The sequence below is a fragment of the Pinus tabuliformis genome, chromosome 5_2 (genome assembly GCF_031772625.1).
Source record: "Pinus tabuliformis cultivar Carrire ecotype Pingquan chromosome 5_2, CPIR1, whole genome shotgun sequence".
NCBI classification, from domain to species: Eukaryota; Viridiplantae; Streptophyta; class Pinopsida; order Pinales; family Pinaceae; genus Pinus; species Pinus tabuliformis.
Genome location: NC_142306.1, coordinates 20,002,840 through 20,074,928, shown reverse-complemented (window position 1 = coordinate 20,074,928; position 72,089 = coordinate 20,002,840). Strand labels below are relative to the sequence as shown.

Here is a 72,089-nt window from a genome sequence, read left to right as displayed (position 1 = left end):
GCCATCAAAAGAGGAGGAGGTGAAGAAAAACAACTGGACTACTATGACGATCTTCACCTGATGAGGGAAATGAATGACACGAAATAGAGATGAAGCCATGGCTTGCATGGCATATGTCCAGCTTCGTCCCAAAAGGAGGTTGTAAGTTAAATTGGCATCAATGACTTCAACTTCCACCTCGACTATCTTCCCTTCCAAAGTAATAGGCAAGCGTTGGAGTATACCATAAGGGCGAGACTCTCTCCCATCAAAGGCTTCCATGGTCATAGGAGAATGGCTCAGAGTCAAAGAACCAATAGCCTTTCAACAAGCAATAGACATGATGCAAGTAGAAGTGCCTTCATCAATGACAGTACAATGAATCATTTTAGAATTGATGTTGACTTGGATAAGGAAGGCGATTTGGTGAGGCAGTCTCAATATATGACTGTCGAGGTCAAAAGTGATCAGATCTGAGTCGGCTGGGTAGATGCCACCGATAGCTGATAGTAAGGACTTCCTCTAAGAGGGGTAGCTCTGGAGAAATTCTAAAGCAGACATAGCTGATGGAGCCTAGGCTAAGTCCTCAATGATGCTATAGTGCTAAGTAGCACGAGCATTAGGGTTGTAAGAATATTTCCGGAGTACACCTTTAGGAGGGCGTCAGATGGGCGTCTCAGTGCTAGGTCTCTCAATATGGAAGGGACTAGAACTAGACAGAGGAGCACTAGAGGGGACCTCAGGGTCTTTCTTGGCAGGCGACAGATAGTATTTTTCCCAAGTACTAATGTGGACGGGAATCATCCCAGCAATAAACACTTGAGAACCAAAGGGAGAAGAGGATTGGGATGGATCAGCCACCATTTGCGTTTGCTGGGAGGGAAAAGGCTCTTTGAGCACAGGAGTCCCAGGGGCACCTTTCAACAAATGACTAACTTCATACCACCTCGAGTAATCTTTGGTATAGTGATCCTCATAACAAATAAGGCAAGGATACTTAGGCTTGCGTTTGGTACCTTCCTCGGGTGAAGGTTTAGGGGAATCCTGCTTCGGTTGATTAGCTTTATTCTTCCCTTTTCCCTTCTTTTTTCCTTTTGAGGTTTTGTCAGCCGTGGTGGACTGGACAGCATTAACCTCGAAATTATTACCGAAATTAGATATAGCGTGAGAAGTATTTTCATTTGGAGCATTCGACTTTTGCTTCCCAGGGTTCAAAGAAGATTTCTCAGAGGATGGATTAACAAAACCAATGACGCCGTCAACAAATAGTGTTGGCGGGGCTTTGGAAGTTCTGAGTCTCGGGGCATCAGGCAAATAATCATATAGTGTACCGGACTGAGAGTAAACCAAGTCAAGGTACTGAGCACATGCAATGGCCTGCTCTTTAGTTACACATACCCCCATAGCAATGTCCCGCACTATCTGACTAACAAATGAGGTCGTGAACCAGTCGGTCAGAAGCTGATCAGGAATCCAAAAATTAATGAAACGGTGATGCTGTCTCCATTCATCGATATGATCGGAGATATGTGTAGCCATTGTTTGTTTCAAGGATGTCAGGAGGTGTGTGCCCATTTCATATCGAATCGGCAATTGAAAATGAGTTAAAAATGCCATAGCCAATGAGTTAAAGTCCTGAAAAGATCCGCGAGCTAACTCAATATACCATTTAGCAGTAGAGCCAGTGAGGGTCTGTTGAAAAAGGCGGAGCCGAATTGAATCATCAAGCTACGAATTTGACGAACACCATAGATGGTAAGTCATGATGTGGGCTTGGGGATTTTCTCCAGCTTTACGATCAAACTTGGGACAATCACCAAGAATCTTAGTTGGAACCAGTGGCCAATATGGATTATGAAGAATAGGATCATTTGTCAATTTGGACAGATCTGGTAACTCCAACGTTGCTAAAAAGGGTAATTGATGATTAAAGAACATTTGAGGCCATAGGTAGGAGGTAGCACTAGAGTTCCAACCAACTGCTTGTTGGCCCCATTGATTTTGTCCAGACGGATTTGGCCCAGGAGGGTTCTGTCCGTAGGGATTTTTTCCATAGGGGTTACAGCTATAACTGGAGGGCTGACCCTAGATTTTCCCCCTAGCATTCCATTGATTACCAACTTGGCTTGCAGGAGTAACATATGGTTGCTGGTAATTCTAAAAAGGACTCACCTACAGTTGTTGATAATTTTGGTACGAGGCAAATTGAGTTTGCCCTTGGGATTGCTGGAAACCATAAGGCAGCTGGGCTCCAAACTCAGCCTGGGAGCTAGGCTGCATTTGATAAGCAGGTTGAGATTGGTATCCAGCCTACATTTGAAGACCGGATTGGGTCTGGAGTCTAGACTGGGGCTGAAAATCGGGTGGAGCTTGAGAAGCAACAATCATTTGAGTGCCCGATTAAGCAAGCCCAGAAGGATGTCCTTGAGAGAATTGAGGCTGACCCATCTAGCCAGAAGGTTGACCTAGTTGATATTGAGATTGACTCATTTTCCCAGAAGGTTGAGCTTGTTGGGTATTGGGTTGTCCTTGAACAACTGAGGGCTGTCCTGATTGACTAGATGGCTGAGAAAACTAGAGAGTTGGTTGGCCTGATTGGATTTGAGGCTGACAAATTTGTCCAGATGGTTGACTAGACTGGACGGTGGGTTGGCCTTGCTGAATGTAAGGCTGACCAACTTGCCCAGAAGGGTAGCCTTGCTGGACACCAGGTTGGCCTTGTTGCATGTAAGGTTGTCCTAGATTACCAGAAGGTTGCCTGAAATATGTAAAAGATGAACCACCAGAGGCTGAAGGTTGTCCCTGGAAGGGTTGTCCTTGTGGGCCTCCAAGTTGCCCTGGATAAGGTTGTTCGTAATACTGCTACAGATAGGAGGGCTGCATGTAAGACGACTGACCTTGATAGGGTGGTCCTTGAAAATTGTTCGGGGGTACTTGGCCACCATGATAACCAGTGGTACCCAAGCAACGGATAACGGGACCGTGACCTCAACTGTAGGTTGTGATGGCAAAGGTCCGGGGTAATAAATATGAGCTCCCCGAGAATCGTAATAATGAAATGGATCTCGAGGGTCTAGATTCTGAAGAGCTTGTAAATAGTGATCATATGCCCCCCTACTGGAATGGAACCAGAAGAAGGTGGGGCATTTAGTGTAGGACCAACAACTCGAGATGCAGATGCCAATGGGCCACTATTTGTTGATCCGGATGAAGGTCCAGCAACAGTGGTCACAACTGAGGATGCAGTGACGACACCAACAACAGGGACTGAAGAAGCCACACAAACAGTTGGAATACTTGGGACTGAGGTGACAGACACATTATGAATTTGAGGAATAAAAGACTCTGAAGTTGGAGTGACGGTATGAGACCACATGGAACTCGTAAGGGAAGTCCTAGAACCCATAACATCCCTCAAAGCCTTATAGTGCAAAGGCATCGTGACACCGAGAGGGGTGACACGGAAGGGTGTAGTTTCTGTTGGGATAGGAATTTCACCGCTCATCACAACGGATTCTTCACTCGTGATGGGGGATGTGTCATCCATATCAGAAGAAGACATTAGGACTGAAACATTAGGAGGAGTAACGGGAATATCTTCTTCGGAAGGCTCCCAAATGGGGTTCCAATGAATATCGTAAGACTCATCTTCCGAGGCATGAGAGTTAATCGATTGGATACTCGGAATGACAAGGAGAGTATCACTAAAAACTAGTATCTCAAGAGCAAAAGAAGACGGAGACCCTTGGTCACTTGGAATGGGAGATGGGATTGGTGATTCTGCCAGGATGATTCGATTCAAAAATCCTAGAAAAAATAATGAGAAATAACCCTACTCAAGCTAAAGAAAACAATATCTAACAGGGTAAATGTGAATGTGGTTGAATAAATTTTAAGACACGGGAATAGAACTTGACCTTTTCATCTTTAGAGAGTCGAGAAAATGACAAAAAGATGACTCTAGTCGCCTTCGAATATTTAATGAGCTTGAAGTGACAAGTGCTCAGATGGACGTTTTCTTTTAGGGAGTCCAAAAAGGAACGAAAGTGACTACTCTGGAGAACTAGGAAAAAGGTTTACCAAACAACCCGTAAAACTGCATATACACCTTGGCAGTCATATGAAAACCAAGGACTTTCCGTACGGTAGTCAATCTTCCCGAATGTTGTGTTCGGTGCATTACGGTTTGCAAGGTGGCAGACACGGCTTCCTAAGGATAAAGGATGATAACCTAGTGGGGTCTCCCAACATATACTCGATGGTACATGGGAGCACAATTCCGTACTAGACCACTATTGAGTCACAGATTTAGGAATCACCCAACCGTGAGTGAAAACAAAAGTGACTAGGTTTAACGACGTCGGAGCACGTCTCTAGACTAGACCTCTAAATAGTGTGCGTTATGTTCCCATGCATTGTTAGGTTTATTCAGTTCATTTTAGAGTTGATCTTGAATTACGTTTCAGTTTTTAGGCCTTACTGTATGTATACAACAAATCCTAGGATGTAGGTAGAATGAATAAAATATCCTTTTTTCTTCAATGAACACCTACCTATGGGAGGGTAGAGAGATCATTCCCAAACCAAGAAAACCAAGATAAACAAAGATAGTCAATCAATGCATACAGACACCAATTCCTAAAGTGCACAGATACTACTAATGAGAGATTTTATCATTCGCTTTCCAATATGCAAACTTGAAATGCAAATTCACTTTCACTTTCGTACACTAGATGAATGCAATCTCTTTGATTTTGATGTCTTTATATCTATAAGAAACAAATAAGCAAGAAGAAAGTGTGGAAAGAAACCGGTTGATCCAAACAATTGGGATCTATGTTCAAAGTGAAAAGAAATCGAATCAATACCAAAGATTGGTTCAATAACAATCACTAAATAATCAACTAGAAACGAGCAAAGGGGAAGGCTCAATCAAACTAAAGAAAAGCTACAAACAAACCTTGAGCAAACCAGCAACCAAGCCAACTGATTCAAAAACTTGAAATAATGAACTAGGTCACATAGGCAAAAAAGCAAGATTCATTCAACAAAGGTAACGAGAGAGAGCCTTAACCATAAATAGTGAAAAAAATCTATTGTGCAAGCAAGAAAAGCAATGGAGCAGGACTGATGGACTCAGGAGGTAGAATTTAGAAAAACAATTCTATAGCAATTAGCGTGGGTAATACACAAGAAACTAGTGTTGATAAAGAACTAACCGTAACAATAGAGCGATGTCAATGCGGAAGTACACGACTTTTCCACGATGGTCGGATTTTCAGAACTGTCGCAACTGTGAGACGTAATTACGCGATGCACACGATATTACAAAAGGGTGAGCGTGATGATAGCACGACTGCTAAATTTAAATCCGCAATAATGTTCAAAACAATGATAGGAGAACAAAAACTCTCAAATCAAATACAGTCAATCCTTCAATCAAATAGAGGTACTTCCCAGACAACCCAAGAAACTCAAAAGACTGATACTAATCCCCAAACTTCAAAAGAGACCAAATAAAAAATCAAAACAAGAGCAAACAAGGGAAGAACATAGGCCAAAATCCCCAGTGGAGTCGCCAATTTGTGATGCAAGAAAGTGTTCCCTCTGTGGATAGAGGCAACCCCTCTAGCCCTAGACTGGGTCTAGTCACAAAAAAGGACAGATCAACAATAGTTTTCCTTAAATAGTCATAGTTGGAGGCCTACCTCAAGCGGTGGTCTATGGAGTTCTGTTGCATTGCTCCAGCTTTCGCTTCCTTCTCCTTAACTAGTGATCAACCTGAAACAATGCAAAGGAAATACAACAAAGCACATAACCGGAAAATAACAATGATCTATTTACTCACAAAGTCAAGAAGTCATGAGCTATCAAGTAAATTACATACAAGACATAGAAAAACATCACTGATTGTATTAATAATGAAATAAGAGAAAGATTACAACCAAAGTCTTGACGTCACAAACCTTCTCAGAGGGATCCGGCTAGCATGTTCCTCAAGCATTCACTCTTTGAAGATGGATCTCCCAACATACAAGATCTTTCTCACTCATAAGTTTTACATAAAATTAAGGGCACTTCACAACCTTCCACAAGCTATCAACAATCCCACACTTGTCACACTCACACCAGCTATACTAACAACACTACTCAATCCAAGAATTTACCAACTAGCCAACTATCAAGAACTAGTAGTGCATAGAAATGGTGAGAGTTTAAATAGGAGGAGTCTCCATGAAAGGTGGAAGAGTGAGCTTATCCTCAAGGAAGGTAGCACAAATGACGGAACTGCCATGCTAGAGAAAGGAGGGTGATACAAAATATGCCAACAACCAGGTCTGGAGTCATCCAGAAGGCTGACTTTTGGAACAAATTCACCCAATATGGATCATCATGGGGGCATAACTGATCTTTAGCACTGACATTGCTAGTGAGCAATGTATCCATTCAGGTCATTGCTAAAGATAATAAGTAACCTTGCACTGGAGCATAAAATCAGACCATCGCGGGAATCATATGTACTTTCGCGATGGCAGTGCGACTGGACTGTTCATGAGCACCCTTTAGCGCATATATTAAGTCCATAGTCATGATGAGGCAGATAACTTAGGAAAAGTGGGTCATTTGGTGGTATCAAAGAGAATTTTTTCAATATGAGCATATTTGACTTGGACACATGACACAATAGAAGGACTGGAGTGAAATCAGTGACAAATTACTGTGTAACAGGGTCAGGCGAGGGTGTCCGTGTAAACTCATTCGGTCGGGCCATTCAATGTGAGGGCACGAATGGGCACATGAGCCCATATCAAAAATGCTAAGTTGTGACCTAGGGTGGGTTGTGTGCACGTTCAAGCAACTCATTTTCTCGTCTCTTCCTTGTCCCTTCATTTTGGTCATGTGGGCGCGCATGTAAACTCATTCGGGTGGGTCGTTTGAGGGCATCTATGTCAACGCGTTCTGGCAGGTCATTTGAGGGTGTTCGTGTAAACTTGTTTGGTTGGGCCATTCAGGTGGGTCGGGCGAGGGCGTCTGTGTAAATGCGTTCGGGTGGGTCAGACGAGGGTGTTTGTGTAGACTAGTTTGGGTGGGTTGGGCGAGGGCGTCCATGTAAAATAGTTCGGGCAGGTCAGGCGAGGGCGTCCGTGTAAACTTGTTCAGTCAGGTCGTTTAGTGTGAGGGCACACCTAGGCACATGAGCTCGTATCAAAAATGCTAGGTTATGACCCAGGGTGGGCTTTGTGCACGTTCATGCAGCTTCTTTACCTGGCTCTCTCTTGTCCCTTCATTTCCGTCACACCCTTACACTGGCCATAATCTTCCAACCACACTATAATGAGGTGTGGCACCACCGACCACTCTGTTTTCACCAATACTTATGACCATGGACTACACCTAACATTCGTACTTAGTTTATTATTCTTTACCAAGTATTAGTTTATCCTTTATACATGATGAAAACCATGAACATTCATCATAAACAACAATAACATGAACAATTGCACAATAGTATAAAGGGAGGGGCAACTCCCCGATGTGAGTCTGCCCAAATCAATATATATATATATAATATTCAATTTTCACAACACAAGTTAAATCTTGGAGGAAACCCCAAATTTACACTTAGCAAAATTTTCACAACTTCAGCAAACTTAGTTGCCTAGCTTGTCGACACCTCCGAACGGTCGCTGCACGACTCGCCCAACTCTTCGTTCACCCATCGCACGTCTTTTTCTGTTTGCCCAACTTGGGTTCTCTCATCATTCATGTGTCACCCACCTTGGGCACCCTCCGAACATCCTCATCACACCTTCATTCGCCAACCCTCACTTTGTTTTGTTTCAACCCAGTGCCTGACACACCCAACCATGGGTCGCCCTCAACCATTTTCCAACTCATCCAACCATTCGGTCTACCCATCGTTCGGCGGGTGTGCCCTTCGCACTCCTCGCATGACCCACCACAAGGACACCCTATTCGGTTACTCCACTCGACTGCACCATGAACTCGTTCACCCGATGCCCTCTACAGGTTGTCTAACCTGTCCACCGGTCAACCACTTAGTCGCACTACGTTCGTTCACCTGACACCCTACTCGAGTCACTAGTCTCCTTCGCCCGGTTCGATTGCCAACCAACTATGCACAAACTCACCCATTCAGCTTGGACTCATGCATCCTCCGTTCTATGCCTAGCCGTAGTCCCCACACACTTCAGATCGCACCTTTGGTTGATATGTGTTGTGAGAATGATTCCTCTCCACCATCCTTCATTTTCTTACTTATACGCTTGAACGTCCATCATTCAAATGTCCATCTGACCTACCCATCATTGCACAACCATCAGCTTTCACCACTTAACGAACAAGTTGGCCCACCCGTTCCATCGTTCGATCGCTCACCCGTTCCATCGTTTGCCTGTTGGCCCACCCATTGGTCAAGACACCTAGGACCGCCCACACGGGTATAAGTAAAACTCCACATTATTCTATTGCATTTCTTCCCAAAACACTTGCACAACCTATAGCTCATCTCATGTGCCCACGCACTTCGCCAACCACAGCTCGTCTACTCGTTCGATGAGTCACCCATCCGTCGCACGGATCTTAGGGCATTACATCCTCCCCCACCTGAAATCATTGTCGTCCTCAACAATATCTCATCTCAGTAACCATACGTCACAAGATAACAACCATATCCTTCATCCATGATATCAACTAGTCCATACATTGCAAACATCCCTACAACATATGAAAAACGACCATCTCCATCATGTGTTGTTCCATCACGTGAACTATCATCATGATACTCCAACATAATGCTAACACACCTCTGCACACTAATTGAGCCCCATAATTTGAGTGAGTTGGGTAGCTAATCCAACTGTCACACTCAAACCATGTTAATGCACATCCTCATGCCACCATTAGTCTTTTCTCAGACTCTTCCACTATCCGAACTCATCAAGAATCGGCTCCAAACCCATGCTCAGGTCCATGGAAACTCCATCCCATCTGCAACATGTCATGATGCTAATGCCAAACCATTCTTGCATCATCTATCTACCATACTTGCTCAACCTGTTTAAAGGACTCACTGCCATGAGCAAATAATAATGAGCCCCATCTTCTAAGTCATCTAAGAAGATTTGGAGGGAGTAGATCCTTTAGGCTCTCCCCAACTGATCAGCTCAATCCACTTGTCTAGATATTCTATCTCCATCCTTTGTAGATATGAAACCCGATCCTCCTCCTATAAATTCAGCCTCACATAAACCTCATCATCATCATAGTCATCCTCAACTTCCTCCAGCCTCCTAGACAAATCCAAGATGTTATCGGACAAGTTATTGATAACCTGTGATTGTTCCGCAAGCTTTGCCTCAGCAATAGACAACTGCTTACACACCTCATCCATATGCCTCTTGTCTTCCATTTTCATCACTGCCAGCTTACACTCAGGTCTTGTCACACCAATGGTTGTAACACCAATGGGTATATCTTCCCTTCCATCATAAATGTACAACTTCTTCAAATTTGGAACAATCATTGCATCATAGTGTTTCAAAAACTCCATTCCTAGTACAACTTCATAGTCATCAATCTGTATTATCATGAAGTTGTCTTTCCCAGTCCACTCACCTAGTGTCATGTCCACCTTTTCAGCCACACTAATCATGGAATCAGGATGAGAATTCACTATCTTAATCTATGCCTACACCAGTACAAATTTCAGCCCAATCCTTCTTGCAACATCTTCACTCATGAAGTTGTGAGTAGCCCCACTATCCACCATAGTGAGTACATCCACACTCCCAATCTTCATCCAAACATACTCCGAGCTGTTCCTTTCCAGATCTCTTCATGAGACCGCTTCCATAGCAGCTGCAGCTCCAAGAATCTGCATCACCCCCATAGAAGTCTCTTCTTTCTTCGCATTAGGCTGTGCCACCACAGCCACTTTCTGTCTTGAAGGACAATTATTCACCGTATGTGGTTCCTCACATATCTAACACTTCAATGGTTTCTTTGTCTTCAACTTGTCACTCGATTTAGAACCATCATCTTTCATACTTTTCTCCTTCGGCTTATCGAACTTCTTCTTTTTCTCATCAGAAGTTTCATCATAATGCTCCACCAAATGATCCACAGCAGCAAAATCCTCCTCAAGTGTCTTAATCTTCTACCTCTTCACTTCAATGCGTGCCCAAGGTTTCAGCCCTATAACAAAGTTGAACACCTTGTCCCTTTCCTCCATGTCCGGAAGTTCCAGAACTACACTTGCAAACTCCCACTGATATGCCTACAGACTTCCCGTTTGCTTTATAAACATTATCTTCATCCTTGCTTCCCAAGTTTCATCCTGAGGACTGAAGTGGGTCTACAAAGCCTTCTTCATGTCATCCCACGAAGTTATGTCATCAGCATTGCCATTGGCAATCTAATCCATCCTTCTTTTCCACCACATCTTAGCATCCTTTGTCAAGAAATGATCAGCCACTTTTACCTTAGTCTCCTCATCAGGCAATCCCAAGCATTCCAAGTATTGCTCCATGTCCCATATAAAGTTACCAAGAGTCTTCGCACTTCTTGTACCATCATAAGATTCTGGTTCCTTGACTTTCACATGAGACACTCCTCCACCTGAGTTATGTCTCACAGCCTTCTTCAACACCACGATCTCATCCTTTGCTTCATCAATAGATTGCTACAATTCCAAGATTTTTGCCAAACCTTGATCTCTCACCTTCCCAATCTCTTTGAATTCCTCTTCTAATTGTGTATACTTCCATTTAGTATACTCATATCGTTCTCCGAGTTCATCGAATTCCTCTCTCATCTTTGCATTTCCTTCTTGATCTTTAGTGACCCCAGCCATCTTCGAAGTCCAAAAAGAATCCAATTCTTCCATCCTTTCCAATATCCTATTTATGAAAGCTTCAATTGCATTGTGGCTAGATTCACTCACCATAGCATGAGGTTCACCTACCATCTCTGCCATCAACTTCCTTCTTTGTGATCTAGTATATACCATCCACCATTCACCGGGTTCCCTGCAAACCGAATCAGCTCTTGATACCAATGATCAACTTCTTTCACCTTCCCTTCACCTAAATCAGCTCTAATACCACCTATCACACCCCTACACCGGCGGTAATCTTCCAACCCCACTATAGCGAGGTGCGACACCACTGACCACTTTCTCTTCCCCAATACTTATGACCGTGGACTATGCCTAACATTCATACTTAGTTTATTTTTCATTACCAAGTATTAGTTTATCCTGTATACATGATGAAAACCATGAACATTCATCATAAACAACAATAACATGAACAATTACACAACAGTATAAAGGGAGGGGCAACTCCCTGATGAGTTTGCCCGAATCAATATATATATAATCTTCAATTTTCATAACACAAGTCAAATCTTGGAGGAAACCCCAAATTTACACTTAGCCAAATTTTCACAACTTCGGAAAACTCAGTTTCCCAGCTCATTGGCACCTCTGAATGGTCATTGAATGACTCACCCAAGTCTCCATTCACCTATTGCACATCTGGTGTCATTTTCCCAACTTAGGCGCACTCGTCGTGCCCATGTCACCCACCTTGGGAGCCCTCCGCACGTCCTCATTGCACCTTCGTTCTCCAACCCACACTTCATTTTGTTTCCACTCAGTGTTGACACACCCAACCGCAGGTCACCCTCACCCATTCGCCAACTCATCCAATCATTCGGCCTGCCTATCATTCAGTGGGTGCACCCTCTGAATGCCTCACATGACCCACCACATGGATGCCCTACTCAGTTACTCCACCCAGCCGCACCATGAACTCATTCACCTGATGCCCTTCATGGGTCGTATGACCTGTCCACCATGTCAACCACCCAATTGCACTACCTTCATTCACCTGATGCCCTACTCGAGTCATTTGTCTCGTCCGCCCAGTTTGACTTCCAACCAATGGTGCACAAACTCACCCACTCAGCTCGGGCTCATGTGTCCTCCATTCTATGCCTAGCCACAGTCCCCATGCACTTCAGCTCACACCTTTTGGTTGATCTACATTGTGAGAATGATTCCTCTCCACCATCCTTCATTTGCTTGCTTATACGCTTGAACGCCCATCATTCAAACACCCAGCCGACTTTCCCATCATCGCACAACCATTGGCTTTCTCCACTTAACCAACATGCCAGCCCTCCTGTTCCATCATTTGTTCGCCAGCCCATTCCATCGTTCACCCATCAGCCGGCCCATCAGTCGGGGCACTCGGGACCACCCACATGGGTATAAGTAAAACTCCACATTACTTTCCAAAACACTTTCATGGCCTGCAGCTCATCTCATGCGCCCATGAACTTTGCCAACCACAACTCATCTACTCATTCGGGGAGTCGTCCATTCGTCGCACCGATATCATGGCGTTACAGTTTCAGTCGTGTGGGAACCCAAGTAAACTCATTCGGGCGGGTTGTTTGAGGGCGTCTGTGTCAACTCGTTCAGGGGGGTCATTCGGGTAGGTTGTTTGAGGACATCCATGTAAACTCGTTCGGGTGGGTCGGGAGAGGGTGTCCATGTAAACTCGTTCGGGGGGGTCAGGCGTGGGTGTCAGTAAAATTGTTCGGTCGGGTCGTTCAGTGTGAAGGCATGCCTAGGCACACGAACCCATATCAAAAATGCTAATTTGTGACCTGGGGTGGGCTTTGTGCACATTCGTGCAGCTCTTTTTCCTGGCTCTCCCTTGTGCCTTCGTTTCGGTCGTGTGGGTCCCCATGTTAACTCATTCGGGTGGGTCATTTGAGGGCATCTGTGGTGGATCGTTCAGGTGGGTCATTTGAGGGCGTTCGTTTCAACATGTTCTAGTAGGTCATTCAGTGTGAGGGAGTGCCTGGGCACACGAGCCCATATAAAAATTGCTAAGTTATGACCCGGGGTGGGCTTTGTGCACGTTCGTGCAACTCATTTGCACAACTCTCCCTTGTCCCTTCATTTCGGTCATGTGGGCGCCCATGTAAACTCATTCAGGTGGGTCATTTGATGGTGTCTGTGTCAACTCATTTGGGTGGGTCATTGAGGTGGGTCGTTTGAGGGCATCCATGTAAACTCGTTCAGGCTGGTTGTTCGGGCGGGTAGGACGAGGGCATCTGTGTAAACGCATTCGAGCGGGTCGGGCGAGGGTGTCTTTGTAAACTCGTTTGTTCAGGTCATTCAATGTGAGGGCATGCACAAGCATATAAGTGTTATAGACATTTTTGGGCACTGCAACCCCAAGCATAAAATGTCCATAAACCAAGGGCTCCTAAGTCCCTAAAAGTGTTGTTCCAACCCCTAAAGGAACAAGGTCAACTGATTACAGCTTCTCCCAAAAGTTCTCCATGAAAAACCACTCAGAACTGGTCAAAATAGGATCATTTCACCTACTGCATAGGCAAAGTGCATTGCATCTCACCTAAGTACACTCAGTGGGTGCGTTGCATTTCAAAAAGCCCTTCTATGGGGTGCGATGGGCGAGAAGAGACAAATGGCAGTGTCAACCCGAGAGGTGGAGAAGCATGGAATCTTCTAGAAACTTCTCCTGTGACACTTGCCTCTCTGAATTCGACCAAGGATGAGTAAGAGATAATCAATCTCCAAGTGGAAGAAAGAACTATCAGAGGGAAGACACTAATCAAATCACAAGATGACTCATCTCCCTTACAGATATCTATATATGGATCCCTCATCCCAGAGATCCAGAGGCTGGAATTTTGCATCTTGTAAAGAATTGCTATTGGTTTCTTGAGGCAACATCATAGTGTTGGGTGATCTAAGCTTTGTATGAGGTGAAGAAGGGCTTACTTATTGAGAGGATGATGCTGGGTCACAACAACTAGTTGTAACTCTATTGGCTCTTTCTTGATTATCAATAAAGCTATTCAAGTTTTCCTCCATACTTTTGTGTAATCTATGTTTTGTGCATTTGTATGGTCAATTTACATCTGATCCTATATTGTTTATGATAATAGATCCATGTTCTCGTATAGCGTTATGCTGCTTTAATTCTACAGGTACTCTGTAAAGCTGGGTATACAAGGAAACAAGTAGCAAAAAGACTATCAAAAGAGAGAGGAATCGAGCAAGGAACCAAGCGCAAGACAAGGGTTGGTCTCCTTTATTCTTCTCTCATCTATCTTTCATAAAGGAAAACAAAAGTAGTTTTACTTTGTTTGTTTCTAAGGTAGCTACCACACCTTAGTGGGATTAGCAGTTCTGCATAGACACTTTTCCCTGTAACAAAATGGAAACTCCACTGGGGAGCGACTAGGTTGTTTGTTTATCTACATTTGTTTATTTTATAAACTTACAGATGGAGCCTGAAGTTGAGCCAGGTAGCTTTCGAACTACATTTTCTATGCAAATGCAAAGTAGATAAATGTCGCTTCAGTCAATCTCTGGGTTTTGTTTATGAGTTAAACAACTGATTTACAAACTCTCTAATTGCCCTTGTGGTGGCTCTAGTAACCTCCTCAGATCTACCCTGTTGTTGATTTACTGATTACCACTTGCTCGGCTAAAATCCCTGAACTAAACTACAAACTGTGACTCGGAACCCAAGCAAAGTCTCGTCCCTGGCCCAGCGCACTCTCTGTTCTGTGAATCTGAAATTTAGCGCACTTCCCGAGTGTAGTAGGTGCACTGCATTTCAAATTCACTGTGTTACAGGTGCGCTGATCAAACTAGGTATTGTTTCTGAATTTTGGTTTCTGTTCACTCTTTTTAGATCTATTCAAGAATTTTGTTGTTTGTAGTCAGTACACCTCTATTTGAAACCCCTTTCCTTGCTGATATTCTTCCTCCATTGTGCAAAGAATTGTAAGTGTTTTTGTGTATTTGTTGAGTCATTTTCAGTTCTCCTTTGCAAAAAAGTAACGTAATTGTACTGTCGTTTCTTGATTTGAAAGTGTCGCAAGTGTCGTTTTCAGTCATAGAAGAGAGTCTGATTGCTCTTGATATTCGATTACTCTGTTACTTTTGTATTTGATCTGAATTAGTAGTTTTTCTAGTGTCTAAAGCAAGTCTTCATTTCCAAATCGCAAGTGTTGTCATTGTCTTCATTTTGATTTTGAAAAGAAACTTGTTAGTAATTGTCACTTGAAAAGTAATTTAGATTTGCGCATTAGCTTTCTTTTTATCATTCACATATTAAGAAGGCTGAAAAAAAATACATGCATGTGCATTTGCATTTAGACTGTTTTATTGGTTTGATTTAGGACAGTGCATATAGTGTGTGCTCTTTGCTCTTTGTTGAAAGAATTTTGTCTTTCTTTCCTTAGTAGCTAGGATTTTCATTGCACAAAGAAGATAAAAGACTGTTTATCATCTTAGATTGCATTTTAGGAATTGTATATCTACATCACACGGTGAACCTGAAAGGAAAATTTATTAAGAAAGATAAACTATAAAATAAATTTAATGAATCTAACAATGGTTTGGAACCTAACGCACAACATCTAGAAGTCTAGGCTAGAGACATATTCCGGCGTCATAAAGCCTGGTAATTGTTGTTCTCACTGTTGGTTGGGTGATTCCTCCACTTTGAGACGATAAGTGCCAGTACGGACTTGTGCTCCCACGTACCGTCGAGTATATTTCGGGAGACCACAATAGGCTTAATCCTTTATCCATAGGAAGCTGTGTCTACCGCCTTATCAATCACAATGCACTGAACACAGCATTTGGGAAGATTGACTGCCGTACCATAAAAAGTATTCTGCAGTTTTGCGATTGGTTTTATAATCCCTCTGCCTAGATTTCCAGAGCAGTCCCTTTCATTCCTTTTCAGACTCCTTAATGGAAAAGGCCCATCTGAGCACTTGTCACTTCAGGCTCATTAAAAATCGAAGGCGACTAAAGTCATCTTTTGTTTTTTCTCGACTCTTTAAAATTGAAAAACAAGTTGTGTCAAAGCGTCTAAAATTTATTTTAAACAGAATAATCACCACCTTTCCTATGTTGGTCTTAGGTTGAGAAAATGGAGTCTACCAACCAAGGAGTTCCCCTTGGAGGAAATCCTAGTCGCTTCTCCTCTTGGGGAGATGTTGGTGCACCCCACATGGCCACATTGTCACTTCCAGGATTGACGATTGGCTTGACCGTATGGCTTTTCTCAACCTCCGTCATTCAGAACACCGCAATTCCTGAACAATCGAGTCAGCAACTAGACAATTCCAGAGTTACCCCCCAACCATCTACTTCATCCAATTCTTCCTCTCCTCCTTCCTCTTCACTTGATGGGGCTGGTAAAGCCAAAAATCAAGTACCTGAGAAGAAGAAGGAAAAAAAGAAGAAAGAGAAGAAGAAGAAGGAGCCAAAGGCGAAAGGGGGCAACCAAGTGTCGTCTAGCGAAAATCCACACACTGCACCGACCAGGCCTAAATCACCATGTGTCATTTGCAAAGCAGACCACTATCATAGAGATTGTCCTTGCATCCCTCAGATCTTAAGGGACTGGTCTCCTCGTTTGCACAACCAGGTGTCGTCAACCTCTGATGATCATGTTGAAAACGCACCGTCGACTAGTGAAAGTGAAGTCACTAGACAAAAAGGAAAGTGCAAATTTCCTTGTAAACTGTGTGAAGGTGATCATGCCGTCCACCGTTGTCCCTTCTTAGACGAGGCTAAAAGAGTTTTGGACAATCGTCCGGTTTCACCGTTACGACTTCCTCCTGGATATAAGAAACTCTTGCCGATTCCGTCGCTAGTTGAAAATCTGGTTGACCCACCCAAGTGGTCGGACGAAGCATCTATCATTGAAGATAAACCATCTGAACCCATACCAGACGAATGTCAAAAGGTCAAGACGGCAGTAGACCCGGTCTTGCCTTTAGATGTCTTATCTTCAGATGATACAGTCATCGAAGAGAACAAGGATGACACCGTCCAAATTCTTTTCGTAAACACAGACTCCGATGAACATGTGGTTAGTTTGCCCATTCCTTTACCGCAGGAAGGAAGTTCATCAGAGTCGTACCTGGCCGTCTATTCGGTCCCACCTCCAAGCAACCTAGTTGTTTCCTTCGACTGGAATCAACTAGGTAGACCCCGTTTACTAGCTAGTATACCATTCTGAATCATTGCTCAAGTATATAGAATGGTTATGGCCAGTACCATCATAGATGAAGGGGCTTCTATGAGTATCCTTTCTTTGACTGGTTGGAAAGTGCTTGGTTCGCCATTGCTTTTGCCTGAGATGAGAACTCTAACAGGCTTTGACAAAGGAACCAGTCGACCGTTAGGGATCCTTCCCAATGTGCCCATAACATTGAGAGGAAAAACTGTTCACATGAACATAATGATAGTCCAAGGACCCCTGGATTATAATCTACTCCTTCGACGAGACTATATTTATTGCATGGGAGCCATTGTCTCATCACTCTTTAGAGTAATGTGTTTTCCGCACGAAGGAAGAGTGGTCAAGCTCGTAGACCATCTTTCATTTCCCGGTTCAAGCATAGCAAATAGTCATATACCATCCCTAAATGGTCTTTTCATGCAAGGAATGTCTCATCAATCCCCAGTCTGTCCACCTGATGAGCGCGAGTGATTCAGGGGGCATGACTGAAACCCAGGGGGCATGCACCCTGGTCTGCTTCGGTAGGAAAAATTTAGGTATAGGGTAGGTTTCCGCAAGGGATATATGACTAGTCTGACACACCCGTCCATTTAGGAAAATGGGATTAGACTGGAATAAGATTCACTTGTTAAAGTTATGTGGGTGGAGGTGTCTGCGCCACCCGCCTTTGTCTATTTCGATAGGCATCGCCGAAGAAGTGTTTTTTTTGCGGTCCAGATAAAACAATCTTTGGTAACCTGAAAGAGGTAAACCTTTCCTGATAAAACAAATGTCTTGTCGGTAGAATAGAAGGTGACCTTGAAACTCTATTTTATACCTGGGGCATGCAAACCTTTTGGCATGCAAGCGAAGAGCGACCATTTATTTTTTAAATTTGTAGGTCCTCTAACCCTTTAAACTCGTAGGATTGGTCGTTTCCTAACTTTCATTAAGAAAGGATGTGGGGCAAAGATTTGAAAAATTGCCATTTTAATATATGAGACATTCTTATTATACGACTGGATATATCGAGCAGTTTTAACGCGGACTTCAAGCTCGTTAAAAAATAAACATAAGCAATGAGCAAATGTTTCCCCCAGCATTTAAGCTCAATAAAAAATGAACCAATTCCCAGTAAATAATCATCACGAATGTAGTACTTCAGCCTTTAAAGCCTTGGTCGTGTTCCCATCATCACCTCCACTCTGTATTGGCCGATAATTCACCTCCATTTGATTGTTTACCCCTTTTGAGGAACATCTATGAAGAGTGATCCTGCTAGCCATCCTTGTAACACTGCTGTGATTGGAAAATTCCAAACCTTACCTGGAATCAGCTGCTACCCAATTTTATCACTCGTTCCTCAAAGACGAGTCTCCTTTAAGCTCTTTTCAACTAACTCGTAAAATATGAAAAGATTGCCGAGCCATTGGCCTCTCCAGCTGATTAAAGGGACCAGAAGTGCTATCCCTCTAGATTTTAATATTTTTGGACCTGAGGGATTATTACACAAAAAGATCAAGCGCTTGTTTGGTTCGGCTCGTTAAAGGTATCGAAAATTCATCCCTTTTGTATTGTTTTATACTTTTTCGGAATTAAGGGATCAGATGATGAAAAATGATTTTTGGAGTTTCCTTTACGTCCCTTTTCAAACACTCTAAAATTGAAAAGGACCGAGTTATCTTTGTCGTTAAACTCGTTAAAACCTAATAGCGACAAACTTGTCCATAGCAGACAAGAAAGAGTTTCACTATCGCTAGGCTCATTAAAACATAGCGATGGGTTTTCCCGAAGGGAAAATTATAGAACAAGCATATGTTATCCTCCTCAAGCTTGACAAAAATAAAGAGGTACTGGTCAGCAATTACTGGGGAAAAATTGGGAAGAAAACTTGAAGAAACTTTGTTGGTAGCAAGTCGCTCTTGAACATGACACTTTCACTCCGCATACAAGTCGGGTTGGGTTGTTTCATTCACCAGTCACATCACCATGGTCCCATCACACCATCCACATTTGGGGTAGATGCTACCAATCCATCGCGTCAGTGTCGCCGATATGTTCAAGAGAAGTCACTCAGAGAATTCACCTGTGTCTCACCCACTGCAATACATTTATGCTCCATTCTTTCATGACCGCCACCCTGAACCTTATATCACCAAAACATTTTCACCTCCATTAAAATCATTTGCTCCATTCCGTGTCATTGATGTGGGATTCATTAAGGCCCTCCTATGACGGATCGCTTCTTGTCGACATCATCTCATTATCCAAGAAGCCGATCTAGGGACACCCCTTTCAGTACTTTGAAGCTTGCATGCCTCAACGGCAAGTTTCTCACTTCCGGCGACAGGTTTACATCAATGGCCTTCGACCGAAAGATTTTGCGTGGTGTTTGACGCCAAGTGCTTTATTCACACCCCGTGAATTGTATTGCAGTACATTGAGGGTCATTATCATTATCGGTGATTCCTCTTGCGCCTGCTAACGACTCACATCATTGGCTGGTAATCAGGCGATGTATTTCCATGTTCGACTCCAAAACATCTCTCACATGGATCGACTTGTACTTTGAGTGAAGATCGAACGAGATTGAAGACCCCGGATCTAGTTTCATCCATCCGGGCTATGATATAGATTCAGGAAAATAAAGATATCAAATGTACATCATTGCTGCACAGATAATCATCCAATCTATGGGATGATGGCTCTACCAGAATCATCAGTCTACACTCAGACGATTGTCTGTCCTATGTACATGAAAATGAATTTATAAAGTTGAGCATGGGAATGCCCGCCTCAGATAGATCGTGAAAATATTATGAAGATAATGTATTGTATTGTATCTTATTACAGGTCTCCTCCCTAGCTTGAAAGAACTTCGGATCCTCATCATAAAGCATTTCACCCGACATCAAAAAAGATTAACGACCTCATGCTTTAGGGGGCAACTGTTATAGACATTTTTGGGCACTGCAAACCCCAAGCATAAAATGTCCATAAACCAAGGGATCCTTGTTATAGACATTTTTGTGCCTTACAGCATGAAGCATGAAATGTCAATAATCTAAGGGATCCAAAGTCCCTAAACATGTTTTTCCTACCCCTAGAGGAACAAGGTCAGCAAACCACAGCAATTAAAATCAGTTCTCCACTGAAAAACACTCAAAAACAAGTCAATTCTGGATCATGTCAACTGCTCCACTAAGCATCTGCGCTGAATGTCAACTGCTCCATGGTCTACCAGCATTGAATGTCAACTCCAACAAAGGCTACCTGCGCTGAGCGAGTTTTGACATGTGGAGGTCTCATTCCTCAATGTTTCAGTGCCCAGGAAGCTTCCAAAATGACACTTGGATCAAGGAATTCGCCTAGTAATGAGTAAGAGGTTCTAAAACTCCAAGTGGAAGCAAGGATCTCCAAGTGGAATCAAGAACTGAAGAAGAACTGGAGTTGAAGAGGACACTAGTCACACATCAAGCTGACTCATGCTCTCTCCAAAACTCTATATAAGGATCTCTACCGTATGAGATCTAAAGGCTGGAATTTTGTGCAAAGAATTGTTGTTGGTTTTAGTATAGAATTATTGAGGTGATTTGCTTTGAAGGAGGTGAAGAGGAGATTTCTTTCCACCGGGAAGGTGATGCTGGATTGGGCCTCTTATGGTTGTATCACTTTCTGAACCTTACTTTCTTCCATTAATAAAGCATTTGAGGTTCTTCTATATGCATGTGTTTCAATGATGTATTGATGTACTTGTGTATTTGATTTAATCCTTGAATCAATTATGAATGTATGCTTCTTGTAGTTTCCCTCTCTTGTCATTTTGCAGGATCTTTGTGTAGCTGGGCCCGTGAAAGAGCAAGGAGCTGGGGGCAAGCAGCAAGGAGAGAAGATTGGATCAACCATTAGCGGAAGACATCGGTTAGTGGATCTCTTTCTCCCCTCTCTTACATCTCATAAAGAAGTAATCTTAGATAGCTTTGCTTTGATTGTTGCTAAGGAACTATCACCCTTAGAGTGGGATAGGGTCATTCCGTATTGGATACTTTTCCCAACAACAAATTGGCGACTCCGCTAGGGATCGTATCTTGTTGGTTGTTTGTGTTTCTTGCTATTCCTTTTATAAACACAGGGAGTACCGAATCGAACTGCGTTTGGATTTTTCCAATGCAAAGTAGAGGGCAGCTACTCTAGCTCAGTTTCTGGGCATGTTTATGATTTGAAGAGATGATCCACAAGGACTCTGAATAGCTCTTAGTGATAGTCTTCATCCTCCTTTGAATCATCCTCTAGTGTGTACTTGATTGATAGCCTTGATTTGGCCAAAAACTGTTGATTTTTGAGCAATCTGTGACCCAGAACCTGAGAGAAACGAGAGTTTCTTCTTCAGCGCAACTACTGTGAAGGCAGTCTGCATTTCAACGCAGGTCCCATGAAGGCTACCCGCGCTGAATGTCAAACTGACAGTGTTGAGGTTGCGCTGAACCAGTTAGGCCTTGTGCAACTGGGGTTCTCTGCTTTCTGTTGCCCAATTTTTAGTCTTGTTTTTGCTGCCTGTTACCAGTCAATGTACCTATCTGAAACCATCTTTCTTTGCCACTATTCCACCTCGGTTGTATAAAGAAACTGTATTTGTTCTTTGTGTATTTCTTACATCATTTGCAGTTTCCCATAACGAAAGTGAACTAGTCTTGCTGTGGCCTCTTAGATCTAGACCTGTGATAAGTGTCGTTTTGATCTTAAGAGTTAGTTTGTTTGCTGTTCATAGCTGATTGAGCTTTTGCTTTCGTCATATGGTTTGAATTTATGTATTTCTAGTGTTGAAACAAGTAAATCTTAAGGTGTCTTTTGATTTTGGACAAAAGCTTGTTTGCTTTCACTTGAAATTGAGTTCAAAGTTATACAACAACTTTCTTTTTGTAATACATCAACATTAAGAAAGAGAAAAGAAATACCTGCATTGTGCATGTGCATTTTGACAGCTTGCATGTTGATTTAGGGAAAAGTGCATTAGTGTGTGCTCTATGATCTGTGTGAAAAGATGATGTCTTTCTTTTCCCTCAGTAGTTAAGATTTTCATAAGTTGAAAAGATTGAAAAAGCTTGCTTCTCATTCTTAGACTGCATTTAGGAGTTGTACCATACATCTCGTGGTGATCCATAAAGGCAAACTGCTAAACAAGATCAACCTAAAATGAATTGAATTTACATAACAATGCTTTGAAACATAACGCAAACACATAGAGGTCTAAGCTAGAGACGTGTTCCGACGTCGTTAAACGTGATATCTTAGCGTTGAGTGGTTGGGTGATTCCTCCACGGTGAAGCGATAAGTATCAATACGGACTTGTGCTCCCACGTACCGTCGCGTATATATTGGGAGACCCCTATAGGAATAAAGCCTTTATCCTTAGGAAGCCGTGTCAGCTGCCCTACTGATCGCAATGCAGTGAACACAACATTCACGAAGATCGACCACCCGTACCGTAAAACGTATTCTGTGGTTTTGCGAAAAGTTTGGCACACCCTCTGCCTAGAACTCCAGAGCAGTTTCTTTTGGCCTTTTTCAAACTCTATACCTAAAAAAGTCCATCTGAGCATTTGTCACTTCGGGCTCGTTAAAACATCGAAGGAGACTAGAGTCATCTTTAGCTTTTTCTCGACTCTTAAAAAGTGAAAAAGCAAGTTGTGTCTAAAAGCGTCTAAAAATTTATTCAATTTGGAAACACATTTTCCCCTTTGCATTTTGGTTAATCGAGTAATCCGCAATCGTGGAAGAAAGTCAATTGAAACCCCGTCGTTCGTGGAGGCTTACGAGTCAACCGTCTTTGTCTCCGGAATCGAAAACAGTACGCACAAAGCGAACTTGTTTAACTGGTTCAAAATCTCCTATCAAAGTTAGAACAAGTGTTCCAACAACATTTTAGGTTCCGGTTACTCCAAACATTTCTGGGAACCGTGCCTCTATTGAAGAAGTTCAACGGCCCCAGAGGGACAGTAACACTGATCCTAGTCTGAGAGAAAATACTTGCGTTACTGAATCAGTTCCATCTGTAACCGGTTCAGAGAGTCTTGCTCCTCAAACAACTGTCGTTGTCGAAACAACCCCTTCTTCGGCACCAGAAATATTTTACGGACCTGACGGTCTTCCCCTTCCACCTGGTCTGATTGCGATAGAGGAAATTGTAGAAGATCCGCAAGCAACTACTCCAACCCATTTTGGAGTAGGGGTCACTCTTTTTCCCTCTACATCAGAAGCTAGCCTATCACCAGGGGAAGTTCCTGTAGAATCGCTAGGCAATCTATTGGATAGACTCAAAATGTCTGAACAATCGTCAACATCTAGGACTGTGTCAAATGACATAGCGACAACAGAACCTCCTGTTGTCACTCCGACAATGTTTGCCGGCATACCATCTGTCCCGACTAGCTCTCAACAGCTGGAAGGGGCCCCTTCAGGGGCTATAACGACAATGTGGTCTGTTCCTGTTTGTTCTTCCGGGATAATACCCGGTAACTCTTACGTTGGAACTCAACAAATTGATCCGTTTGGAGGTCAGTTTGGGCAATCCGGCCCTCAAGGGTTAATGATTCCTTTCCGTGCCGGGTCACCACCGTATGGGGGGCAGTATGCCCTTTCATTACCCCCTCCGGGAGGTCACCCATACGGGAGTTCACAACAGTATTCAGGTTATACTAGAATTACGACAAGTGGTTGGGTACCTATGCTACCCCAGCAACCAAGAGTTGTGTATTCTATGCAACAATGTGTACCTGTGACGAACATCCCGACAACACCAGCGATTGTAACCGTGTCGCAAGTTCAAACGATGCCTATTGTATGTCAACCTTAGATTTCTCAGGTTGTAATGCAACAGCCCCTTGATCCTATGACTCAACCACAATCGCTAACTAGCGGGGCACCACAAGTACAAACGGGTACCATTACCCCACATCTTGGTCCAACGGTTAGTATAGCGCAACAGCACATGGCTTCACAACCGTGGCTGGTGCAGTACCAACAACCGCAATTCCAGCAGGTATACCAAGGTTCTGAGCAACAGATTTTTGCGAACAGTGGACAACCGTATATCCAACACGGTCAAAACCAACCACTTTACAGTGGGGTAGTCCACCAACCGTATCAATCGTACCAACATCAATTACATTATGCTGGTATGCAAAGACCAACTGCTCAGGCGATTCCATCATATCCTGGGTATGCTTCGCCTAATCTGAGTCAACAGTTACCATTCATGGCAACTCTAGAGTTACCCGATTTACATCGGTTGACAAACGATCCGATTGCTTATGCCCCTTGGTGGCCAGCGATTCCTCACAAACTTCCTTCGGACATTCCTAAATTCAATGGAAATCTAGGTGAAGACCCGTCGAATCACGTGATGACTTTTCATCTGTGGTGTTCATCGAACACTCTAAACGATGATTCGATAAGACTTCGCCTCTTTCAGAGGACATTGATAGGTCCAGCGGCTAAATGGTATATTGAATTGCCAAGAGCCTCTTTTGACAATTTCAGCTTCTTAGCCACGACTTTCTTAACCCATTTTCAATTCCCCATAAGGTATGAAACGGGAACCGAAATATTAACCAACTTCAAACAGACAACAGCTACTCACATATCTGATCATATACATGAGTGGCGTTGTCGTCGTAGGATGGTGAAAACGTACGTTCCCGATCAGCTATTAGCTGAATGGTTTATAAAGTCGTTACTTCCGGCCATAACGGAAGATGTGGCCAAGGGAGGAGTCGTAACAGAGGAGCAAGTCATTGCTCGTGCTCAATATTTAGACTTAGTATATACTCAGTCTGGCACGCTCTACGACAAGATACCTGACGCCCCTAGACCAGAATTCTCAATTCCTCCCCCTCCTAAATCAAATATTGACTCTCATGCCGGCGATGGTGTGATTGGCACTGCAAGTGCGAAATCGAAAAAGGCTTCGTCTCAGAAAGCCCGTAAGACTTCAGATCAAAATGCAAATGAAGAAATTCTTGCTTCGGAAGTAAATGCCATATCAGCAGATAAAGGCAAAGAAACCAATCAACCAGGAAGCAAGAAGAAGCAAAACAAAGGGAAAAAGAAGAAACAGGATGAGTCATCGCCTGAAAAACCTTCTTCAAACCCTCCTAGGAAAGGGAAACCAAAAAGTCCATGTTTTATATGTGACGAGGATCATTGGACACAAGATTGTCCATTCAAAGCTGAACTTAAAATATTCTTTAAGAGTCCAAAGGCCTCAGCTGTGTTAACTGATCCGTTTCCCCACCCAGGTCAGAATCTGGTTGATAGTGGAAATGCTTCCCCGTCACAAGTGCTAATGTTGTCGATTTCCAAGCAACAGAATGATGCTTTGATTTCGACAAGGAACAAAGATTACGGAAATCCGCAACTGTCGAACGACAAAGGTAAAGATCAACCAAGTAGTTCGACAACAACTTCGACAGAAGTTGTCCCACCCATAATTCCTGAATTAACAATAAAACCGCTGAAGGGAGTAGTACACAAGTCGACATTTAATCCTCGTGCCAGAGCGGCACAACATTATAACATAGTGGAAGATTTGGCCCAATCGCCATCTGCTATGTCAACTCTTGAGGTACTACAAAATTGTCCATCCCAAAGGCAGGCATTGTTATCAGCAATTGGTGGGGTTGATCCTAAGGATTCCAATCTTGTGTCTTTTGATCACAAAGGATACGACCCTCAGTTGCCAGCTCAACTAGCTTTCCTTATTCAAGTCAAAGCCCTCAACAAAACTATTCACCGAACAATTATTGATGAGGGGGCATCTACATGTATTATGTCGATGAGTTGCTGGAAAACTTTAGGGTCGCCAACCTTGTCGAGATCTTCGACAACATTGAAGGCATTCGACAGTAGGACATATACCCCTTACGGTATCCTAAATAACTTGAAGGTTGAACTAGGTGGAAAAACAGTAGAAATAGATGTTGAAGTCATCGATGGGAATCTTGATTACAACATCCTATTGGGAAGACCGTGGATATATGCCATGGCAGCTGTTGTGTCGACTTATTTTAGGAAGATCGCATTCCCTTTTGAAGGGGGGATTACGGTTGTCGACCAACAAAACTTCCTCCCTAATGGTTCACAAGTTACAGGAAGCATTCCCATGATCCATGGAAGCGACCATTCAATTCAAGATATCGGAGTAGGCCTATTGAAGGACCCCACAATGATGGGAACTTTCACGCTACCATCTCCTATCTACATAGGAAATATACCGTTTGTAGCAACCTGCAACATGATATCTTCCACGAAGGTCGCAAAAGACAAGGTCAACATGGATCATGCAATGGTTTTGCCCCCAAGCCCAATAGAAATATTGTAGCAATCAATGTTTCAAGCATGGGAGGCGAGCCCAAGTCAACGCTCGTCAAGCGTTTGGGTAGATAGGTCTAAAGAATATGGCACCCCTTTGGATCCCTGGTCACGAGTGCATGGAAGTGACGAAGGAATCCTGCAATCAATGTTGATTGAAGGGGCACCATGGAATGATAGCCACCATCGTTCCCTTCCTCCGGAAGATACTCAAGATGACCTTTATCACCCTTCAGTGTTTGAATTCCTAGCAAATACTGTAAATACGGTGGATTCCGAGCGGAACCTATCCAATATTGAAGAGACTATAGCCATAAATATCTCGACCAAAACAGATGTTGTAGAGAATATTTATGTCGGCAAAGGTTGTTCCCCTTCAGAACTGGAAATATATAACGCTCTTTTTCGCGAATTCAGAGATTTCTTTGCTTGGTCATATGATAAAATTCCAGGCATTGACTCGAGTATCGTTGAACATGAAATTAAGATGTATCCTGATGTCAAACCAGTAAGACAACGGCTTCGGCAGGTGCACCCCAAGAAAGCCGCTGCCATTAAGGCAGAAGTTGAGAAACTTCTCCGTGCTGGTTTCATCTACCCAGTTCATCTAACCGATTGGGTATCGAATATTGTCCCTGTTACAAAAAAACAAGGAACAATAAGAGTGTGCATCGATTATAGGGATGTAAATCAAGCTTGTCCAAAGGACAACTACCCTACACCCTTCATCGACCAGATAATTGATGAATGCGCCGGATGTGAAATCTTTTCATTTATGGATGGATTTTCCAGGTATAATCAAATAAATATCCGCCCACAGGACCAGTCAAAGACTGCATTTATTTGTCCGTGGGGCACATTCGCTTATCAAAAATTACCCTTTGGTCTGAAGAACGCAGGGGCGACGTTTCAGAGAGCAATGAATTATGCTTTCCATGACATCAAAAACATCGTTCAACCTTATCTCGATGACCTTCCGGCTCATTTGCGAAAGCGGACTGATCATCCGCAGCATTTAAGAGCGATATTTCTACGTTGCCGACACTACAAGATAAGACTCAATCCGCACAAATGTGTGTTTTGCGTCGGTTCTGGTCGTTTACTTGGCTTTGTAGTCTCCAAGGATGGGATTCGTCTCGACCCTTGCAAGGTTCAGGCAATCATCAATTTGCCTCCACCTTCGAATTTGCTTCAGATTCAGAAACTCCAAGGGAAAGCAAACTTTCTGAGGAGGTTCATTCCAAATTACGCAGAACTTGCTAAAGGTTATACCCGTCTCTTGAAAAAGGATGTACCTTTTTTCTGGGACCAGGTTGCGCAAGCTTCCTTTGATGCTCTGAAAGATTCTCTAGTAAAAGCATCATTAATGTATGCCCCAGACTATCAAAGAGACTTTAGCCTGTATCTGGCTGCAACAGATACGACCATTGCGATGGTTTTAGTTCAAGAAGTCGATGGAATTGAACACCCTATATATTATTTAAGTAAAAACTTAAATGATACAGAGAGTAAATATTCTTATGTTGAAAAGCTAGCACTTGCTGTTGTTCAAGCGATCCAAAGATTTCGACATTATGTCCTCTTTCGGAAAACTACCATTTTGTCAGATTGCAACCCCATGACTTATATACTGTCGCGACAGTTGCTTGGGGGCAAATATTCAAAATGGATAGCAATCCTTCAAGAGTTTGATCTAGAATTTGTAAAATCCAAATCAAAGAAAGCTTTAGTTTTCGCAGAATTATTATGCGATCTCCCATCGTCGTCCAACGATGAAACATCCCAAGAATCAATCGTGGACGAAAGTTTGTTTCTGATATCGGCAAATGATGAGTGGTATGGAGATATAATAGTTTATCTCCAGACCCAAATATTTCAGCCAAACACCTCCCACTCAGAACAAAAACACATTCGATACCAAGCAAAAGACTACATGATCGTCGGTGATACCATTTACCGTCGTGGTGTCGATACGGTTCTGAGAAGGTGCCTCACCCATGAGGAGGCCGAAAAAGCCCTGAATGAGTGTCATTCAGGCACCTGTGGGGGGCATCAATCTGGATATGCTACAGCACAAAAAATCTTAGGAGCAGGATACTTTTGGCCAACCATGTTCAAAGATTGCATAACCGCAGTCAGAAGTTGCCATGCTTGTCAGATTTTTGATAGCAAAACCAGAAGACCCCCCGCTCCTTTACAGCCAATAATAGCTGTGGGGCCTTTCGCCAAATGGGGCATCGATTTCATGCAATGTAACCCCACCTCGACCGGGGGGCAAGGGTATATTATAGTCGCAGTTGACTATTTTACCAAATGGGTCGAGGCGATGCCTACATTGGATAATACTGGTGAAACAGCTGCCCTATTCTTTTTCAATCATGTAGTCGCCAGGTTCGGCGTACCACAGGCCATAGTCACAGATCATGGATCGCATTTTCGCAATCACATGATGGTTGAATTAGCTGCCAAACTAGGGTTGTCTCACGACAGCTCTACCCCATACTATCCGCAAGCTAACGGACAAGTTGAGGCAATCAACAAGGTCCTGAAGCGCATGCTGCAAAGGATGGTTGGGGTTCACAAAAGAAGATGGCATTTAATCATGTACTCGGCTTTGTGGGCCTATCGAATGTCGGTAAGAAATGCGACTGGGTTCACACCGTTCCAACTGGTGTATGGCTTGGAAGCAATCCTACCAATCCAGTGTGAAATTTCGTCTCTTAAACTCCCAATTGATCTCCTCCCCGGAACTTCAGAAGAAGAGACTCTTTTCTTGAAATTAATCCAATTGGATGAAACCCGTCGTGATGCCGCATTGGCTAACGAAGCCCATAAGAAACGAGTCAAGGCGTAATTCGACAAAAATGTCAAACCCCGTGTCTTCTCAGAAGGTGATTTGGACTTGCTTTACGACCAAGAATCCGATAAACTAGGAGCTGGGAAATTTAAGTCTTTATGGATGGGCCCCTATATTGTTAAGAGAGTATTAGCAAAAGGAGCCTACGAGTTGATGGATTATGACGGAATTCCACTGGCGCAACCCCGCAACGGGTTGTACCTTAAGCGTTACTATGCCTAATAGTAACCTGTATGCTTTTGTTACATTTTTGTTTTCGCTAAAGTGTTTATTTCGGTTAAGTAATCCACTTTTTACATTTATTGCAGATGTCAAATCCATTGGAACCATGGGTTGGATATGCCGACGGAGCGAGTTGTAGTTCGACGAACCTATCCTCTGCAGCATGGGCCATTTTTGATCCAAGCGGCGAGTTAGTGAGTTTCAGAGGGGTTTGTATTGGTCAATCATCGAATAACATCGCTGAATATAGCGCGTTGATAGAACTACTCTCTGATGCCATCACCCATGGCATACGTCGACTAATCGTCAGGCTAGATTCACAACTCGTAGTACTACAGCTCACTGGTACCTACCCTGTCCGAAATCCAGCTATTTACCGCAAGTTCCTAAGAGTTAAAATCTTGGAAAGACAGTTTGATTTCATTCAATATCAACACATTTCCAGAAACTTAAACTCATTAACCGACTCATTAGCAAATTATGTGTTAGATAGACATTTGCAAAATTGATAAAAAGAGAAGCATCATCAATGTTTCACACATGGATCACATAAAAACTGAAATAAAACTCCGAAAATCAAAAATATATAGCTATTTACGGTTTACATATAATGTTCTGTAACCAAGACAAAATCGGTCATATGACCTCAAAAACTCAAAATGGCTGGGGGGCACCCTAGCCTAGTGATGCTCATGATAGCAAGTCACGGCCTGTGCAATCATGCGCAAGAGACGAGTCCATCGTCTGGGTACACCAGTGGTATGCCGCTGCAACCGTAAAGGTAACTCGTCAATCCGTACATCCGGAATGCCAAGAGTAAGGCCTTCAACCTGTTCCTGCACAACTACAAGAGTCTCGGCCAAGTCAAGGTCACGAAGAATAGCTCTCCCAGGAGCCTCCCCTGCTGGGGCAGCAACTGGAGCTCTCGGGCAAACTGCTGGACAGACAAGACCAACATCTGCATGCACACATGAGTTTGATAAGAGTCTTGACAGAATAAAGCACAAAGACATTATAAATGAAAACAGTAAACAGTGATATGGTCAAAGATTTCACCAATAGCGCCCCACTGCTCGCCATCCGGTAGCACCAAAGCCGGATCACCTCGGAAATCCATACCAACATATGGATACTCGGAAAAGGCCATCTCCTGGCGCTCGAACCACCTGAAGAAGGTATCAGTGAAAGTAATCTGAGATTGACCAGCATGTCTAGACATGTGGTCAACCCACCTATGCATGCGTGGCTCAGTGGGAGAAAGCAAGTCGAGTGCAACATACTGAGGCTGCATCAGTGGTATCTTCTCCAAAGCGAAGGTAGTCAGAACTGAACCAAAACCAAAGTTCTTCAGCTTCCCGTCCTTTACTTTGGTCAACTGACTTTTCATCTGAACAAGTACTGCATCACACCAGTTGAATACTTTCGGCTGAAGACACTCCAGGGCGTGCTGCACATAGAATCTGTTGGCAACATGAAGGGATGCGCTGCCGGCCATCCTACCAATCGTATACAGTATGGACCTGAGAGACCTGTCAGTAATCTCACGGATAACAACCTTGCCATCCTTGCTCGGCTGGGACCCTTCCCTGCAATACTGGCGGACATAATCTCTCACGGAATCACTCCCTCGGGCCGAACCAGACAAAGAAATGGGGGCACCCCGCCTTGACAACCCAGTCAAGAAGTAAATGTCTACTATGGTCAAGGGGATGGACTTGCCCCTGATCTGGAATACTTGGTTAATAGGATCCCAAGCATCAAGCATGTACTGCAGTAAGGATATCTGTGCTCTCATGCTAGAGATACGGAAGAATTTCAGCAGGCCACAGTTCCGCAGTGCGTTCACCGTGATAGGATCATGGAGGGCAATCATGTCCTCTTCTTCATGCTCTCGTTCTCACCATGTAAGGGTCATTTTGCTCCAATAAACTCTGCAAAACAAACAAGAGGAGGAGTAAGATCCTGGATTTGATGAGAAACTGGCGAAATTTTCATCAAAAACTGTGCAACAGAAGTCCTTTTCTACGCCTAACGCAGGTGACTAGTGTTCCACCTGCGTTGAAGGTCAAACTGCCCTTAGGCATCTTGACATTCAACGCAGGTTTTGAATGGATCACCTGCGCTGATGGCAGAATGCCCTAATGAAACCCCTGGGGCTCATGGGAACAGGAAAACAGGCACATAATGGAAGAATGAAACCATGAAAAGAAAGAGCTAGGGTTTAGCTCCTACCTAGTCCAGACGGCGCTGAGAATCGTCCACAGAATCTCCCGGAATCAGCTGGTGAAAAATCAAAAGGAAGAGGCACCTCCAGAGCTCCAACAAGCCAAATGCAAATGAAATGGTAAAATGAGAGGTAAAAACACCTTTTAATTGCTTTTTACGTAGTTCAAAGTGAAATATTAGAGTTTTAACCTCATGTTGTTCATTTCTAACTAGTTTGTTGCAGCAATTGATGATACAGTACTATCTCTGAAAAGGGCAAAGCTAGTCATGGTAAAATATAAAATTGACCTTATCAAACGAGTAGTTTTGGCAAAGTTCATGCTCGTTAAAAAATAAACGCAAAACCGAGCAGTTTTGGCAAAGTTCATGCTCGTTAAAAAATAAACGCAAAACCGAGCAGTTTTAACGCGGAATTCATGCTCGTTAAAAAATAAACATAAGCATGTGAGCAAGCTTCCCCCAGAGTTCAAGCTCATCCAGAAAAAATGAACCGGTAAATAACCATTTGAGATCGTAAATTCATTAGCCATAAAAGCCTTGGTCGTGTTTGCACCGTCACCTCCAATTTTCATTTGGCCGATCATTCACCTCCACTTGATTGTTTACCTATTTTGAGGAATAGCTGCGAAGAGTGATTTCACCTAGCCATCCTTGTGACACTGCCGTGATTGGAAAATTCCAACCTGTACCTGGAATCTGCTGCTATCCCTGTTTATCACTCGTTCCTCAAAATACGAGTCTTCTTTGAGCTCTTTTCATCTGACTCGTAAAATATGAAAAGTTTGCCGAGTTTTGGCCTTCCAGCTCGTTAAAGCGACCAGAAGAGCTATCCCTCCTCTAGATTTTAATCTTTTTGGACCTAAGGGATTATTGCACAAAAAGATCGAGCGCTTGTCTAGTTCGGCTCGATAAAACTATCGAACATTCATCCCTTCTGTATTGTTTTATACTTTTTCGGACTTAAGGGATTAGATGACGAAAAAGGACCTTTGGAGTTAACTTTACGTACCTTTTTAGACTCTCTAAAAATGAAAAGGACCGAGTTGTCTTTGTCGCTAGACTCGTTAAATGCATTAAATAGCGACAAACTTGTCTTTAGACGTGAACGAGTTTCCCTTTATCTAGGCTCGTTAAAACATAGCGATGGGCTTGCCCGAAGGGCAGGTTATAGAACAAGCATATGTTATCCTCCTCAAGCTTGACAAAAATAAAGAGGTACTGGTCAGAAATGACTGGGGAAAATTTGGGAGAACCTCAAAGCTTTAATGGTAGCAAGTCGCTCTTGAACATGACACTTTTCCTCCGTACCACATCGGGTTGGGTTGTTTCATTCACCGGTCTCATCACCATGGTTTCGCCATACCATCCACATTTGGGGTAATGCTACCGATCCATCGCATCAGTGTCGTTATATGTTCAAGAGATGTCGTTCAGAAAGAGTCAACCGTGTCCCATCCACTGCCATACATCATCTTTCATCCTTTCATGACCGCCACCCTGAATCATATTTCACAAATCGTTTTCACCTTCATCACAATCATTAGCTCCGTTCCGTGTCACTGATGTGGGATTAATTAAGGCCCTCCTTTGACGGATCGCTTCTTGTCGACATCAGCTCGTTATCCAAGAAGTTGATCTAGGAACACCCCCCTCAGTACTTTGAATCTTGCATGCCTCAATGGAAATTTTCTCACTTCCGGCGACAGGTATACATCAATGACCTTCGACCGAAAGATTTTGCGTGGTGTTCGACGCCAAGTCCTCTATTCACACCACGTGAATTGTACTGCAGTACCTTGAGGGTCATCATCATTATCGGTGATTCCTCTCGCGCTTGTTAACAATTTTCATCATTGACTAGTAATCAAGCGATGTCTTTCCATGTTCGACTCCAAGAAATTCTCACATGGATCGACTTGTACTTAGAGTGAAGATCGGACGAGTTTGAAGACCCTGGATCTAGTTTCATCCATCCGGGCTGCAATATATATTCAGGAAATAAAGACATTGACATGTACAGCAGATGATCATCCTACTCAAAGGATGATAATTTCAGCAGAGAGTTATCAGTCTACCTTCAGACGATTGTCTGTTCTATGTACAGAAAAATGTATTTATAAAGCTAAGCATGGGAATGCCCGCCTCAGCTAGATCATGAAAGCAGTATGAAAAATAATGTATTGTATTGTATCTTATTACAGGTCACCTCCCAACAATTGAATGAACTTCGGATCCTCCTGATAAAGCATTTCACCCGATAAACGACCTCATACTTTAGGGGGCAACTGTTATAGACATTTTTGTGCCTTACAGCATGAAGCATGAAATGTCAATAATATAAGGGATCCAAAGTCCCTAAACATGTTGTTCCTACCCCTAGAGGAACAAGGTCAGCAAACCACAGCAATTCAAATCAGTTCTCCACTGAAAAACACTCAAAAACAAGTCAATTATGGATCATGTCAACTGCTCCACTGAGCATCTGCGCTGAATGTCAACTGCTCCATGGTCTACCTGCATTGAATGTCAACTCCAACAAAGGCTACCTGCGTTGAGCAAGTTTTGACATGTGGAGGTCTCATTCCTCAATGTGTCAGTGCCCAGGAAGCTTCCAAAATGACACTTGGATCAAGGAATTCGCCTAGTAATGAGTAAGAGGTTCTAAAACTCCAAGTGGAAGCAAGGATCTCCAAGTGGACTCAAAAACTAAAGAATAACTGGAGTTGAAGAGGACACTAGTCACACGTCAAGCTGACTCATGCTCTCTCCAAAACTCTATATAAGGATCTCTACCCTATGAGATCTAAAGGCTGGAATTTTGTGCAAATAATTGCTGTTGGTTTTAGTATAGAATTATTGAGGTGATTTGCTTTGAAGGAGGTGAAGAGGAGATTTCTTTCCGCCGGGAAGGTGATGCTGGATTGGGCCTCTTATGGTTGTATCACTTCCTAAACCTTGCTTTCTTCCATTAATAAAGCATTTGAGGTTCTTCTATATGCATGTGTTTCAATGATGTATTGATGTACTTGTGTATTTGATTTATTCTAATCCTTGAATCAATTATGAATGTATGCTTCTTGTAGTTTCCCTCTCTTGTCAATTTGCAGGATCTTTGTGTAGCTGGGCCCGTGAAAGAGCAAGGAGCTGGGAGCAAGCAGCAAGGAGAGAAGATTGGATCAACCATTAGCGGAAGACATCGGTTAGTGGATCTCTTTCTCCCCTCTCTTACATCTCATAAAGAAGTAATCTTAGATAGATTTGCTTTGATTGTTGCTAAGGAACTATCACCCTTAGAGTGGGATAGGGTCATTCCGTATTGGATACTTTTCCCAACAACAATCCTATGTCCCTAAAAGTGTTGTTCCAACCCCTAAAGGAACAAGGTCAACTGATTACAACTTCTCCCAGAAGTTCTCCATGAAAAACCACTCAGAACTGGTCAAAACAGGATCATTTCACCTACTCCATAGGCAAAGTGCATTGCATCTGACCTAAGTACACTCAGTGGGTGCATTGCATTTCAAAAATCCCTTCTATGGGGTGCGATGGGCGAGAAGAGACAAATGGCAGTGTCAATCTGCGAGGTGGAGAAGCATGGAATCTTCCAGAAACTTCTCCTGTGACACTTGCCTCTCTGAATTCGACCAAGGATGAGTAAGAGATCATCAATCTCCAAGTGGAAGCAAGAACTATCAGAGGGAAGACACTAATCAAATAACAAGCTGACTCATCTCCCTTACAGATATCTATATATGGATCCCTCATCCCAGAGATCCAGAGGCTGGAATTTTGCATCTTGTAAAGAATTACTGTTGGTTTCTTGAGGCAACATCATAATGTTGGGTGATCTAAGCTTTGTATGAAGTGAAGAAGGGCTTACTTGCTGAGAGGATGATGCTGGGTCAGAACAACTGGTTGTAACTCTCTTGGCTCTTTCTTGATTATCAATAAATCTATTCAAGTTTTCCTCCATACTTTTGTGTAATCTATGTTTTGTGCATTTGTATGGTCAATTTACATCTGATTCTAGATTGTTTATGATAATAGATCCATGTTCTCGTATAGTGTTATGCTGCTTTAATTCTACAGGTACTCTATAAAGCTGGGTATACAAGGAAACAAGTAGCAAAAAGACTATCAGAAGAGAGAGGAATCGAGCAAGGAACCAAGCGCAAGACAGAGGTTGGTCTCCTTTATTCTTCTCTCATTTATCTTTCATAAAGGAAAACGAAAGTAGTTTTACTTTGTTTGTTTCTAAGGTAGCTACCACACCTTAGTGGGATTAGCAGTTCTGCATAGACACTTTTCCTTGTAACAACAAGCATGTATCAAAAATGCTAAGTTGTGACCCATAGTGGGCTTTGTGCACATTCGTGCAACTCGTTTGCCCGGATCTCCCTTGTGCCTTCGTTTCAGTCATGTGGGTGCACATGTTAACTCATTCGGGCTGGTCGTTTGAGGGCATCCATGTCAACTCATTCGGGCATGTCGTTCGGGCAGGTCATTTGAGGGCATCCGTGTAAACTCGTTTGGGCGGGTCGTTTGGGCGAGTCATTTAAGGGTGTCCATCTAAACTCGTTCGGGTGGGTCATTCTGGCTAGTGGAGCAAGGGTGTTCGTGTAAACTTGTTTAGGCAGTTCAGGCATGGGTGTCCATGTAAAATCATTCAGTCAGGTCCTTCAGTGTGAGGGTGCACCTGGGCATAGGAGCCCGTATAAAAAATGCTAGGTTGTGACCCGGGGTGCGCTTTGTGCATGTTCCTGCAACTCGTTTGCCCAGCTCTCCCTTGTACCTTCATTTTTTTCATGTGGGCGTCGATGTTAACTTGTTCGGGTGGGTCATTTGAGGGTGTCCGTGTCAACTCGTTCGTGCGGGTCATTTGAGGGCATCCATGTAAACTCATTCGGGTGAGTCGTTTGAGGGCGTCTTTGTAAACTCGTTCGAGTGGGTCGGGTGAGGGCATTCATGTAAACTCATTCAGGCAGGTCGTTTGAGGGTGTTTGTGTAAACTTGATTGGGTAGATTGTTTGTGGGTGGCCGTGTAAACTCGTTCAGGTGGGTCGTTTATGCTTCCCGTGTTAAATCGTTTGGGCGAGTCGTTTGAGGGCTCCCATGTAAACTTGTTCGGGCTGGTCATTTGAGGGTGTTCGTGTAAACTCGTTCAGGTAGGTCATTTTAGGGCACCTATGTAAACTATTTTGTTCAAGTCATTCGGTGCGAGGGCACGCCTGGGCACACGAGCCTGTATCAAAATTGCTAAATTGTGACCAGGGGTGGGCTTTGTGCACGTTCGTGTAGCTCATTTTCCCAGCTCTCCCTTATGCCTTCGTTTCGGTCGTGTGTGGGCGCCCATGTAAACTTGGTCAGGTCGGGTCGGGTCGGGTCATGTCATGTCGTGTGAGGGCACCCATGAAAACTCGTTTGTTTGGGTCAGGTCAGGTCATGTGAGGGCGCCCATGTAAACTCATTTGGGCTTGGTCTTGTTTGTCGTGTGAAAAGTGGGCTGGTAATTGAGATGTTTATTCGGTTTTGCCTTAAGGATGGCCTTGGGTCATTTGTAGGGTGGCTGATTCTCATCTACTATCCATCCCCACTCGGTAGCACATGAGCGGTAATGTTGGCCATGCTCTTTTTGGTCCCTGGGCCGGCTTTTCGTGTGAAAGCTAGGTTGGTAATTGAGTTGTTTTTTTGGGTTTGCCAGAAGAATGGCCTTGGGTCATTTCTAGGGTGGCTGATTTTCATCTTCTCTCCATCTCCACTCAGTAGCACATGAGCGGTAATGTTGGACATGCTCATTCCGCGAGGCATATGTGAACAATTCACCTTTTACTCTCCAAGTTCTTGGAGCTATATGGGTTGTTGTGGTGTGGCGCCCAGGCTCGTCTTGGTCCCTTGTGCCCATCCAAATGATAGAAGTGATAGGTTTTCTTTTCATGTGAAAGATGAGTTCATAATTGAGTTGTTTTTTAGGGGTTTTCCTGAAGAATGGCCTTGGGTCATTTGTAGGGTGGCCGATTTTCATCTTCTCTCCATCCCCACTTGGTATCACATGAGTGGTAATGTTGGCCATGCTCGTCGCGGGAGGCATATGTGAACAATTTCCCTTATGCTCTCTAAGTTCTTGTCGTTGTATGGGCTATTATGGTGTGGCTCTCGAGCTTGTCCTGGTCCCTCGTGCCCATCCAAATGATACAAGTGATAGGTTTTCTTTTTGTCTGAAAGGTGGGTTGGTAATTGAGTTGATTTTTTGGGTTTGCCTGAAGAATGGCCTTGGGTAATTTGTAGGGCAGTTGATTTTCATCTTCTTTCCATCCCCACCGGTAGCACATGAGCGATAATGTTGGCCATGCTTGTCCCAGGAGGCATATGTGGACAATTCCCCTTCTGCTCTCCAAGTTCTTGGAGTTGTATGGTCTGTTGTGGTGCGGCTCACGGGTTCATCCTAGTCCCTTGTGCCCATCCAAATGATACAAGTGATAAGTTTTCTTTCCATGTGAAAGGTGGGTTGGTAATTGAGTTGTTTTTTTGGGCTTGTCTGAACGATGGCCTTGGGTCATTTGTAGGGTGGCCGATTTTCATCTTCTCTCCATCCCCACTCAGTAGCACATGAGAAATAATGTTGGCCATGCTCATTCTGGGAGGCATATGTGAACAATTCCCCTTATACTCTCCAAGTTCTTGGAGTTGTATGGGCTATTGTGGTGTGGCTTCCGGGCTCATCTTGGTCCCTCATGCCCATCCAAATGATACAAGTGACAAGTTTATTTTTCATGTGAAAGGTGGGTTGGTAATTGAGTTGTTTTTTTAGGCTTGGCTGAACGATGGCCTTGGGTCATTTGTAGGGTGGATGATTTTCATATTCTCTCCATCCCCAGTCGGTAGCACATGAGTGGAAATGTTGGCCATGCTCATCCTGGGAGGCATATGTGAACAATTCCCCTTCTACTCTCTAAGTTCTTGGAGTTGTATGGGTTGTTGTGGTGTGGCTCCCTGAATCGTCCTAATCCCCTAGTGCCCATCCAAATGATACAAGTGATCAATTTTATTTTCGTGTGAAAGGTGGGTTGGTAATTGAGTTTTTTTTTTCAGTTTTTCCGAAATAATGGCCTTGGGTCATTTCTAGGGTGGTCGATTTTCATCTTCTCTCCATCCCCACTTGGTAGCACATTTGTGGTAATGTTGGCCATTCTCATCCCGGGAGGCATATGTGAACAATTCCCCTTCTGCTTTCCAACTTCTTGGAGTTGTATGGGTTGTTGTGGTGTGGCTCCCGGGCTTGTCCTGGTCCCTCGTGCCTATCCAAATGATACAAGTGATAGGTTTTCTTTTCATGTCAAAGGTGGGTTGGTAATTGAGGATTTTTTTAGGTTTTTCTAAAGGATGTCCTTGGGTCATTTGTAGTATGGCCGATTTTCATCTTCTCTCCATCCCCAATCAATAGCACATGAGTGGAAATGTTGGCCATGCTTGTCCCTGGAGTCATATGTGAACAATTCCTCTTCTGCTCTCCAAGTTCTTGGAGTTGTATGGGCCATTGTGATGTGGCTCCTGGGCTCGTCCTAGTCCCTCGTGCCCATCCAAATGATACAAGTGATAGGTTTTCTTTATGTGTGAAAGGTGGGTTGGTAATTGAGTTGTTTTTTCGGGTTTGCTTGAAGAGATGGCCTTGGGTCATTTGTAGGGTGGCCGATTTTCAATCCATCCCCACTTGGTAGCACATGAGTGGTAATGTTGGCCATGCTCATCCTGGGAGGCATATGTGAACAATTCCCCTTTGTGCTTTCCAATTTCTTGGAATTGTATGGGTTGTTGTGGTGTGGCTCTTGGGCTCGTCTTGGTCCCTTGTGCCCATCCAAATGATACAAGTGACAAGTTTTCTTTCCGTGTGAAAGGTGGGTTGGTAATTGAGTTGGTTTTTTGGTTTTTTTTGAATGATGGCCTCGGTTTGTTTGTAGCATGGCCGATTTTCATCATCTCTCCATCCCCACTCAGTAGCACATGAGTGCTAATTTTGGCCATGCTCTTCTCGGGAGGCATATGTGAACAATTCCCCTTCTGCTCTCTAAGTTCTTGGAGTTGTATGGTTTGTTGTGGTGTGGCTCCCTGGCTCACCCTATTCCCCTCATGTCCATCCAAATGATACAAGTGACAGGTTTTCTTTTTTTGTGAAAGGTGGGTTGTTAATTGAGTTGTTTTTTCAGGTTTTCCTAAACGATGTCCTTGGGTTGTTTGTAGGGTGGCCAATTTTCATCTTCTCTCCATCCCCACTCGGTAGCACATGAGTGATAATGTTGGCCATGCTCATCCCACGAGGCATATGTGAACAATTCCCCTTCTCCTCTCTAATTTCTTGGAGTTGTATGGGTTGTTGTGGTGTGGCTCCCTAACTCATCTTGGTCCCTCGTGCCCGTCCAAATGATACAAGTGATGGGTTTTCCTTCCATGTGAAAGGTGGGTTGGTAATTGAGTTGTTTTGTCGGGTTTTCCTGAATGATGGCCTTGGGTCATTTGTAGGGTGGCCGATTTTCATTTTCTCTCCATCCCCACTCACTAGCACATGAGCGGTAATGTTGGCCATGCTCATCCCCATCCGTCTTGCCCATCTGAACAATAAAAATGTTAAAGTTTTCTCGTCGCTCATTTGAACCTTCGTTGTTGTGGTCCTAGATGGAAACCCCAAAACTCCATCATGCCTATGTCACTATCATGCCCCTCGGTTGTTGCAAATAGAAAATTTTGATTGGGCTGGGTGGCCATGTGTGGCTCCATTGAAATTGGCTCCTCGTTATATTGTTCACCTCCTCCCTATTTGGTGGGGAGGGTTTTGCTTTTCATGTGAAAGGTGGGTTGGTAATTGAGTTGGTTTTTTGGGTTTGCCTCAAGAATGGCCTCGGGTCGTCTGTAGGGTGGCCGATTTTCATCTTCTCTCCATACCCACTCAGTAGCACATGAGCAGTAATGTTGGCCATGCTTGTCCTAGGAGGCATATGTGAACAATTACCCTTTTGCTCTAAGTTCTCAGAGTTGTATGGGTTGTTATGGTGTGGCTCCCTGTGACGGTTAGCCTCTTCATTGTTCGGCCATTTATGGTGTCGGTTTCTTGTGCTTGTACTCTTTCTATGCTGGCATTGTTGGTTGAGATGCATACATTTAAGAGGAACATGGAAGGGTTTTGGTTGTAAACCACCTACGCTCCCTCTTGCTTACTTTTTCCATCGGGCGATGTGAGGCTCTCTTCTCCTTATTGTAACATTAAGGGTTGTCATTCCTTTCAAAGTGCACATTGTCTGTGGTTGCGTTGGCTTTGAGGTTTTGATAGATATGTTGGCCCATATGTTTGATCGAGTGGTTGGCTTTTTCCTTGCATCTCACGTGCATGGCAGGCTTTTGCGGTTGCAAATGTTAAGTCACAACGTTTATGGGCATTTTTTGTTTCAATTGTGTATGCCCTCGTGGTCCAATGGGGAGGAGGCTTGCTATGTCAATGGTGGGGGATATATGGAAGAAGGATTTCAAGGTGGAATGTTTCAACCTCCCTCCTTTGTGTGGAGGTGGGCATAGGAAAAAATTATTCATTGCCTAGTTGGTAAAGCTATGGGAAATCTCCTAGGTTTCCTGTACGTAGGGTGCGTGGGGTGCGGAGCTACTCGATCCCTCCTCCTATTTGTATATGTTCTTGTATTGTGTAGTGAGCCTCTTGATGTGCATTTATTTCCTTCCTTTGCCTTCATATTGTGGTTGCCGCAGGTGGTCAAGTGATTGAGGTCCACCATTGCTGATGTCCAGGTCGACTCCTAGGTGGCCCCGATGCAAGGCGGGGAGGGTCAGGGGGCATTTCTAAGAGAGGTTGTGGGCTAAGTTGGTCTTGTTTTATTTCCATCCATTTCCTTTGCATTAAGGCTTCCACAGGTGATCATGCGATCAAGGTCCATTGTTGCTACTATCCGAGTGGACTCCTAGGTGGCCTTTATGCAGGGAGGGAAGGGTTGGGGGGCATTTCTAAGGGAGGTTGCGGGCTCAGTTTGTCTTGTATTATTTCCTTCCCTTGCCTTTGTGTCAAGGTTGTTGCAAGCGATCATCCAATCGAGGTCCACTATTGTTGCTATCCAGGTGGACTCCTAGGTGGTATCAGTGCAGGGCGGGGAGGTTTGTATGGCCTCTCTATGATAGAATTTGTGGTCGATCATCCTCTTTTCATTTCCTTCCTTTTCCTTCACATCAAGGCTGCCACAAGCGATCGGGAGATCAAGGTCCATCATTGCTGTTGTTCGGGTGGATTCCTATGTGGCCTCGGTGCGGGGCGGGGAGGGTTGCGGCTCATTTATAATATAGAGGTTGTGTGGTTGGTCGTTCTCCATTTATTTCCTTTGCATCGAGGCTACGGCAAGTGATTAGGAGATCGAGGTCCACCGTTGCTGCTGTCCAGGTGGACTTCTAGGTGGCCTCGGTGTGGGGTGGAGGTTTTTGGAGGCATTTCTAAGGGAGTGGGTGAGTGATCACTTGTTTTCTTATTGGTTCAGGCATGGTTGCAAACTCTGAAGTGGCCTTGGTGCATTGTGGCTTGGCAGGTCTACCCATTTGTCTACCATGTCCTTGGCATGTTGTGTGTGCTTCCTTCTTAGGATGAAAAAGGTGCAAGGCATAAAAGTTTTACATGATATTTTGATATCTCTTTGACTTTATGGGTGTTTAGATTATCTATTGGTAAGAAAGTGCCCGAAATTCCCTTTGAAGTGGGAGGGTGCTACCTAGTTGATCCTGCCAGTAGCCATATTCTTGTCTCAAAGATTAAGCCATGCATGTCTAAGTATGAACTAATTCTAACTGTGAAATTGCGGATGACTCATTAAATCAGTTATATTTTTTTTATGGTACCATACTACTTGGACAACCGTAGTAATTCTAGAGCTAATATGTGCACCAAGTCATGACTCTTTGGAAGCGATGCATTTTTTAGATAAAATGCTGGTGGGGGCTTGCCCGCTTCTCCAATGAATCATGATAACTCAACGGATCGCACAACCCTTGTGCTGGTGATGCTTCATTCAAATTTTTTCCCTATCAACTTTCGATGGTAGGATAGAGGCCTACCATGGTAGTGATGGGTGACGGAGAATTAGGGTTTGATTTTGGAGAGGGAGCCTGAGAAATGGCTACCACATCCAAGGAAGGCAATAGGCCCACAAATTACCCAATCCTGAAATGGGGATGTAGTGACAATCAATAACAATGCTGGGCTCATAGAGTTTGGTAATTGGAATGAGTACAATCTAAATCCCTTAATGAGTATCCATTGGAGGGCAAGTTTGGTGCCATCAACCATAGTAATTCTAGCTCCAATAGCATATATTTAAGTTTTTGCAGTTAAAAAGCTCGTAGTTTGATATTGGGTCGTAAAGGTCAATTTGCCTACTCGGTGTGCACCTGCCCTTCCGTCCCTTTTGTCGGCGGCGGGCTCCTGGCCATAATTGGCTTGGTCATGGCTCTAGCATTGTTACTTTGAAAAATTTAGAGTGCTCAAAGCAAGCTTATGCTCTGAATACATTAGCATGGAATAACTTGATAGGAGTCTGGTCCTATTGTGTTGGCCTTCGAGACCGGAGTAATGATTAATAGGGACTGTCAGGGGCATTCGTATTTCACTGTTAGAGGTGAAATTCTTGGATTTATGAAAGACAGACCACTGTGAAAGCATTTTCCAAGGATGTTTTCATTAATCAAGAATGAAAGTTGGCGTCTCGAAGACGATCAAATACCATCCTAGTCTCAGTCATAAACAATGCCGACTAGGGATTGGCGGATGTTGCTCTAAGGACTCCGCTAGCACCTTCTGAGAAATTAAAGTATTTGGGTTCTGGGGGGAGTATGGTCGCAAGGCTGAAACTTAAAGGAATTGACAGAAGGGTACCACCAGGAGTGGAGGCTGTGACTTAATTTGACTCAACACAGGGAAGCTTACCAGGTCGAGACATAGTAAGGATTGACATATTGAGAGCTCTTTCTTGATTCTATGGGTGGTGGTGAATGGTTGTTCTTAGTTGGTGGAGCAATTTGTTTGGTTAATTCTGATACGAATGGGACCTCAGCATGCTAACTAGCTACGTGGAGGTTCCCCTTCGCAGCCAGCTTCTTAGAGGGACTATGGCCATTTAGGCCATGGAAGTTTGAGGCAATAACAGGTCTGTGATGACCTTAGATGTTCTAGGCCACACGCGCACTACACTGATGTAGCCAACGAGTTTTTATTCTTGGTTCAAGAGGATCAGGAAATATTGTCAAATTGCATCATGATGGGGATAGACCATTGCAATTATTGGTCTTCAACAAGGAATTCCTAGTAAGCATGTGTCATCAACTCGTGTTGACTATGTCCCTACCCTTTGTATACACTGCTTGTCGCTCCTACCGATTGAATGATCTGGTGAAGTGTTTGGATTGCATCGACAATGTGGTTCACTACCGTCAATGTCGTGAGAAGTTCATTGAACGTTATCATTTAGAGGAAGGAGAAGTCATAACAAGGTTACCTGTAGGTGAACCTGTGGTAGGATTATTGATAGCAAGGGTTTTCCTTTTTGGTTCAGGTTGGTTGGGTTTCAATTGCAATGTCGGACTGTGTGGTGTGTATCTAGGGGAGCAGGTATGGTGTTTGGTGGGAACATTGTTGGTTTCTTGTCTTGAGGTAACACTTGTTTTTTCGTGTGTGTGCTTACAATCCATGCTTGTGCTTGTCCCACCCATCCTTTGATTTTCTTTCCCCCAATGTGTTTCTGTAGGGGGTTCAAAAGTTTATTTCTTGGGAGCCCTTCCGATGATCTATTCAGCTGGGCATGGTTGCTGCAATTGAGGTGCTTTAGAAATATGATGGATAAATTTAGAGTCATTTGTAGTGGCGGTGCTCGATCTTTTATTCGTTGGAAGGCATGGACCAAGGGTGTGGGCTTCCATAGTTGGTTCTCTCGAAAAGGCGGTGGTGGTTGATGTGTTTCTTGGGTGAGCCTTTTTGCTGGTGGTTGGGGCGAGGGAGTGGTTGTGTGTGCACCTAGTAGCTCAAACCTTCCGTGAGGGGAAATTGTCAAGGTGGGGTCAATATGGGATGGATGAAGAGCGGTTCAACTTGTTGGGCTGGCCACCCTAGTCCTCCCAATCGTTCCTCAGTATGCCCTCGCAAAAGGGTTGGATGTCCAGGAAATGAAAAACCCCTCCCTTAGTCTGAGGTCCATCGAGATCACAATTTTCCCTGCCAATGGGCATGAGGGTGGAAATCTTATCTCATGCCTTTGCTGTCGATGGAATTCCTCATCCTCTCGTGAGCCACTCCCCTTCTAAGGAAAAAAGAAATAGCGGGTTGTGTCTTTGTTCCTCCCTTTGGATTGTGGGTTTTTTGTGGGACTTTGTCATTTTTTTGTTTTGTGGTGTGTGCTTTGCAGATGTCCCTCTCTTTAGTGGCCTTGCACCATCGATGTATTTGTGGCCCATGGCTTTCTCCAACATTAAGTGTTGGCGCATGACAATGCCTCTTTCGAGTTTGATTGTTGACCCCCGTTGACTTTCTCACTGGAAAGGTTGTTTGGTGTTTTGTACATGAAGCGGTGCAATAGTGGAGTTGGTTTGTTATTAGTAGTCTATTTGTCATTTGAAACCTTGTGTTGGGTTGGGGGTTTGTTTACCTCTTAGTAACGTGCTCTAGACAATGGTCTCATTGTGGCCCTTGTCTTTTCTAGTGGTCAAGTTTAGGTTGTGATTTATTTGCTTGGTTGTTTGATTGTTGTTTGTTATGTTGTAAGCTAGAAAGGGTGTTGTGTCGTAATGTATGTGGGAGGGTGTGAAGAGGTGGGATGCTTTTTGATTGGGTGCCTTGTTTGACTTCTTTTTGGTTAGCGGACATCTACTTGGTGTGTTGTTGAGCTTCTCTCTTTTCTTGGGATCTTTTTTTCTTTGGTGTTATTTTATTCCCTTCTTCCTTTTGCCCCTAGCTTTATGGAGAAGAGGTGGGATTGTTTTGGATTGGTATTCGGGAAGGATGAAAAGCAATGCGAGTTCCCGGGTTGGCCACCCTAGTCCTTCTCAATTGTCGTCCCTACAGTTCTCCCCTTTTTGCGAAGGAACGGGGTTTGGGAAGCTCATTCTCTATTGAGCCTCCCCTTGTGAGCCAGTAGCCACGTTTGATATCTCTTGTTTTCACGTTGTTTTCTTCCCTTCTTGATTTTGGCCCCTAGATTTATGGAGAAAAGGTGGGATTATTGTGGATTGGTGTTCAGGAAGGACAAAAAGAAGTGCGAGTTCTGGGGGTGGCCACCCTAGTCCTTCTCGATCATCGTCCCCTATAGTTCCCCCCTTTTTGATAAGGCACGAGGTTGGGGAAGCTTGTTCTCTGTTTGAGCCTCCACTTGTGAGCCGGTAGACATGTTTGATGTCTCTCTTTCTTTCATGTTGTTTTCTTCCCTTATTCCTTTTGGCCCCTAGCTTTATAGAGAAATGGTGGGATTATTATCGATTGGTGTTCGGGAAGGACAAAACGCAGTGCGAGCTCCTAGGGTGGCCACCCTAGTCCTTCTCGATCATCGTCCCCTGTAGTTCCCCCATTTTTGCCAAGGCATAGGGTTGGGGAAGCTTGTTCTCTATTTGAAGCCTCCTCTTGTGAGTTGGTAGCCATGGTTGATATCCCTTTCTTTCATGTTGTTTTCTTCCCTTCTTCCTTCTCGCCCTTAGCTTTATGGAGAAAATGTGGGATTGCTTTGTATTGATGTTTGGGAAGGACAAAATGCAGCGAAAACTCCTGGGTTGGCCACCCTAGTCCTTCTTGATCATCATCCCCTTTAATTCCCCCCTTTTTGCAAAGGCACAAGACTTGGGAGGCTTGTGCTTTGTTTAAGCCTCCCCTTGTGAGCCAGTAGAAATGTTTGATCTCTATTTATTTCACCTTGTTTTCTTCCCTTCTTCCTTTTAGTCCCTAGATTTATGGAGAAAAGGGGGAATTATTGTGGATTGGTGTGCAGGAAGGATTAAAAGCAATGCAATCTCCTAGGTTGGACAACCTAGTCCTTCTCAATTGATGTTACATGCATTTCTCCCCTTTTTGCGAGGGTGTGGGGCTTGGGGAGATTGTTCTCTGTTTGAGCCTCCTCCTGTGAGGGGGGTAGACACCTTTGTTTCTCTTTCTTTCATGCATTTTTCTTCCTTTCCTCCTTTTGGCCCTTAGCCTTACATTTGTTGTGGGGGGTGCCCCTATTAAGTGTTGTGGCGGATTTTTCAGTAATACGTGGAAATGACTTTTGGCAACGAATATCTCAGCTCTTGTTATGATGATGAACGTAGCGAAATGCGATACTTAGTGTGAATTGGAGAATCCCGTGAATCATCGAGTTTTTCAACGCAATTTTCACCTGAGGCATCAGTCTAGGGCATGTCTATTTGGGCATCGCATCCCAATCAAATTCACTCCCTGCAATATGTTAGGGAGCAGCGGAGCTGGTCGCCCATGCCCAAAGAAATGCGGTTGGCTGAAATACCTCAATCGATGTTTCGTGGTGTTCGTCGGCGAGTGCTGATCTTGTCCCCTTGGATGGGTACTCAGTGTTAGCTGATGCATCGTCACAAGCACTGGTGGATTACTACCCGTTGGTTTGCAGTTGCAATGGTCGAGGAATGAAGCATGAGGCCTTGTGGTGGGCCGTGTGCACCTACACACTTGTGGTGTTGGTTGGCAGGCTTTCCATTCAACCCATCTTGAAACACAGACCAAGGAGTCTAACATGTGTGCGAGTCGGTGGTTTGAAAACCTGTGAGGTGCAAGGAAGCTGATGGGAGAGATCCCCTCTCTGGGGGGTGCATCATCAACTGACCTTAAGCTTATGCGAAGGGTCCGAGTGTGAGCACACCTGTTGGGACTCAAAAGATGGTGAACTATGCCTAAGCAGGGTGAAGCCAGAGGAAACTCTGGTGGAGGCTCGTAGTGATACTGATGTGAAAATCATTCGTCTGAGTTGGGTATAGGGGTGAAAGACTAATTGAACCATCTAGTAGTTGGTTCCTCCGAAGTTTCCCTCTAGATAGTTGCAGCTCACGTGAAAGTTTTATTGGGTAAAGCAAATGATTAGAGGCATCGATGGTGTAACACCTTCGAACTATTCTCAAACTTTAAATAGGTAAGAGGGTGTGGCAACTCCATTGAGCCGCACTGTGGAATCAAGATCTCCAAGTAGGCCATTTTTGGTAAGCAGAACTGGAAATGCAAGATGAACCAAAAGTTAAGTTACGGTGCCGAATTACATGCTAACCTAGATCCCACAAAGGGTGTTGGTTGATTAAGACAATAGGACAGTGGTCATGGAAGTTGAGATTTGCTAAGGAGTGTGTAACAATTCACCTGTTGAATCAACTAGCCCTGAAAATTGATGGTGCTGAAGCGTGCAACCTATACTTGACTGTAGGAGCAATTGCCTAGCTCTGATGAGTAGGAGGATGACGGGTTCATTGAGAAACCTCAGGTGTGAGCTTTGGTGGATCAGCCCCCGGTGCAGATCTTGGTGGTAGTAGCAAATATTCAAATGAGAAATTTGAAGACTGAAGTGGGGAAAGGTTCCATGTGAACAACACTTGGACATGGGTTAGTCAATCCTAAGAGATGGGGAAGCCTTGTATCAAGGGTGCACTCTACATGAGCATCGACAGGGAATCAGGTTAATATTCTTGAACCGTGACATGGCAGTAGGCAACAACATTAGGAAATCTGGAGACATCGTTGGGGGCCCTGGGAAGATTTATCTTTTCTTTTTAATAGCTTGCCCACCCAGGAATCGATTCACCCAGAGATAGGGTCTAGCAGCTGGAAGAGCATTGAATTTCTTGCGGTGTCAAATGCGCACTTGGCGGCCCTTGAAAATTTGGATGACCAAGTACCATTCATGCCTAGTCGTACTCATAACTGCATCATGTCTCCAAGGTGAACAACCTCTGGTTAATAGAACAATATAGGTAAGGGAAGTCGGCAAAACGGATTCGTAACTTCAGGAAAAGGATTGGCTCTAAGGGCTGGGCCTAGGGGTCTGTGCTCTCATCTCGTGGGCTACTGGCAGTCTACCCAAGTTGTTCTCATGGCGAGGGCAGGCAGTCGCATGCCAATTGGGCTACGAGCATAGAATGCCCCCTCCTAGGGGCTTTTCCCTAGGCGTTGAACAGTCGACTTAAAACTGGTACGAACAAGGGGAATCTGACTGTTTAATTAAAACAAAGCATTGTGATGGTCCCTGTGGATGCTGACGCAATGTGATTTCTACCTAGTGCTCTGAATGTTAAAGTGAAGAAATTCAACCAAGCGTGGGTAAACAGCGGGAGTAACTATGACCCTCTTAAGGTAGCCAAATCCCTCGTCATCTAATTAATGACGCGCATGGATGAATTAATGAGATTCCCACTATCTGTATCTACTATCTAGTGAAACCATAACCAAGGGAATGGGCTTGGCAGAATTAGTGGGGAAAGAAGACCCTATTGAGCTTGACTCTAGTTCGACTTTATGAAATGACTTGAGAGGTGTAGAATAAGTGGGAGCCATTTTCGGCACAAGTTAAATACCACTACTTTTAACGTTATTTTACTTATTCCGTAGGGCAGAGATGGGGCACTGCCCCTATTTTTAGCCTTAATGCATGTTTTGGCGGGTCGATCTGGGTGGAAGACATTGTCAGGTGGGGAGTTTGGCTAGGGTGGCACATCTGTTAAAAGACAACGCAGGTGTCCTAAGATGAGCTCAACGAGAATAGAAATATCGTGTGGAAAAAAGGGTAAAAGCTCATTTGATTTTGATTTTCAGTACGAATACAAACCATGAAAGCATGGCCTATCAGTCCTTTAGATTTTTTGAATTTGAAGCTAGAGGTGTCAGAAAAGTTACCACAGGGATAACTGGCTTGTGGCAGCCAAGCATTCATAGCGATGTTGCTTTTTGATCCTTTGATGTCAACTCTTCCTATCATTGTGAAGCAGAATTCACCAAGTGTTGGATTTTTCACCCACCAATAGGGAACGTGAGCTAGGTTTAGACTGTCATGAGAGAGGCTATTTTTACCATACTGATGAACGACACCGCAATATTAATTCAACTTAGTACGAGAGGAACCGTTGACTCACACAATTGGTCATCGTGCTTGGTTGAAAAGCTTGTGGCACGAAGCTACTGTGTGTCAGATTATGACTAAACGCCTCTAAGTCAAAATCCACGCTAGAAGTGGTGCATGTCACTCTTCGACTGTATCTCAACCTGCAGTGGGGGTGTCACTTTGTCGCCCCCAGGGGTGAGTGTCATTTGCAAACCACGACTGTGAAGCATATCGGTCAGGGCAGCTTTGAAGTTCAATTCGAAATGGTCGTTGAGAAGAATAATTTGCAGACGAATTAAATACATGATGGGGTATTGTAAGTGGTAGAGTGGCCTTACTGCCATGATCCACTAAGACTCAGCCATTGGTCGCCTCGATTCAGAGCTTCACTCTTGTCACAAACAAATCTTGACAACCCTCCTACTCTCGTGCCTTTGCCTATTCCACTAGATGAAATTTTTTTATTACTTGGGGGTGGGAAATTTAGGGTTTCCACTCTGCGATGGAAAACGTGCCGAACCTCGGGAAAATTGGGGTTTCCATGTTGTGCTCTAGCTGGGATTTCCACGTCATGCCCCAGTGCCAAACATTTAGGGTTTCCACGTTGCAATGAAAAAGGTTCCCAAGCATGGGAAAAATTGGGGTTTCCATGCCATGCCCCAGCGCCAAAAATTTGGGGTTTCCACCTGGTGCCTAAAATTAGGGGCTTCCACCCAGTGCAAAAAAATTTGGGGTTTCATGTCGTGCCCAAAATTTGGGGTTTCCACTCGGCGCCTAAAATACGGGGCTTCCACCCAGTGCAGAAAAATTTGGGGTTTCCATGTCATGCCCAAAATTTGGGGTTTCCATGTCACACAAAAAATTTGGGTTTTCCACCTGGCACCTAAAATTTGAGGCTTCTTCCTGGCGCAAAAAATTTGGTGTTTCCATGTCGCGCCCAAAATTTGGGGTTTCAAACTTGTGCCCCAATGCCAAAACCTAGGCAAACTTAGGGTTTCCATGTCGTGCCACGTCCGTAACTAGCAGCACCCAAGCCTGTGGAAACTTGGGGTTTCCATGTCACACCCTGGTGCCCAAGCCTGGGAAACTTTGGGTTTCCATGTCGCACCACAACCAAAATTGGTAGTGCCCAAGCCTGGGGAAACTTGGCGTTTTCATGTCGTGCCCTGGTGCCCGAGCCTGGGAAACCTAGGGTTTCCATGTCGTACCATGGAAAAAAATGAAGGCGCCCAAGTCTGGGGCAACTTCGGGTTTCCATGTCCCACCCTTGATGGAACCATGAGTTTCCACATTTTACGGCACGATGGAAACGCAAGGTTTTCAACAATGCCACAATGCGGGGAACTTGGGGTTTCCATGATGATGCAAACCAGCTCGCAAGTCTGGGGAACTTGGCGTGTTCCAAAACCACTGCCAAAGTATGGAGAACTCACAGTTTCCATTTCGCGGCGTGGCTGGAACCACCGATGGAAACCACCCAAGTCTGCGAAACCTAGGGTTTCCATGTCGTGGCACACCCTGAATCACCCGACAGTGTACGGAACTTCGGATTTCCATGTCACGGGGTGACGAAAAGCCGCCAAAGTCTAGGGAACTCAGGGTGTCCATTTTGCGACGTGATGGAAACTGCTACTCAAGTTAGTGGATACACGGGGTTTCCATTTCATGTCACGACAAGAATTACTACCCAATTCTGGGAAACACGGGGTTCCCATGTCACTTGCACCGTGGCTAAAACTGCCACCCAAGTCTGGGGAGCTTCAGGTTTCCATGTCATCACACGACAAGGAACGACCACCCAAGTTTTGGGAGCTTCAGGTTTCCATGTCATCGTGCGACAGGGAACGACCACCCAAGTCTACTGAACACAGGGCTTTCCATTCCATGGCATGATGGAAACCTCAAAATTATGGGAAACTCAGGGTCTTCCATGTCCCACCACGACAGAAACTGCGACCTTGGTGCAAGGAACTTAGGTTTCCATGCCACGGAACGATAGAGAATCGACCAAGCCCGCAAAACCCGGTGGCTTTTGTTTCGTGGCATGATGGAAACCACCTAATTTTAGGAACCTCTGGGGTCTCCATCTCTCGCCCAGGTGAAAACTGTAGCCGCAGTATGGGGAACTTGGGTTTCCATGTCGCAACACGACCAAAATCGCCCAAGTTTATGGAACTCATTGTTTCCATGTTGCGGAACAATGAGGAACTGCCCAAGTCTTGCAAACTCGGGGTTTCCATATCACGGCGGGGTGGAAACCACTTGCTTGGTATATCTCTAGAACTTGGGGTTCCCATGCCTCGTTTTGACGAGAGTCGTCCAAGTGCAGGGAAAGCAAGGTTTCCCTACCCCACCATGACAACAACTGCCCAAGTGTGCGAAATCTATGTGTTACACAGTAATTTGTCACTGCCTTCATCCCAGTCTTCTTACTGTGTCATGAGTCCAAAATCATTCATACTCATGCTCTCTGATGTTGCCAAATGACCCACTTTGCCAAAGTTTCTACATCATCACGTCTGTTTCCCAAATAAACGCGTTGAAGGGCACTCCAAAATAGTCCAGAAGCACTGCCATCGTGGAAGTACACGTGAACCCCGCAATGGTCAAATTTTAGGTGACAGCGCAACTGTTGCTTGTATTTTCCCATGATGACATGACTAGCTCCGTTATGCAATAGCGATGTCAACGCGACGGACTAGTTATGTGCCCACGGTGATCCAGTTTGGGCGAGTTTGTTCTAACAGTCGGCCTTCCAGATGACTCCAGACCTGGTTGTTGGCCTTGTTTATGTCACCCTTCTTTCTCTAGCGTGGCTGTTCCGTCATTTGTGCTACCCTCCTTGGAGATAAGCTCATCCTCCCACCATTCATGGAGACCTTCTCCTATTTAAGCTCTCACCATTGCTATGAGATGCTAGTTTTGCATTCTTAGTCTTTGGAGTGTTGCTGATAGTATTGGGAGCTTGTTAGATAGCTGGTGTGAGTGTGACAAGTGTGGGATTGTTTGAGAGCTTCACGAAGGTTGTGAAGCGCCCTTTATCTTGTGTAAAACTTGTGAGTGAGAGAGACTTGTATTGGGAAATCTACTTCAAGAGTGAATGCTTGAGGAACATGCTGGTTGGACCCTCCTGAGAAGGCTTGTGATGTCAAGACTTGGGTTGTAAGCTTACTCTATTTTATATTTAATGCAATCAATGATGTTTTCCAATGTCTTGTATGCAATATACTAGATATCTCATGATTTCTTGACTTTATGGGTAAATATTTCTTTGTTGTATCCAGTTACATGCTTTGTTGTATTTCCTTGCTTTGTTTTAGGTTGATCACTTATTGGGAGAAGGAAGCGGAAGCTGGAGCAGTGCAAGGGAAATCCATCGACCACCGGTTGAGGTAGGCCTCCAACTTGAACTATTTAAGAAAAATTATTGTTGATTTGTCCTTGTTTGTGACTAGACCCACTCTAGGGCTAGAGGGGTTGCCTCTTTCCATAGAGGGAACACTTTCCTACATCACAAATTGGCGACTCCGCTGGGGAGCTGGCCTTTGTTCTTTTCTTGTTCACTCTTGCCTTCAGTTTTTGTTTTGGTCTCTTTTCAAGTTTTTGGGGGTTAGTTGTATGTTTTTTGAGTTTTCTTGGCCTGGTCTGGGAAATGCTTTATTTGTTTAAAGATTGACTGTTTTGGTTTGGGAGTTGTTGGCTCGCCTGTGGCTGTTTTTGAACATCATCGCGCTTTTTAATTTAATACTCGTGTTGTCATCGCATCACCCTTTTTGTAATTTCCTATCCATCGCTTTATTATACCTAACAGTCGTGATGGTTCTGTAAATTGGACCATCACGGAAAAGGTGTGTACTTTCGCGCTAACATCGCTTTGTTGTTGCGTGACATTCTTTATCAACGCTTTGTTGCTGTGTATTGCCTACGCTGATTGCTGTAGAATTGAATTTTTTCAATTCTGCCTCCTGAACTCATCAGTCTTGCTAATCCTCTGCTATTCTCACTTGCTTGATGACTTGTTTTTCACTGTCTAGAGGTTGAGGCACTCTCTTGTGATCTTTTTTGGACGAATCTTTCCTTTTTTCTTTGTGACCTAGTTTTATTGTTTCAAGTCCTTTGGATCAGTTTTTCTTGGTTGCTTGTTTGCAAAGATTCGATTGTTGCTTGCTATTGGTTTGATTGAGCCTTCCCCTTTGCTTACTTTTGGTTGATTGTTTAGTGATTTTTGCAGTGGTATGATCCGGATTATCCATAGTTTCATATTCATTCCGTCGACGTTTCAAACCCCAAAGGGGGTCCATCATCAGGACTAAATCAGAAAGAATATGAATGAGAACTTATTGAGAGAAGAGCTATAATGACTTGGGTATAAATAAACCTAGAACCCTAATTTTTTGAAGAATCCGACACTTGTGTAAATAATTTTTTCATTTATTTTTATTTATTTATATTATTATTATTTCCAAATTAATTATTCCTCTTAATTTACCTAGAACCTAAAATATTTTAATTGATATATCAATTAAAATATTTTAGGTTCTAGGTAAATTAAGAGGAATAATTAATTTGGAAATAATAATAATATAAATAAATAAAAATAAATGAAAAAATTATTTACACAAGTGTCGGCTTCTTAAAAAATTAGGGTTCTAGGTTTATTTATACCCAGGTCATTATAGCTCTTCTCTCAATAAGTTCTCATTCATATTCTTTCTGATTTAGTCCTGATGATGGACCCCCTTTGGGGTTTGAAACGTCGACGGAATGAACATGAAACTTTGGATAATCCGGATCATACCACTGCAAAAAACTACCACATATGTTTAGTGATTGTTATTGAACCAATATTGGCATTGTTTCGATTTCTCTTCACTACTTGGACATAGATTACAATTGTTTGGATCAACCATTTTTCCACATTTGTTTGTTGCTTATTGGTTTCTTTAGATTAAAGGAATCAAAATCAAAAAAATTGCATTTAATTTAGCATGCGAAAGTGAAAGTAAATCTGCATTTCAGGTTGCATATTGAAAAGCGAATGATTAGATCTCTCATTTGTAGTATCTGTGCATTTTGAGAATTGATGTCTGCTTGCATTGAGTGACTATTTGTTGCCTTAGCTTTCTTGGTTTGGGAATGATCTCTCTACCCTCATATAAGTAGGTTTTCATCGAAGAAAAGGATATTTCATTCATTTTATCTACATCCTAGGCTTTGATATATACATACCGTAAGGCCTGAAAACTGAAACATAATCCAAGATCAACTTTAAAATGAACTGAATAAATCTAACAACGCATTGGAACATAACACACACATTTAGAGGTCTAGGCTAGAGACGTGCTCCGGCGTCGTTAAACCTAGTCACTTTTGTTTCCACTCAAGGTTGGGTGATTCCTCCTTTTGTGACTCAATAGTGGTCTAGTACGGATTTGTGCTCCCACGTACCGTCGAGTATATGGAGAGACCCCACTAGGTTATCATCCTTTATCCATAGGAAGTCGTGTCTGCCACCTTACAAGCCGTAACGCACTGAACACAGCATTTGGGAAGATTGACTGTCGTACGGAAAGTCCTTGGTTTTCATATGACTGCTAAGGTGTATATGCAGTTTTACGGATTTGTCTAGTAAACCTTTTTGCCTAGTTCTCTAGAGTAGTCACTTTTGTTCCTTTTCGGACTCCCTAAAAGAAAAGGTCCATCTGAGCACTTGTCACTTCAGGCTCATTAAATATTCGAAGGTGACTAGAGTCATCTTTTGTCCTTTTCTCGACTCTTTAAAAATGAAAAGTTCAAGTTTTGTTCCTATGTCTTAAAATCTATTCGTCCACAATTTACATTTACCTGGTTAGATCTTGTTTGTGTTAGCTTGAGTAGGGTCCTTTCTTGTTAGTTTGCCTAGGATCTTTTGAAGTTGTCGTCCTGGCGGAATCACCGATCCCATCTCCCGTTCCAAGTGACCAAGGGTCTCCTTCCTCTGTTGCTCCTGAGGTACCGGTTGTGAGTGATACTCTCCCTATTATTCCGAGTATCCAACCGATTAACTCTCATGCTCCAGATGATGAGGCTTATGAAATTCACTAGAACCCTGTTTGGGAGCCTTATGAAGAAGATATCCCTCCTACTCCTCCTGGTGTTTCGGTCCCAATGTCTTCTTCTGATATGGAAGACACATCCCCTGTCACAAGTGAAGAATCCATTACGACAAGTGGTGAAATTCCCACCTCACCGGAAAATACACCTTTTCGTATCAGCCCTCTTGGTGTTACGTTGCCTTTACGCTATAAGGCATTAAGGGATGTTATGTCTTCTAGGACTCCCTCCACGAGTTCTATGTGGTCACACACCATCACTCCGACCTCGAAGTCCTTTATTCCTCAAATTCACAATGTGTCTGTCACTGTCGTCCCGACTATTCCAACTGTTTGTGTGGCTTCTTCAACCCTCGTTGTCAGTGTCATTACTGCATCCTCAGTTGTGACCGCTGCAGCTAGACCTTCTTCAAGGTCAGCTTATAGTGGCCCATCGGCACTCACACCCAGAGTTGTTAATCCTACGCTAAATGCCCCACCTTCTTCTGGTTCGATTCCAGCAGGGGGGGCATACGATCAGTATTTACAAGCTGTCCAGCATCCGGGCTCGCAAGGTTTGTTCCATTACTACGATCCCGTAGGAAATCACCTTTATCTTACTGGATCCTTTCCATCTCAGCCTACCGTTGAGGTCTCGATTCCATTATCAGTTTCTTGGGGCACCACCACTTATCATGGTGGCCAAGTATCACCTGCACATCTTCAAGGACCACCTAATCAAGGCCAACCGTCTTACGTGTAAACCTCTCAAGGGTAGCAGTATTATGGGCAGTCTTATCTAGGGCAACCTGGGGGCCCACAAGGACAACCCTTTCAGGGACAACCTTTGGCCTCTGGTGGTCCGTATTTTACCTATTTTGCACAACCTTCTGGTAATCGGAGACAACCTTACATGCAACAAGGTCAACCTGGTGTCCAGCAAGGTTATCCTTCTGGGAAAGTTGGTCAAACTTATGTTCAGCAAGGCCAACCCACTGTCCAGTATGGTCAAGCTTCCGGGCAGGTCGGTCGGTCTTAAATCCAATCAGGTCAACCAACTATCTAGTCTGCTCAGCCATTCGGTCTGTTAGGACAACCCTTAGTTGTGTAAGGACAGCCCAACACCTAGCAAGCTCAACCTTCTGGGTAGATGGACCAACCTCAATCTCAACTGGGTCAACCTTTTGGCCAGATGGCTCAACCTCAGCTCTCTCAAGGACATCCTTCTGGGCCTGCTCAACCGGGCACTCAAATGATTGTTGCTTCTCAAGCTCAACCCGGTTTTCAGCCCTGGGCTAGCCCCCAGACCCAATCCGATCTTCAAATGCAGGTTGGATTTCAATCCCAACCGGCCTATCAAACGCAACCTACCTCTCAGGCTCAGTTTGGAACTCAACTGCCTTATGGTTTCCACCAATCCTAAGGGCAAACTCAATTTTCCCTGTATCAAAATTATCAACAGCTGCAGGTGAGTCCTTGTCAGAATTATGAGTAACCTTATGTTGCTCCTGCAGGCCAAGTTGGTAATCAATGGAATGCTGAGGGGCAAATCTAGGGTCAGCCATCCTATAACCCCTATGGAAAAAATCCCTATGGACAAAACCCTCCGGGGAAAAATCTGTCTAGAAAAAATCAATGGGGGCAACCGCCAACTGGCTGGAACTCTGGTACTCCTTCCTATCCATAGCCCTAGATGTCCTTTAACCCTCAATTACCCTTTTTAGTGACGTTGGAATTACCGAATGTGTCCAAATTGACCAATGATCCTATTCTTCATAACCTGTATTGGCCACCGGTTCCAACTAAAATTCCCGGTGATTGTCCCAAATTCGATGATAAATATGGAGAAGATCCCCAAGCTCACGTCATGACTTATCATCTATGGTGTTCATCAAATTCATGGCTTGATGATTCGATTCAACGTCGCGTTTTTCAAAGGACTCTCACCGGTTCTGCTGCTAAATGGTATATTGAGTTATCTCGCGGATCTTTTCAAGATTTTAACTCATTGGCTATGGAATTTTTAACTCATTTTCAGTTGCTGATTCGATATGAAATAGGCACACACCTCTTAACATCCTTAAAATAGACAACGGCTACGCATATCTCTGATCATATCCATGAATGGAGACGGCGTCATCATTTGATTAAGTTATGGATTCCCGACTAGCTTCTCACCGACTGGTTCATTACTTCATTCGTTGGTCCGATAGCATGGGACATTGCTATGGGGGCATGTGTAACTGAAGAGCAAGCTATTGCGCACGCTCAGTACCTTGACCTGGTTTACTCCCAGTATGGTACGTTATATGATTATTTGCCTGATGCCCCAAGACCAGGAACTTCCAAAGCCCCGCCAACACCATCTATTGACGGTATCATTGGTTTCGTTAATCTGCCCTCAAAGAAAACTTCTGCGAACCCTGGGAAGCAAAAGTCGAATGCTCCAAATGAAAATACTTCTCAAGCTATATCCAATTTTGGTAATACTTTCGAGTTTAACACCGTCCAGTCCACCACGGTAGATAAAGCCTCAAAAGGAAATAAAAAGGGAAAAGGAAAGAATAAAGCGGATCAACCTAAGCAGGATTCCCCTAAACCTCCACCCGAGGAAGGCGCCAAACACAAGCCCAAGTACCCTTGTCTTATCTGTGATGAGGATCAATATACCAAAGACTACCCCAGGTGGTCTGAAGTTAGTCATTTGTTAAAAGGTGCTCTTGGGACTCCTGTTGTGCTCAAGGAACCTTTTCCCTCACAGTAAACGCAAATGGTGGCTAACCCATATCAACCCTCTTCTTCCTTTGGTTCTCAAGTATTTATGGCTAGGACAATTCCTGTCCACATCAGTACTCGGGCAAAACAATATCTGTCTCCTGCTGGGAAAGAGCCTGAGGTCCCCTCTAGTGCTCCTCCATCCAGTTCTGGTCCGCTCCATATTGAGAGACCTAGCACTAAGACCCCATCCGACCCCCTCCGAAAGGTGTACTCTGGAAATCTTCTTACAACCCTAATGCTCATGCTTCCCAGCACTACAGCATCATTGAGGACTTAGCCCAGGCTCTGTCGGCTATGTCTGCCTTAGAAGTACTCCAGAGCTGCCCCTCTCAGAGGAAGTCCTTGCTATCAACCATCAGTGGCATAGACCCGTCTGACTCGAATCTGATTACTTTTGACCTGGAAAGCCATATACCGAGACTGCCTCACCAAATCGCCTTCCTCATACAGGTTATTATCAATTCCAAAATGGTTCATCGTACAGTCATTGATGAAGCCACTTCAACTTGCATCATGTCTGTTTCCTGTTGGAAGGATATTGGATCTCCGACGCTGAGCCAGTCTCCTACAACCTTGGAAGCCTTTTATGGGAGAGAGTCTCACCCTTATGGTATACTCCAACATTTGCCCATTACTTTGGAAGGGAAGACGGTCGAAGTGGAAGTTGAAGTTGTTGATGCTAATCTTACCTACAACCTCCTTCTGGGACGTAGGTGGACATATGCCATGCAAGTCGTGGCTTCATCTCTATTTCATGTCATTCGTTTCCCTCATCAGGGGAAGATTGTCACTGTAGACCAACTGTCCTTATTTGCCTCCTCTTCCGAAGGCAACATGCCTTTTGTGGAGCATACCTCCAAACCATATCAGAGTGTGGGAGCTGGACTTTTTAAACATCCTGCCCTGATGGGTGTTTTTTCGCTCCCACCTCCTAACGTCGCTCCTATCAATATGATTTCCGTTCGCTCTAATCCATGGGTTCTCCCTCCCGCTGATCAGGTAGAATCTTGGGACGATGAGATGCCGTTGAGTCCTGCCAAGCTCAACTACGTCGAAATCGTTGCTGCATCGGCTCCCCCTTTTGAAGAAACAGGGCTCCTGACTCATACGCTCATTCCCCTTGGCTTGGAGATGACGCTTCTTCGGATCCTTTAAAGGAAATATTTCCTTTTGATGAAGCCATTATCGAGACCATGTCTCTCGAGGAACCTCCTTGGTCTGATCATCACCATCATTCCTTGTTTCTCCCTACCCACCAAGAAATTCTTACCTGTCTCGAGCAGTTTGCTACTTGTCTCCCATCTCAACCCCTTCAGACACCCATTCAAGTTTATCAAGTGTCTTCTAAAGGAAATATGGGAAACATCATGCAAACCTAGCCCATCAACATCTCTGCGAAACCAGGGATTGTCGAGCATATTCATGTTGGAGTCACTTGCACTCCGAAGGAAATTCAGCTCTACACCGATCTTTTTTGCGAATTTTGTGATGTCTTTGCTTAGTCCTATGAAGAAATGCCCGGTATTGATCCTAGCATAGTGGTGCATGAGATACCTACGTATTCGGATGCTAAGCCTGTTCGTCAACGTCTACACCCCATGCACCCCCAAAAGGCTGCAGCCATTAAAGCGGAAGTTGAAAAGCTCCTTAAGGCTGGTTTTATTTACCCCATCCCACTCACGGATTGGGTCTCCAATCCTGTCCCTGTGAATAAAAAATAGAGTACCATTCGAGTCTATGTCGATTACCGTGATATTAACTGGGCCTGCCCCAAAGATAAATTCCCCACACCCTTCATTGATCAACTCATTGACGAGTGTGCTGGGACCAAAATGTATTCACTCATGGACAGTTTTTCTGGATATAACCAGATCAATATTGCGCCCGCCGATTAGCACAAGACTGCCTTTATCTGTCCATGGGGCACTTTCGCCTACAAAAAGTTCCCTTTCGGTCTGAAGAACGCTAGTGCTACCTTCCAACGTGCAATGTCCTATGCATTCCATGACATTCGTCACATTGTACAACCATACTTGGATGATCTACCAGCTCATTCCACAAAATGTCAGGACCATCCCACTCATCTTCGCGAAATCTTTCTTCGCTGTCGACACTACCGCATCAGGCTTAATCCTCACAAGTGTGTCTTCTGCGTTGAGTTAGGCAGATTGCTCAGGTTTATCGTCTCCTGAGAGGGCATCCATTTGGATCCCCTTAAAGTCGAGGCTATTTTGAATCTTCCTCCCCCTGCTTCTTTGTAGCAATTGCAGAGCTTGCAGGGCAAACCGAATTTTTTAAGCTGATTCATTCCAAACTATGCCGAAGTGGCTAAATGTTTCACATGGTTACTGAAGCGAGACACCCATTTTCATTGGGATGCCGTCGGTCAAGAGTCCTTCGAGCATCTGAAGGGTCTCCTTGTTTCTACTCCATTGTTGCGTCCTCTGAATTATCATCACGACTATACTCTGTATTTGGCCGCTGTCGATACCACTATTGGCATGGTTCTCGTTCAAGATGACGATGATGACACTAAGCATGTCATATATTATCTCAGCCCCAATCTTTTAGATATGGAAACTCGATACGCTTATGTTAAGAAGTTGGCATTGGTCACTGTTTGTTCCATCCAATGTTTCCACCATTATATATTGTTGCACACTACAATCGTGGTTTCTGATTGCAACCCGATGACGTACATTCTGTCACGTCAGTTGTTGGGGGGGGAAGTACTCGAAGTGGATCATCATCCTCCAAGAGTTTGACTTGGAATTCACCACCGCCAAGTCTAAGAAATCCCTTGTCTTTGCTGAGTTACTTTGCTCTTTGCCATCTCCTACCACGCCCTTTCGGTCAGAGGACCATATCTCGGATGAAACTCTGTTCCTAATTAGCACCCTCGATCCCTTGTACGGGGATATCAATGTATATCTGCTGATGTCCTCTTTTCATCCCGATGTGTCTAAGGATGCTCGGCGATGGATCCGTCATCAGTCTCAGCCCTATCGTATCATTGGGGACACCCTGTACCATCTCAGCACTGACTCTGTTCTCTGCCGATGCCTAACTTTCGAGGAAGTTGAGCGAGTTTGGAATGACTTCCATTCTAGTGCCTATGGTGGTCAAATGTCCAGATATGCTACTACTCAAAAAATCCTTCGTGCCGGTTATTTTTGGCCCTCCATCTTTAAGGATTGCATTCTTTTCATCTGCTCCTGTCACGAGTGCCATATATACCAGCGGAAGATGCGTGCGCCTCCCTCTCCATTTCACCTTATTGTTACCGTCGACCCTTTTGCAAAATGGGGCATTGATTATATGACCTGTAACCCTTGCTTAGCGGGGAGCATGGGTATATTATCATTGTCGTCGATTACTTCACAAAATGGGCCAAGGCGGTGCCCACATTAATTGAAGACGGTCACATAGCAGTGCAATTTTTGTTCAACCATGTTATTTCATAGTTCAGAGTCCCTCAGGCCATCGTCACTGATCACGGGAAGCATTTCCATAATCACATGATGACTGAGCTAACAACCCAGCTAGGCTTACAACATGATAGTTCGACTCCATACTATCTTCAGGCCAATGGCCAAGTTGAAGCCCTTCACAAGGTTCTTTTTACGATGCTTCAACATACCATTGGCATGCATAAGTCTAACTGGCACTTGATGTTGTTCTCCGCCTTGTGAAGCATGCCACCAGTTTCACTCCATTTCAATTAGTTTATGGACTGGAGGCTACCCTTCCAATCAAGTGCAAAATCCCTTCGTTGAAGTTGGCCGTCGAATTACTTCCCAACACTACTCCAGTAGAAGAACTCCTTCATTACCTAGAACAACTGGATGAGACCCATCGGCTAACCTCTCTAGCTATCGAAGCACAGAAGAAGAGAGTGAAAACTCACTTCGATCATACTGTCCATCCTCATTCTTTTGTTGAGGGAGATTTAGTCCTGCTTTACGATCAAGCTAATGATAAGCTGGGGGTAGGCAAACTCAAACCCATATGGCTTGGGCCTTATATTGTAAAGAGATTTTTGTAGAAAGGGGCCTACGAGCTAATTGATTATGAAGGGAATCCTCTCGATAAGCCCCAAAACGGGCTGTACTTGAAAAAGTACTGTGTGTGAATTCCATGCACTTTGGTTTGTATATACGTCTGTTTTAGCAGGTGTGTTGTGTGTGTGTGTTTTCATGTTTTTGGCTTGGTGTGAAGGCATGATTTCCTCTTATTGTGTCTTTTGCTTCTTGTATAGTGCACCGAGGTGCTCAAAAATAAGTGTACATGTCTAAATAGAGTCTGTGTTCTCTGAACATCTAAGACACATGTCTCTCAAAAATCACGAACAGGAAATAAAAACCTAGGTGTCTACTGCAGTGGGTTTTGCTCCCTATAGTGCACCGCCGCTCGTGCCACCCGCCTCAACAGGCAGTGCATCCTGGGTTCCACTCCTACTGTGTGGATTTGGGACACTCTGGGGACCTCCTCGATCCCCATGTAATTTGGAATCCCTGCTAGCAGGCCCTCAAGGTTCTGGATCACTATCTCCATCGTATCATCCTCTGGAGGATCCAGGGCTAGTGCTCCAACGCCTTGCGCGTCCCTCCGCGCCTCTGGAGCCAGTCCAATGGGTCTCACTGGTCCTACATCTGCATACCATAGCGTTCATCATTAGGAAATGTACATGAAAAAATAAAAAGCATCATAAAAATAAAAAAAATGTGATCGAGTGTCTTACCACCATCATCCCACTACTCTCCAGCGAGCAGCTGCATGTCAGGATCTACGCGGAAGTCCATGCCGACATATGGCCAATCCTCCACGAAGATTGTCTATCACTCCAGCCACTCTCGGAAAAATATCCCCCACGCCACTGGTCATCCGCCACCTCCTTGTGGCATGATGTGAGCCCATTGCGTGGCCCTCATCTCACGTGGCTTGGGTAAGTCCAAATCCATGTCTTGCAACTACAGTGCTGACACTTGCTCTAGCATGAGCGGAACTAAGATGGATCCATAACCAAACTGCTTCGTCTCTCCTTGACGATAGTTGGTGAGTTGCCTCTTCATGTTTGTCGCTAATACCTCTTCCTAGTTAAACATTGTGGGATTGAGACACACGAGGGCCAGCCGGAGATGGGTCTTCGAAGCCTCATGTTGGGCTTGGGAGCCCGCTGCCTGTGTCACCATGAAAAGAATAGCACGAAGGATTACATCCTACACTATTGGGATTGACACCTTCCCACTCCTTGACTTGCATGCTTGTGGGCACACTTGAGCCATCAACATATCTAAGGTATCACCCCCGGGTCGCTGCCCCTCTAGAATGAGCCTCTCACCTCGACGAGACAGCCCGGTCAAAAAATAGATGTCTATAGAATCGAACTCGATATCCCGACCTCAGATGATAAATTTCCCATCTGTGGGATTCCAGACCCTGATCAGTAGCTCCAGCAAGTCAGGTTATGCCCGTAGATGTGGAGTTAGGAAAAATTTGAGCAATCCCCATGCCCATAATGCGTTTCAGCATCCCGCATCGACGAAAGCTTCTATATCATTGTTATCATGCGTGCGTTCTTGCCAGACGAATGCCATTATAACCCTGCATGATGAGAAATTCCATTAGCACCTTGGTTGCAAAGATTTAGATGTAAATTTTATTAAAAAATGGTCGCGCATCATCATTGCATCTATTTCTAAAACAGACGCGATGATCATGGGCGCCAGTGTTATTTTTCCCCAGTCATCGTGGAGGTACATCACTTTTCCGCGATGATCGGAGCACAGTCTGTGTAAATTTTTATCGGTCGCTGCGGACCCGATAGCTAAACCCGCGATGACCGAGAGCGGAATGCGAATTGAAAATCCGCCCAAATTCACACATCCCACCATCAAATGCAACTAAAAAGACATTAAATCAGAGCGTAGGATAAAGTCTATCTACCTGGAAGAAGTTTCGAGACGAATGATGGACGAACGGGCCGGAATTTTCTCACGAACCTCAGTGCTCCAAAACGCTCCACAGTGACTGAATGGTAACAATGGTAAAACATTATTGATTAACCTCCCTATTTATGGTAATTTTGTGAAATTAAATATTACATTTCATAAATGTGGGTTTTTTCTCATGGTTTTTGCTATATGCATGGTCAAAATATGGTTTTTACTGTGTTTTTATATACATTGTTCATATTATCTCAAACGGGTTTACGTGTGATGTGTTCTTTGTGCAGGATCTTAGATAATGGAATTACGACGGTTTTACATACACCTGATCCTAAAAAGTCGTCTTTAAGCTCTTTTCTGACTTGAAACATGAAAAGATGGCCGAGTTTCCCTCTTAACGCGTTAAAAGAAATGAGAGGTGGTCTCCTTTAAGCTCTTTTTTTCGACCGTTTAAACATAAAAAAGATCGTCGGGCTTTTGTCGTTTCAGGCTCGTTGTTGGTTACAAAACGATGTGCTTCTGACCGCCTTTTTACTTTTTCGGTTCGAAGTTACTACTTATGAAAAGTACTCCTCGATCGTAATGTTCGGGCGGTTCTTTCAAGTATGGTTTTATACTTTTTCAGGCGCGAGAGACACAACTCTACGAAAAGGGACCCCCTTGGAGTTTTCTTTTCCGTGTCTTTTTCAAACTCTCTAAGCATGAAAAAGACTCCAAGTTTCACCTATGTCGGACTCGTTAAACCCTGACGACATTGGACTCGTCGCCATGACGAGACTCGAGATTCTCCTTCCTAGGGCTAATTAAACTATTACTAGGTTGGACTCAACAACAGGTTTATCATTGATTGTCTATGGCAGCTAGTCACTCTTGAACATTGACACTTTTGCTTCTTGTCAGGTTGGGACATCCATACATTGTCATTTGGCCTTTCGTGGGTTTGGGTTATCATTCTAGCCTAATTTTCATTCGATTCATGCCATCTCCTTCGAGCCTCTGATCCATCGATGCCTGAATGCTGCCACACCCTCCTCTGGAGTCGTGTCGCCGATATGTTCAAGAGTATAATCCTTCTGCATTTTACACCCTCGCCTTCTCCTCTGGTACTCCGTTTTGCCATCTGCCTCTTATTCCTTATCTCGTGCCATTGATGGGGGAAACATTATGGCCCTCCTGCGATGGGTCGTCTCTTGTCGACATCAGCTCATTATCCAGGAGATTGATCTAGAGATCCCCTTTGGTACCTTAGAGCTTGCATGCCTCAATGGAAAGTTCTTTGCACTTGACGACCAACTTTCATCATTGGTCGTCGATCGGGTGATTCCACGAGTGTTCAACTTCAGCTCCTTTTTCACACTTCGTTGATTGTGTTGGACAGTACCTTGAGAGCCATTGGCATTACTGGTGGTTTCTCTTGCGCTTGTTAACGGTTTTCATCATTGACCGGTAATCAAGCGATGTTCTATCATGCTCAACCTTAGCACATCTATTCACATGTTAGGATTTGTACTATGATTGCATGGGTTCAAGACCCCGAACTCAGCTTACACATGTTCGGGCTACGTGGATTGGTTTTATGATTACATGACTCATTGATGGATGGTTGCAACCATACCTTTATTTTCATCATGGTCTCATTAGCTGGGTCGCTATGTCCATAACACAGACCTATTTCATATTTCTTTTGGATCCCTATCCCACACTTGTCACAATACTATCAACAATAGTCACAATACTATCGTAGTGTGACAAGTGTGGGATTGTTTGGGATCTTGAGGAAGGTTGTGAGGTGCCTTTTATCTTGTGTAAAACTTGTGAGTGAGAGAGACTTGTATTGGGAAATCTACTTCAACAGTGAATGCTTGAGGAACATGCTGGCTGGACCCTCCTGAGAAGGCTTGTGATGTCAAGACCTGGGTTGTAAGCTTACTCTATTTTATATGTAATGCAATCAATGATGTTTTCCTATGTCTTGTATGCAATATACTAGATAGCTCATGATTTCTTGACTTTATGGGTAAATAGTTCTTTGCTGTATCCGGTTACGTGCTTTGTTGTATTTCCTTGCTTTGTTTTAGGTTGATCACTTATTGGGAGAAGGAAGCGGAAGCTGGAGTAGCGCAACAGAACTCCATCAACCACCGGTTGAGGTAGGCCTCCAACTTGAACTATTTAAGGAAAATTGTTGTTGATTTGTCCTTGTTTGTGACTAGATCCACTCTAGGGCTAGAGGGGTTGCCTCTGTCCACAGAGGGAACACTTTCCTGCATCACACTATGGTTTCCACATCCCATCGTGCCAAAAACCTCGGCCACATATGGGAGGGGGGGGCTTGGGGTGTTAGGTATTCGAGTCGGGATCCCCCGAGAGAGTCAAAAGACTGAACCCTTAGTATGGGCACCCGCATTCAGTTATATGTGACTTGAGTGAGCATTTGGTTATATCAGAAGACTTGGCATGACATTCGCTTATGCGCGGTGGTGATGGGTGCACTCATAGCAGGTGCGCCATGTTGGGCAGGGCACACACCCCTTGATACATGTACAATGGGTGAGTCACTGGCAGAAGGTGCGTGGGCGAGCCTTGTTGGGTGCCCAGATGAAAGAGGTGACCATGTGCGGACGAGTTAGGATGCGAGTAGGTGTGTGACATGATGCAATGGGTGTAATCGGCTAAGTGTTGGAGCCGACCCATGGGTGCGACGATGCACGTTAAGGGACACGACAGTTCATTGGAATGGGATGTCTCGAGGTTATGTGGCAGGTGATGGAGCCGAACCTTGTTATCCTGGAGAGAGATGGCCCTTGGGCGAAAGGATGCATATAAGTAAGGAGGATGGCATTCAATGAAGGGACATTGAAATCAGACTTCCACATTATAGAAAAAGTGCAAAGGAAGGAGTTGGACAAGAAAAAAGGGAAGAGAAGGACATGGGTAAGAGGGCCGCAACGACGAGTGGATTACAGTAGGCAGGTTGGACTTGGTAGTGTGAACAGGCAGAGTGGGGCGGGTTACCAATTGGGTAGGCAGGCTGCACTACATGCGAGCCATGTGCCCTCACTATGGACTGCACCGATGAGTAGAGTTTGGGCATCGCGAAATGTAAAGTCGAGTGGACAGGTTCACAACTTAGGCATGGATTTGTATCCTGCAGGCTATGGGTAGTGCAGCAAGACCACATGACACGATGGGTTGAAAGAATAATTGAAAAAGATAAATTGATGGTAAGTTATTTTCACTGCATTGTTAAGAACACTTATTGGAAAATTGATTAAGTGCTGAAGTAGGCGCAGACTGTGTACTCAAGAAGTGGTAAAAGGAAAAAGTACGACGGTGCTACACCTACTTATGTGTCGTTGAGATACTACCACTAGGATAGGAGCGTGACGTGGGGTCTCCTAGTCCCTCCTCGACAAAATTCGCCAAATTGTGGGGAACCCGGGGATTCTGTGTCCCACCTTGTCAAAAGCCTCCCAAGTGCAGGAAATTTGGGGTTTCCATGTCTCGTCATGATAGAAATCACCCCAGGTGCAATAAACTTGGTGTACATTGAGTCTGCAACCTCACATAAAGAAAAAGGCTCGTTTGGTCAAGAGAATGGAGGTTTCTTCATTGGTAAAGGATCTTGCTAAGGATCAAAGGTTGGAGTCTCTTCTAGAGCTAGTCCACCAAGGACTATCAAAAGTTGAAAGAAGGACACAGTGCCGGGGAATGAAGTGCCGAAGAAATAAAGTGTAGAGAGGAGGAAGGAATTGACTTGTTCTTGGAGCATATTCTTGTCAAGGGTCTAGGGCTTCGCAATGACCAATAATAAGCTTCAATAAGAGAATTTATGAAAGGGTTTTCCTCTCAAAGAGAGAGAGGTTTTTCCTTGGAAGAGAGCCAACATCTTGTGTTCTTTTTCTTATGCTTTTGGTGCCAGTTTGATGAAGTAAACACACATGCAATAATAATAAGAGAAGAAGATTAAGATAACAAGATAAATTGTAAAAGATCTTCACAAACTGTTATCAAGTCTAGAAGAATCCTGTTATACCCCATTGTCCCAGATTCTTCAACGCGGTATCGGAGCTAAGGTGACACATCAAGGAAAGGGAATCTCAAGAACATCCATAAGGTTGAAGCATCAAGCCAAGAAGTCTCAATCACATCAAGGACAAGAAGGTCTACCATCTATCATTCATCATGGAAGACTACAAAGCAAGAAGAAATGCCTTGTATAAAGGCACCTACAAGAAGAACAAATCAAAGAGGGACCTACATCAAGTCACACCGTCTTGAAAAATGAAATGCACTACGAGTCAAGTCATCAAGCAAGTCCATTTGAAGAAAGCAACTTGAAGAAAATCAATATCTAAGGAAGGAAAGCCATCAAGTCTTCAAGAAGAAAGAAATTTCACTACATCTCAAACTCTATCAAGTAAGTATATGTCCCCTTCTGAGTATACCTCAATGTCTTTTTGCAAGGAAAGTAACAAATTGGTTGGGACCACTACATGTCCAAAGTCCAATGATTTGGATGCCAAGAATATGGATGCTACAAAAGGGATTGTCCTAAACTTAAGAAGGACAACAACAACAAGAGAAAAAGGGAAGAAGCTCATGTAACTCAAGAAGTGAAAGAAGATGACAAGAAGTAAAAGAAGGAAGATCCTCCTATGACTAAGTCAACCTCTTTGCTTAAAGTCTTCTTTCAAAGTTTTGAGTAGTATAGGAGCATATAGAAATAGAATAGATTGCATGGTTAAAGATATCTTTTAGAATATAGGAGCATGGTGTAGATATAGCTCAAGGTATTCACATAAAAGGAGCATACCTATTATAGGGTCTCATCCACAATGAAGAAATGATTGATCATGAAAAAAATTATTAGAAGGCCTCCATCATCAAAGGAAGAAACATTTGCAAGGTAAGGGTCTTCAAGGTCCTCTGATAGAATCTTAAAAATAAGGTTCATACATAAGGAGGTAGATGTCTCATTAGGAGTCCCATTTATGGGATTCAAGAAAGGATGATATACAAGCGAGAGCAGATGAAGCAAGAAATGCTACACCAAAGGAGAACTATCAAATAAAATCGAGATGATAAAAGCATAATCAAGATGATGTATGTATGCATCAAAGTTTAAGTCATGTCATCATATATATTGGGTCATGGAAAAAGTTCTAGAATCATGATCAAGAATAAAAGGATCTCTTTCGCCAATGATATGGTTAGAGGCATGTACTACAATGGAGTAAAGGTCAACATAAAGAAGTTCTCTCATAAGTAGTATAAGGTGGTTGACTAATCAATCCAAGAAGAAACAAATGAAGCAAGGGATCAAGCATGTGAAGAACATCATTGTCACAAAGAATAACTATTTGACAAGATTCCTCAACATCTCTCGAAAGAAGGCATGGCAACTCTGAAAGAGGAAGAAAAATATCAAAGGAACCTTGACACCTATGAAGGCCTTGGAGATAGTAAGGTGCAAATAACCGATTCAACTCTACAAATATGTCATGATGAAGAGGCCATCCAACAAAAGCACCATTTGATGTTGAAGCAATATCATGATGAAGTCATGAAGGGCCACTAAATCAAGGTATGAGAACAAGCAAGTACAACTAAGAATCCATGTGATAAGTATTATCAAGGCTAGACAAGATGACAAAGGAGTAGCTAGATGAAAAAACGGACCTGATATATATATAAAGAAGGCCACTTTCGACGAAGGGAGCAATGACATGAAAAACCAGGAGGGAAAGTGATCAATGGCCGGTACCCTACCAAGAAGAAGTTCAAAGAAAGACTTCATGACATCGAAGGAAAGAAGGAGATCAAGCAGCTAAAGGACCCACAAAGAAGATGTTGTTGATGAATGGACAAGTCCCTAGCTAAGAGGGAGTTCTAACAAGTTCCCAACTACAAAGGAGCTTGGGCAAGTTTCTTGTCAGAGGAAACTTGGGCATATCTTCCTCAATCAATGGGAAGAGATAGACACAACATTCTTGTCTTCACTTGGCAAGAAAGAATGGGAGGATTGGGTAATCATCTAGTATTTGATGCTCCTTGAGGATGTGTAGGGCATCCAAGACAAGAGTAGGCAAGAGGAGTGATATTATTTGAGGGATGGGAACCCAAGACAAGAATTGTCCTAGAAGGTCATACTCAAGGAACACCTATGTGGGTATGTACCTTGAGAGACAATGACTAATGTGTTTATAAGCCATTGGCCTCACCAACATTGTGATCTAATCTTATGAGACATAAAGCTGTTATTTAAGGCCTTGCTATGAAAAATGTTGACTAATATGATGCTATAAAAGATGGGTTGCCAATCCGGTTTCTCTTATGTGAAATATTCAATATTGAAAAATAGCCAAACACCTTGTAATGATTTATGAATACCTCCCTAGTTAAGAGGGGGTGTTGAAGAAAGCGTAACTGGGTTCGGTCTTCATAAATGTAATTTTGATATTTGTAAGAGTCGGAGAATCAAAAGAAAATGTTGAAGACCTTAAGGGCATGTTACACTAGGTATATTTATGTATTAGAGTCAAAGATATTCCTACCCTTGTGCCTTCGATTAGGTCATGTGCCCATTCAAACCCCAAATTTCGTTCAGGTGAGACGATTTGTGCCATACCGTGCCATATGTGGGTGCCTGGGCACACGTGGCCATTCTGAAAATGCTAAGTCATGATCACCCATGTGTCTTCTGCATGTTCGTGTGGCTCATTTTCCTAACACTCCCTCATGCCTTTCTTCTGGTTGTGCACCCATGGAAACCGAAAATTTCATTCAGGCGGGTCAGGTCGGCCCGCCTAGGGCAGGTCAAATCGTGTCGTGCCATGTGTGGGTGCCCAGGCACACGTGGCTGTGCCAAAAATTCTAAGTCATCACCACCCATGTGTCTTCTGCATGTTTGTGTAGCCCGTTTGCCCAACACTCCCTTGTGCCTTCTCTTAGGTCATGCACCCATGGAAACCCCAAATTTTGTTCGGTTCGTGCACACATGAAAACCCCAAATTTTGTTCGAATAGTTCGGGTCGTGTCATGTGTGGGTGCCCGTGCAAATGCATTTGAGCGAGTCGGGTCGAGTCATGTCGTGCCATGTGTGGGTGTTCGAGAAAATGTGGCCATGAAAAAATTGCTAAGACTTGACCACTTGTGTGCCTTCTGCATGTTTGTGCAACCAGTTTGCCTGATGCTCTCTCATGCCTTCATTCGGGTCATGCACCCATGGAAACCCCAAATTTCATTTGGGCGGGTCAGGTCGTGTCATGCATGGATTCTTGGGCACATGTGGTAGTGCCAAAAATGCTAAGTCGTGACCCCCCATGTGCCTTCTACACATTCGTGTAGCCAGTTTTCCCGACGCTCCCTTGTGCCTTCGTTCGGGTCATGCACCCGTGGAAACCCCAAATTTTGTTCGGGTTGTGCACCCATGGAAA

The 72,089-nt window shown here is 43.9% G+C and overlaps 1 non-coding gene and 3 pseudogenes across 1 annotated transcript; all 4 read left to right on the top strand.

The window, feature by feature from the left end:
- Positions 1-42,497: 42,497 nt before the first annotated feature.
- Positions 42,498-44,308, top strand: LOC149157337 (18S ribosomal RNA; annotated as a pseudogene).
- A 2,714-nt stretch (positions 44,309-47,022) lies between these two features.
- Positions 47,023-47,176, top strand: LOC149157336 (5.8S ribosomal RNA). The gene has a single exon (XR_016262121.1). It is a non-coding gene; the product is annotated as a 5.8S ribosomal RNA (ribosomal RNA).
- A 316-nt stretch (positions 47,177-47,492) lies between these two features.
- LOC149157335 (25S ribosomal RNA) lies at positions 47,493-48,714 on the top strand (annotated as a pseudogene).
- LOC149157334 (25S ribosomal RNA) lies at positions 48,715-50,233 on the top strand (annotated as a pseudogene).
- The last annotated feature ends 21,856 nt before the right edge of the window (positions 50,234-72,089 follow it).